At 37.2% G+C, this 72,089-nt stretch overlaps 2 protein-coding genes across 2 annotated transcripts; one reads left to right on the top strand and one right to left on the bottom strand.

The window, feature by feature from the left end:
- The first annotated feature begins 14,294 nt into the window (after window positions 1-14,294).
- On the top strand, window positions 14,295-35,822 carry LOC134541581 (zinc carboxypeptidase-like). The gene is made up of 9 exons (XM_063385107.1): window positions 14,295-14,568; window positions 23,121-23,254; window positions 24,422-24,497; window positions 25,576-25,720; window positions 28,985-29,145; window positions 30,566-30,653; window positions 31,270-31,472; window positions 33,706-33,790; window positions 35,578-35,822. The coding sequence occupies exons 1-9, from the start codon at window positions 14,416-14,418 to the stop codon at window positions 35,763-35,765; spliced, it is 1,233 nt and encodes a 410-aa protein (XP_063241177.1). The 5' UTR covers window positions 14,295-14,415; the 3' UTR covers window positions 35,766-35,822.
- Window positions 35,823-38,577: 2,755 nt separating this feature from the next.
- LOC134541582 (ER membrane protein complex subunit 6) lies at window positions 38,578-71,593 on the bottom strand. The gene is made up of 5 exons (XM_063385108.1): window positions 71,396-71,593; window positions 51,929-52,089; window positions 45,701-45,793; window positions 44,538-44,557; window positions 38,578-38,731 (listed from the first exon to the last, which is right to left on the bottom strand). Exons 1-5 carry the CDS (start codon window positions 71,436-71,438, stop codon window positions 38,701-38,703), a joined length of 348 nt encoding a protein of 115 aa, XP_063241178.1. The 5' UTR covers window positions 71,439-71,593; the 3' UTR covers window positions 38,578-38,700.
- Window positions 71,594-72,089: the final 496 nt, after the last annotated feature.

Below are 72,089 nucleotides of genomic sequence, written 5' to 3'. Positions count from 1 at the left end.
GCTGATGTTGGGCGAAGTTAAGCCCACGAGAACCGGAAAAGAAAAGGTGTGTGTGGGGCGACGAAATAACTTACCTAAGCTGCGGGGTGGAGTAGATCAGGTCGGTCCCTGGAGATGGCCAGGTGATTTGCGACGCGGAAGATTGCTGTCGCCATAAAGAATAATAAGTAAAGACAAAAAAAATATTTCATAAAATAAACTATTTCAGGCAGCCAAAAAAAAATAAAAAATTGAGTGCTAAGGCACATGGCCTTGTCGATAATCAACTACATGCTTTAGAGAAAGCCGTTCACGACTTTTCAGAAGCGCATTGTCTCGGGCTGCGAAGAGAGATCCGCCCTTACCGCGTGCTGCCTGCCGAATCTTCAAGAATGGCGCCGGCTTGCCTAATTAAAGCTGTCTTTGGTCGCCTGTCCAGGGGAGGGGCTTCGGAAAACCCGAAGGGAACCCGAATGGTTCCGAAAGAAAAAAAAGGGCTCCGGCGATCTATCGACTGAGTGTGAGGTCGACTGTTTCTCCTGGTGGGGATAGGGTGGTCAGTAGTGTGCTCTCGCTCTCAGCTGGTTCGTCCTTTCGCCGATAGATGGTGTGGGCATGCAGATCGGAGTCTCGCAGAGACCATCGCGGCACTTGGTGGCCGCCATTTTGCAAGTGGGGGGGATTTTGGCCTTGAGGTTGGTCATTGCCACGGCTGGCCGATGACCGCTGTGGACCAGGACGGGGTGGGGGGTATGTCCGGTGAATGACCTGCCCTGGGAGACTTCACCGGCCAGGCGTCGGGACGTGCGGCGGAGCTTGAAAAAAGGACACCAAAACGTGTTAGAGACCGCAAACTTCAGCACACCTCCGAAAAGGGGCGGAGGTGACCATGGGAAGCTTAGGGCGGCTACTTTCGTCACGCGTAGCGCTAAACTCGTGACGAGACGCGATGGCCAGTGGATACCGTTGCTGATGATAGTCCTGTAGTCGGCTAGACCCAGCAAATTTGGTGGGAAACGGCGGTGAGAGCACTATACTGCTCAACAAGCTAACCTGCCGGTACACTCGACCGAACAAGTTTGGATGGGGGCGAAAGCAGCGGGCGAAGGAGGAAAATTGAAGTTATAAAAAAATTTAAAATTTTGTAAAACTAAAAAAATTAAAAAAATCGTGCCTAAAGTAGCACTGATTCGGCACAAGTCTTACCGAAGCCATTAGCGTCCTTCTATTTATGTTCTTCCTCACGATCGGGTGAGCTAATACCATCACGCTCAGGACAAGGAAAATTATTGTCGTAATGCAGATCACTCTTCTTTAGTCTAGTGGATCCATCGGTGTCCTCTATGCCGTAAGTAGTCTTGACTTTACATGTTCTACCATGTCTTTTTAGGCTGTCAATTCGTGTTAACAACCTGCTACAACGATTACAGCTTAACATGTTGCGTAGTGGGTTTCTAGCACAATCATTCTTCTGACGGCAAAATCCTTGTCACAGTATCTACAGCGGCTTGCTTCCGATTCAGCTACAGATAACAAACCACGATCCATGGTAGCTTCTGTGACTAATGTTAGATACAAACTGTCAGTTTTCTCCAATTGGAACCATTTCTTAAATAGAGTTTTTTAAATATTTCATCAGCGAGAGTTAAGTTATCTAATGCAATGCAAATTGATGCAAGTAGTTCTGGCTGTCGTCAACAGATGCCGCCACGTGTTGCTGGCAGGTAAATAATATCCATTTCATTAATGAGGGATGCGGAACGCTCACTATCGATCGCAAAGGAAGGTTGGCTTCGATAGTCTCCAAGGACAATGCAGTTTGTCCTTCATGTTAATGCTTCTCAGCTGTCTCAAAACATATTATTTGTCTGAGTAAGGTTATTATTTTTTAAATCCACCTGATAAAAAAAAATATTGTAAGTGCAGATTTATTGACAGAATTTCACTAATTAAATGTAACTCTGAATAGAAATGACATGACTCATTAAGTAAAAAATTCTCATGCAGAGATAGATTTCTCACAAATAATCAGGAGCACTCGGAGAAAACCATCAGATGTCTAGCCAGGAATAATCAGGAGCACATGGAGAAATCCACCATAATATTGTCAAGAATAATCAGGAGCACACGGAGAAAACCACCATAATATTAACAATAATAATCGGAAGCACACGGAGAAAACCACCATAATATTGACAATAATAATCGGAAGCACACAGAGAAAACCACCACAAGTTTTCTTTGATATCATAAAAATACAGAAAAAAATATTTACTAAATAACAAATAAATTAATAAAAAAAATTAAATGACAAAATAAAATACAAAAAATACATAAAATTCTGGCTTGTACTAGAGCTATATCTTTGCTCAACAATGAGAAGTTCACAAGCTAGCAGAATCTGTTTATGTATTTTTTGTATTTTATTTTGTCATTTAAATTTTTTTATTAATTTATTTGTTATTTAGTAAATATTTTTTTCTGTATTTTTATGATATCAAAGAAAACTTGTGGTGATTTCTGTGTGTGCTTCCGATTATTATTGTCAATATTATGGTGGTTTTCTCCGTGTGCTTCGGATTATTATTGTTAATATTATGGTGGTTTTCTCCGTGTGCTCCTGATTATTCCTGGCTAGACATCTGATGGTTTTCTCCGAGTGCTCCTGATTATTTGTGAGAAATCTATCTCTGCATGAGAATTTTTTACTTAATGAGTCATGTCATTTCTATTCAGAGTTACATTTAATTAGTGAAATTCTGTCAATAAATCTGCACTTACAATATTTTTTTTTATCAGGTGGATTTAAAAAATAATAACCTTACTCAGACAAATAATATGTTTTGAGACAGCTGAGAAGCATTAACATGAAGGACAAACTGCATTGTCCTTGGAGACTATCGAAGCCAACCTTCCTTTGCGATCGATAGTGAGCGTTCCGCATCCCTCATTAATGAAATGGATATTATTTACCTGCCAGCAACACGTGGCGGCATCTGTTGACGACAGCCAGAACTACTTGCATCAATTTGCATTGCATTAGATAACTTAACTCTCGCTGATGAAATATTTAAAAAACTCTATTTAAGAAATGGTTCCAATTGGAGAAAACTGACAGTTTGTATCTAACATTAGTCACAGAAGCTACCATGGATCGTGGTTTGTTATCTGTAGCTGAATCGGAAGGAAGCCGCTGTAGATACTGTGACAAGGATTTTGCCGTGAGAAGAATGATTGTGCTAGAAACCCACTACGCAACAAGTTAAGCTGTAATCGTTGTAGCAGGTTGTTAACACGAATTGACAGCCTAAAAAGACATGGTAGAACATGTAAAGTCAAGACTACTTACGGCATAGAGGACACCGATGGATCCACTAGACTAAAGAAGAGTGATCTGCATTACGACAATAATTTTCCTTGTCCTGAGCGTGATGGTATTAGCTCACCCGATCGTGAGGAAGAACATAAATTGAAGGACGCTAATGGCTTCGGTAAGACTGAAACTAATTGAAGTATCAACACCGTGAAAGGTGAGAATACATTCAAGCCTATATTCAGTAGATCCTCCATTCTTTGTAAAAATGACGGACTCCTAAAAAGGAAGCATGAAGACGATGAAGACACTTCGACATCATCGATAGTGAATTCATACGGTAATCTGGGTGAAGAGGATGTCTTCTACAGTGATTGTTACAGTGACTCTGAGGCTGTTGATAAAGGCATAGACTGTGATAAAGCATCTAGAGCTGACAAGATCGAAGAATGTGGCGATGTCCTGAGACCGAAACGTTGGAAACGTCGTGTTATAATAAATAAATCCGATAATGCTTATTATGATCACTGGGACGATTGTGATATTAACAGTATTTATAATAAACAAGCAAGTAAGATGGTGGTAGAAGAGATTGATTACACATCATGGAAAGATCCAAACATATTGGTTGACCGGCTAAGACTTCTACATGGCTCGCTTTGTGCAGGAAACTATTCGTGCATCAAAGAAATATCCTTCATACTCAAAGAACTGAGGAATGCTGGCTACATACAATAATGGCTTCTTTTACTTGTATTTGTGTAATGATGAGAAGTAATTAAATATTGAAAATAAAAATTTAATGTTTTTATTTATTGTATTCTGATTTCCAACTAAGCCTGTGTGTTTCCGCTACTGTATGTGTGATCATTCCGTTTCCTGTGTGTACTGTGTGTATACGTTTCGTTTCCTGTGTGTACTGTGTGTACGTTTCGTTTCCTGTGTGTACTGTGTGTACGTTCTGTTTCCTGTGTGTACTGTGTGTACGTTCCGTTTCCTGTGTGTACGTTCCTTTTCCTGTGTGTACTGTGTGTACGTTTCGTTTCCTGTGTGTACTGTGTGTACGTTCCGTTTCCTGTGTGTACTGTGTGTATACGTTTCGTTTCCTGTGTGTACTGTGTGTACGTTTCGTTTCCTGTGTGTACGTTTCGTTTCCTGTGTGTACTGTGTGTACGTTCCGTTTCCTGTGTGTACTGTGTGTATACGTTTCGTTTCCTGTGTGTACTGTGTGTAAGTTTCGTTTCCTGTGTGTACTGTGTGTACGTTTCGTTTCCTGTGTGTACTGTGTGTACGTTTCGTTTCCTGAGTGTACTGTGTGTAAGTTCCGTTTCCTGTGTGTACTGTGTGTACGTTCCGTTTCCTGTGTGTACTGTGTGTACGTTCCGTTTCCTGTGTGTACTGTGTGTACGTTTCGTTTCCTGTGTGTACTGTGTGTACGTTCCGTTTCCTGTGTGTACTGTGTGTACGTTCCGTTTCCTGTGTGTACTGTGTGTATCCGTTCCGTTTCCTGCGTGTACATTCCGTTTTACTGAGTGTACATTCCGTTTTCCTGAGTGTACATTCCGTTTTCCTGCGTGTACGTTCCGTTTTCCTGCGTGTACATTCCTTTTTCCTGTGTGTACTGAGTTCATGGTCTATATGTCTGATATTGACATGACCCGGTCTTGCGGTCCGTGCCTTTTTGTTGACGGTGCTACCAAATGTGCTGCCTTTTCGATGGTGGTGCTTCCAAATGAGTTGCCTTTTAGTTGATGGTGCTGACTTTTTTTTTGTTGTCGGTGCTTCCAAATGTGGTGCCTTTTCGTTGTCGGTGCTGTCTTATCGTTATTGGTGCTTCCTTTTTGTTGATTGCGCGTAGTACTAAATGTAGTGATTGAATCTTTACTAGTTTAACACCTCTTGGTGTTACTAAAATATTTTTCAAGGTTACTTGGACCTTTAGAATGTATAAAAATGTCACGATGGATTAATTAAATATATAATTAGCTAACGACGAAGGTCATGTGGTCCTGAAATGACTAGCCTATACGTCTGATAATGACATGACTCGGTCTCATGGACTGAAGATAATTGATCTATATGTGTGGCTTTGTACATGAACGGCTTACATGTTATTCAGATTATTGAAAAATTAGACTTTCATAATAGGCTAATCGGTACTGTATTAATTCGTTGGTCCGGTATATTGACTTGAGTTGATTTTCGTAGAGTGAATGAATAATAAACTCCGTGAAAGGTAATGGAAAACAGAACCTAACATTTATTTAATAATTAGTTACAACTGTCTCTGGTCAAGAATCGAACCGTGGACAGGGATCCATCGATTCAATTTGTAAATTAATAATTGATTTTTTCGGAGACTATTGGAATTTTTCCCGCATTTCTAGCTAAATAATTTCGGATTTTCAAGATGGCGGCCAAATGATAAGATGGCGGGTGTCACAGTAATAATAAATGATGACTGCACTGTAGCGGGTTAGAATAAAATTATCCAGATGGAAATGTACTCTATGATACAAGTACACACAAGATGGCATACTCCAGCAGGTGGTAGCTCCTGTTAGCATGTACTGAACATAAAATGTCGGATCCATGAGGGTCGACAAGGTCAAGGTCAAATTTCAAGGTCAAGGTAAAAGTTCAAGGTCAAGGTCAAAGTTCAAGGTCAAGGTCAAAGTTCAATGTAAACAGTTGAGGACAAAGGTATGGTGACCAGATAATTATACCAACATGGTATCAGCACACTCTAGCGGACGAAAACAAGATGGTGACCTCCAGCGGGTGATTTCAAGATGGTGGTTATCACGAAAAAGTGCAACGGTGGTTTTAAGGATTTTTTATTATTTAATTCGATTAGTTAATTTTTTTTAATGATTTTTTAATTTTTTCCCGAATCTCTAGCATTAAAATTACGGATTTTCAAGATGGCGTCTAAATTTTAAGATGGCGACCATAACGATAATTGCAACATTAATAGGATCCAATATGGTGGTCGTAACATAAGTGTAAGAATGACATGGTACTCAACCAAGATGGCGGGTAACGAAATATGTAAAATTTATGTAATCCAAGATGGCGACCGTAACGATAACTGCAACAGTGGTTTTTAAGATTTTTATTTAATTCGATCAAATAATTTTTTAATGATTTTTAAAATTTTTCCCGATTTTCTAACATAAAAATTACGGATTTTCAAGATGGCGGGCGTAACGAAAATTGCAACGGTGACGTCATAATCCTATAAATGGCTTAACGCTGGCTTGAGTTAAGGATGCTTAAGCCAGTTTTAGGAATTTACAGCCGCTGGGATTTTTGAGGAATAAAATGGGAAATTTTCCCTCGGATCGGGAATTTTTCCCTCGAAAACGGGAAATTTTGAGTCATTTTGAGTCAATTTTGAGGAATTTTGAGTCAAAGATGGCCGCCGTGACGTCACAAATCCAAGATGGCGGATAGGACACACAGCTCCACAGCCTGAAGCCTGTTTCAGCTCCGCCATTCGTATACTACTTACACGTATTGACAGTTTGCGACGACATGCGAAAAACTGCAAAGATGAAGTCCGTGTATTTACTGTTGAACTACCTGCAGACAATTCGACTGCTTGCTTTATATTGGAGACTCGTGTGCGAACAAATACAAAAAAATATGTTCAGCAACCGAATGCGATGAGGCCTGAACATGAATCTAAGCCTCAGGCTGTGCTCGGTGCATTACAGGTTTATGATAACGGATTCCACTTGGCGAAATTTGCATTTCGTGGAACGTTGAACGACTACTATTAACTAAATACGACTAGTGAGTCGGACATTTGTCCTTTTCTTGACTCTATCAGGCAGAACATTATAAATCAGCTTACTGATGAAAAAGCTACATACGGATCTAGCATAAAAATTACGGATTTTCAAGATGGCGGGCGTTTCGGAAATTGCAACAGTTACATCATACTTCAAAATGACTGCCGTGTCATCTTAATTGTCAAGGTCTTAATCTCGGAGGCTTAGGGAGGCTGTAGATATGGATTCTTAAGCCTCATTATGGACTGTTCAAGCCGTTAGAATTTTTGAGGACTAAATTGTGAAATTTTTTCTTGAAACGGGAATTTTTCCTTCTAAATAGAGAACAATTTTATTTTTCAAAATTTTTGAGATTTTTTGGCGGAATTTTTTTCCTTAAAAACTAGAAATTGTTGCGGATTTTGGGCAAACTTGGGCAAATTTTGAAGGTCAAGTTCAAGGACAAGGTCAAAGGTGAAGGTCAATGTCATCCAATATGGCTGCCGTGACGTCGGGATTCACAGACTGAATCCCGGCACCGGCACCACCAGCCTGAAGCCTGTGCCAGTAGCCCCATTTGTACACTACTTGCTTTCTTTGTCGTGCCTGCCCCAGACCATGTCCATCTTTCTTGGGCTGCCGTGCTATCTCACTATGTGCAGTATGAAAATTACAATAGTATAATCTTCAAAATTTATGAAGACAGGGGTTAATACGATTAAGAGTATTAATGCAGCAACATCAAACAATTTTACATCAAATTAAAATGGCACATCTGACTCAGAAGTTTCCTTCAACGTTATTAGTTTAGGATTAATATATGATAATTCTACATCTTTTGACAGTACCTCTTAATCTATTTCTTCCAAGCTAGTAATAATGCCGCTCCATTTTTCTCTGTTGTGTTTATTACTCATGCCATCATGACGAACTAATTGGCTTAAAGTAGCTTTCCTTCATCACAATAAAGATGGTGGAAATGCATGCAGTACTGCATTCGTCTGTGCTGTCATCGTTATGTTTTCTATAATGCCTGCTTTTATCATCGTTGTGTTCGTCTTTTTGCTGTGTTTTCCAGGGTTGTTGTCTGTCTGCATTTACTGTTCTTGATGAAACTGTTTCGTCGTTGTTACCCCACTGTATTTGTCTGTGCTGTTATTTTTCTTGGCTAAATTCCTCCCATTGAATTTTCTGTGCGCTATGATATTTAAAGTTTTATTTAATTTGATTTAGGCTTCTTCTCTGTGGGTTTATATTTAATTTTTTAAATTTTTTTTTTACATTGTTTAAGATTTCCATGTTAATCCGCGCAAAACTGCAATGGTGTATGTCCAAATAAAAACTGTCAATTAAATGAATTATTTAAAGAAAACATTAATGTTATATTATTTTTGTAAGTAAATGTTATTTCATAAAGTTCTAACTTTATACGGCCTGATAACTTTATCACATTTATATTTATAAGTTTAATGCTAATATTTTTATTTTTAAGTCCGTATTTACGATAGTTTTAGAATTAGTATGTTTTTAATAGTTCATATCTTGTTTACGAATATAATAAGGTATGAGAACCCTACCGAACCACTTCAACGAATTTTGCTTATGAAAAAAAAAATTATAAGCTGGTAACAGTTTTTTTGACGTGACGTCTAATAAATCTATGAACGCCGGCTGCACGCACGAAAAAGTGTCCCGTTACGCACATTGTCCCGATACGCTGTGTCCCGTTACGCTCATTGTACGCTTTCGCCGCATCTATCTCCCTTCCACTCGATTGGAACAACCATCGATTTGACTTTTTCGAGGCACATTAAACGTGAATCACTCCCATTCGTTTCCTACTTTTCCTTTCATCGTCCTATCCTTAACAGAATAACACAGATAGAAAGAAGTTAAATAGCAAACATTTATAAAAGTTATAGTTAAAATAATCTCTTCGTTAAAGTAATAAACATATTTGAATTAATGAGTGCAAATAAAAGTAAATTTATCAATTAAATTGTATATTTCATTTCACTCCTTCTTTATATTCATACAAAATAGTGATAATTCAATAAAAATGATTCAATTTTATTCATAAAAGTATGCAATCATTTCATCAATGTTTTGTTATGACGTTGTCACGTTAAACTATCGTCCGTAAACCGACTTTACAGAAAACCATGTTTTTTTTTTTAATTTCAAAAGAGACAAAAAATTATAATTAATTAAATGGGACGAAATTCATTATGATTGAATTTTTGTGTTCATAAATCCATTCTGAAGACGTCGTTGAGAACCATAGTCTAAGGATTACTCTTCTTTAAATAATGGAGGTAAAGCTAATTCATTATTTTAACATAGTTTCCAAATTACTCTTTGCAATTCCGAGTGTAACCTCTCATTTTTGGTTTCTGTCGGATACTTGATCTTTATTTTCAATTTTTTTTTTTACTAGACAATTAAAAGTTACCTTTGTAATTTGTGATTTTATATTTTGTGAATTTTAATTTAATGTCTAAATAATAACAGCAGAATAATACTTTTAGATCATAAAATTTGATTTATTTGTGATTTTGATACTGTTTGAAAGTGAATTTTGATCTATGAATTTGTAATAAAATAATTTGTTATTACATGATAAATTTGTAAGAGCTGTGTTGATTGGCCAGTACATATCAGGAAGATCTTTATATGTTCGAGAGCGTTTGCTCGAAAGCATTTAGTATAGTTCAAACCTTCACAAAGAACAGTTGTGTATCGAAGATTTTGAATTTTTTAATCTTTAATTCGGAGAAACTATATCGAGTTTCACATTTTAAGGAATAATTTTATTCATGATGATTTTTTTTTGTTAGATATCCTGAACTAGAATTGAAATTTAAGTTAATCGTCACCAAGTTAACTATTCATTCTATGTGGACGTTATTTCATCGTGTTAAGTTATGACCAGGCAAAACCACAAGAAGAGGCCTACAGTTCGTTGTGAATAGTCTACAAAAGGGATAGCCAAATAAAGTTTTATAATCAAATTTATTAAGGTTTTATTAATTACTAACATTTACATTACTAATAAATAATTATACTTAAAAATATCCGTTCTCCAATCACTGGCACTTAAAATTGTTTATTCGCAAGTCACTCAATGTCTGTCAAGTTCCACAGTTCGCACTCCTCACTGGAGCTAGGCTCGACAGTGGTTCGCCCTCTACCTCGCGCCTGTACACACACACAGAGCCTCGCGCCACTCAGTCGCACTCTCTCGGTCCCGTCGCTCTTCGTCGTGCAGCTCTTGAGGGGGTCTCTCGCCCTCTTCGTCGATTTCACACTTACCTTCACTCGTGGAACTCTCGGAACTCGCACGAAACTCGCTCGGAACTCCACGGGGCTCCAGCGAAGGCCGGCGTCGACCCTTTTATACTAGTGGGTCGTCTTTCCAGAACCGACGAGAGCGGCTGTGACGAGTCACGTCATCCCGAGCCGACCGAAGCCCGAAAAGTCCATAAAGGCGGGGCCCATTCACGCCACTCCGCACGGCGGCCCGCGGAATTCCCAAGGCCGCTCAGCGATAGATAACAGCGCCGAGGGATGACGATGCACGGTGTTAGAGGGGGGAGACGGGTATCGACGACCCTTGTAACCCAGCCAGGCACTCGTGGCATGCCTTACGTCAGCGGACGGCACGTGACACGGCGCGTGACGCCAGTGGCCTGGCAGGGCCGCCAGCCAGCTCCGAACCTGGCAAGTGTCGCGGTCCTGTCTGCGTTCGTAACAATATGATTACGTCGAGTCCACCCATCGATGTTTTCTTCTTGTCTGCTACATCCGAGAAGAAGCCCGCGTATACAGCTTATTAAAACAGTCCGTGTTCTGCGAATACTACAATTTTCTGTCTACTTCTACATCCCAAACTATTGAACTTCGTTGCAGATCTTCAAGGCGAGTATTGAAAGAACGATCGTCGACTTAATGAAATATTAAGACCTGCCAATCTGATGAAAGTCTCTAAAATAGGTAATGTTGATTGAAACTGTTATGGACTGTGTTGATACTATAGAAAATGTGTGTTTAGTCAATTTACAGTTTTTCAATTGGTTTCGTCATTACTCTCATTTTAATTGGATAAATTCAGAGTTTTAACTTAATTTTACATTCACGATTTCACTGTTTTGCATTGCCAGAGGTATCCGTGTATAACAGATGATTCATGTTCTACCATAATCCTGTTTATTGAGCTAGCAACATAATTTTGAATTTAATTTTGTGTTCTGAGATTTTGTGTGATTGAATAGGTAGGTACAATTTCCGATAAGACATTTCAGTCAAAGTTTTGAATCTTCAGTGGTTTAAGATGATATAGTTTTATGTTAACAGTAAATAAATAACTGAGATCAATTGGGAAATTAAAATGTTTTGTATTGAAACAAAGTAATTTAAATTTTTGTGCTAATTCATGTTCTACAGTAATCCTGGCATAATTCTGTACTTTCTGAAAATAATTTTTCTTGTCCAGGTAGTTCATTGCATAACAAAACATGGATTTCATAATATTAAAATTATATTCTGGTTTTTCTTCTGTTATTTGGAATTCTAGAATTCTAGACTATATTCCAACTGCAGACTAAGTGAAATTTCTTGCCTTGATCACACTGCAATCTGTTATCCGTCATTCCCATCAAAAACCAAGTTATAAGCACGAAGTTCAAGTCAATTTTAGATTGACAGTTAATATCAATAACCCCGTAAATAAACATTTCATATATATTTAGTATGACACTCAAATATTTAAAATAAATTTACAAATTTAGAAATTAATAAATACATTCACATTTATTTACCATGTAAAAGCTGTAACAGCATAAAACTTGTAGAGACAGTAGAGTTTACAAGCGTATTTAATAGTAGATGCGATCTACAAGCAGCGACCACAATGTACGGAAAAGCTAACCCTGAGGAATCGGAAAAGTTCTCTGAAGTTGAGTGACACTTATATTCAGCTTCTCCTCGAATTGCTATCGCAAATTCTGTTTTTTTAAAAAAAAAGTAATGTCATTAGTATCTCACTGTGAATGATATACTTAATGGTTTTGAAGTGTTCAATTGCACATGAATATAACACACTATCTACGGCAGATAGCGGGGGTACGAATTTAGAGATGCAGACAGTAGATACTCGGGCACTTTGCCATATTTGTGTAGTCTTGGGTGTGAGATATTTCTGATAATTTATCAATATTAGTTTCGTATGTAAAACTGCAAATAACTCTATTAGTACGTGTAATTTGTTATATTAATAAAAATATGGTTTTAAAAAAATCTTTAAAATGGATCATTATCCTTAAGAAAATAAAAGTGAGCGAGTCTTTCAGTACTCGCCTGTGATGTGTAAGCATCTAACCTCGGTAATGAGCGAACTCATGTGTTCTCATGTTGTTCATGTTCCAATAAACTTATAATACGAAACTCAGATAAGACATTTAACGTAGAATTCTTTAAAATAATGCCGAGCGTGATAAAGAAACTGATGGATAAAATATTCGCTTTTCAAATACCAAAATTTCTGTATGTGAATCGCACACATAATTTCTGCGCCCGCCGCTAGAGTTAGCTGCCTGAATCGTATACGTTACTTGCCCATTAAACACAGATAGCACTGGGGATGTGTGAGATGGTTATTTTCCAATACCAGTTATGGCAGTTACGGTTCCGATTGAATAACTGGTTATTTAGATGGTTAAAGTTCTCAGATTGGGCATGAAGGTCTGTTTCCAATCATTCACTATTCCGATTACAAAGAGCTACTAAAAAATCGTTACAGCCATTGAAATTGTGGCAATTTTTAACACATCCATTGTAATTTTCCTTTTTTTCCTTAATAAAAGAATGTTTTGTCACGGTTGCAGATGTAATTATATATAATTTGATCCAACACCTTATTTATATGCATAATTACGAATAAATTTCTACTGACTGAATGAATGACACATTAAAAATAATTTAGCCCATATTCCGCTTAACATTGAAATGCGGACGCTATAGTCTATTATTAAAATACTGCCCATCTTCTTCAACTTTACTAAACAGTTAATACTTTAAAGTTTCCGCGCACATTAGAAGATAAAACACTGAGTATATGTTTATTTTTGCTTAAACGACTGAAATCAGTTCTTTATATAAAGAGACCGAAACGTTATTTATCTGATTCAACATTATTATATAATTTTATTAAAAATAGTAAACAAAATGTTTAATAAGTTATAAGAATTGAACCACGCCCTTTGCGGTAAATAGTCCGCATGAGCTACTAAACTGTTTGGGAATTAATAAGGAGAATATGTATTATAATCATCATTGTAATGCCAGTTTCCGTAAATATCTTAAAACTTGAGATTACTTTTTACTATGACTATTTTAGTTTACCAACAATACTCCAGGGTAGTTCCACTAGCATAAAGTTTCATTTGGCACACCAATGAGTTTGCCATGTACCCTAATGTGTATGTTGCTATACGTGGGTCCGCTATTTTTGTGTCACATTACCGTACATCATCGACTACCTTTCCACTACTCCTACCAAATGTCTCATACCGAGAGCTAAGATGTTTAAACATCAAAAATATATTTTCTTAATTTGCAGTAGGGTAGTGTTGAAAAATATTTCCTATGATGATCCGTGCATTCAATTGTGTATATTTCTTTTCTTAAGCGTGTTTGAAATTAATTACATTATTCTCTTTTAATTGGCCATCCTTTAGGGTAGCCATCCAGAAGTTCTACAAAAGTGCGTGTTGGTGATGAAGAGATGGGTCCGCGCGCGCCTGGAATGCGCGAGCAGGCACTCTAGCTTCGGGCGAGTGTATCCGGGGCTGTTGGTGGATGCAGTAAGTCAGGTGGTGATGTCCCGAGGTCTCAGTCCCGCAGCGCTGCCCGGCGACGAGCTGGTCTCCGCCGTCATCCACCTTCTTCGTCTGCAGAGGTCTCTCCTCTGCTTTCCGGAGGTTGCTGGTGGTCGTCGAGGCAGTGGTTAGGTGCTTGTCGGTGACTATGCATGCGGGGGGTGGGGGTCCCGTTATGTCGCGGGGAAGGCCCAGTTGGGGAGTGTCACAAGACAGAAGGTGAGGGTTGGGACAGGCGTCGAAGAGATGGGGGTTGACGAGTGTGCCAGCGGACGTGGAGCTGGTTTGCGAAACGAAGCACTCGGTTCGGCCTGCGCAGTGAAGGCCAGATAGCGGTTGTAATCAGCGGGCGAGGCGGGAGCGAAGGTGGACCGTGCGGCGCGGGCACGTGACGGACGGGTGGCCCTGTAGTGCCGCGGTGTGCACGTATATAGCCGGTGTGCGCGCGGCGCAGGGTCCAGGAGACCTCGACATGTGGCTCGTGAGGATCGCTCTGCTCGCGGCGGCGCTGGCGGCGGCCCAGGGCGCCGGGGCGCGCTTCGACAACTACCGCGTGTACAGCGTGCGGCCCGTCAGCCCGGCGCAGTTGGCAGCCCTGAGCCGGCTCCACGGGGAGTCCTCCGGGGTGAGCGCCGCCGCTCGGCTCGGCCAGTTCTCACGGCAGTCCGGTCACGTCGAGTGAATTAAGAAATACCGTTGGAAAATTCACTACTTCACTTGGGTTTATCATGGAGTCAATGCATTTTTATGTCACGGTTTAACCTTCGATTCTGTTGTTTAGAATGATGTTGTTCAATTCGTGTACGTCGACATTTTTAGCCGCTATAAAGGCTCTTCCGCTTAACCATGCGTGATTTCGATAGTTTTTCGATGCTTTGGAAAACTTTGTCTACTTATTCTTTTGAATTCACGATATTGCAAAAAAAAAAAAAAAAAGACGGGAAGGTTTTTTTTCCTTGTTTCTGAATTTGTAGGTACATTACTGTTTCTGAACTCGAGTAATTGTCTTGAAAATATGTCAGCTGTTGGATCGGTTTGAAGCTGAACTCTCAGATTTTCTTTTGTTATATGTATTTTTTTGACTATGCTCCAAAAAGTTGTATATTTTAAACAGGCATTAAATTCATACTGGTGTTGAGCGAGGTATAACTGGAAGTATTTTTCTTAAGTCACCGGATAGTAACACTAATGCTCCACCACATAAATCTAATTATTTCTCAAGTCTTTCAATGTATCGTCCAATGTTTCCAATGAAACGTACTATGTCAAGCAAAAACAAAAGACGGCGGTAAAAGTTTTTTTTCGTCGTTTTTTTTCTTCTCTCGTGCGCATTCCAAGAAGAATATATTAATTATGTGAAGAGTCTAATCTCCTGTCTCGTTAGACCTTCCAGAGATAATTGGGTTCTAGACTACATATTAGTAGAAAATAAATGAAACAAAAATTCTATTAAAAAATATTTTTTTTTTCTTTCAAAATTGCTTGTTTCTTACTTTGAAAATGACGGACTTCCCGGAAAATTTCAGGATTTTTTTTTTTTTTTTTTTTTAAAGCTACTATAATAACACTTGCATATTGAAATGCAAAGTTGTGTAAAAAATTCCATTCAATCAATCGACTACTTTTCGAGTTTTGTGAGCACAAACATATGGAGGCTGAATGTTATGTACACACACACATAAACAATAAATGTAAGCGTTGTTTGTCCTTGCGTACCGCTATAACTCCGTAACCCACCCCCTAAGCCCATTGTGGGGTTATATGGTATGGCAGGCCTCAATCCCCATCCACTAAGGAAGGTTTCGGTTTGGAACTGCAGAAGGGTTGGGTTCAAAGATACGGGTGTCAAAAGAGGGCATCGCACCAATGGACTTCTTAATAGGAAGTCAGTGAAGCAGCTGAGAATCGAGTGCCAATATGTTCCTGGATGTTCTTAAAAGGTTCCATGATGTTAAAGAATGTTCAAGAATATTCTGTAATCCTACAGAATGATCGATAATGATATAGAATGTCCCGGAAGGTTCTTGACCGTCGAAGGAACTTCCTGTTCCTGCTTGATATGAGCTGGCTGTATTTTCCCGAGCGAAACGAAGAAAACTCCAGCTAGTATTTGATAAACATATGACTTTCATTATTCAGCAGCCCTGTTGTAAATTCCACCCCACAGTAGTGTTAACTAAGTTGCGTTGTGCTAGTCCACCCCACAGTAGTGGAAAATAAACTGCGCAGTGCTAGTCCACCCCACAGTAGTGGAAAATAAACTGCGCAGTGCTAGTCCACCCCACAAAAGTGGAAAATAAACTGCGCAGTGCTAGTCCACCCCACAGTAGTGGAAAATAAACTGCGCAGTGCTAGTCCACCCCACAGTAGTGGAAAATAAACTGCAGAGTGCTAGTCCAACACACAGTAGTGGAAAATAAACTGCGCAGTGCTAGTCCACCCCACAGTAGTGTGAACTAAGCTGCGCAGTGACAGTCGACTCAAAGCAGTGGGAACTAAGCTGCGCAGTGCTAGTCCACCCCACAGTAGTCGGAACTAAGCTTGCAGGATAAACCCTCTGCCACCGGAGCAAATACATGGTTTCCACGAAGAGTAGAATCTGTGGGGAGCTTTGAGGTGATGTTTTACTTGCTGCGTTGCTACGTATGAAAATTATCTTTTTAGAAGAAGCTGATATCTATAGCTTCTCCGTCCAGAATTCATATTTCTTTCTCATTTCTAACTTTCTGTTCAACAAATAAGCTAACAATATTACATCTAAGTAAGGGTCTTAAATTTACAATTACATTTACAATCTTAACTTACGATGTTTGTTGATGAATCCCTAAATAGCCAAGTGATTATTTAATGTTAATGTAACAGTTTGTCATACTCGTAGACTTTTGAAATTGTGTTATTTAAAAACCAAAGAAAAGTTGCAATCTTTTGAGAAATTGTTGGTCAAACGACCATTCATGACGTGTTATTAGCCTGCTCAGAAAAAGAAAGAAAAAAAACTGAATTGGCTATTTAATGTAATGCTCGTCAATACGATAAGATAGAAAGTTATAAAAATCCGTCTCGCAAAAATATTAGCTGTAAAAATTGTCTCAAGCAATCTGCACAAAAATAAAAAGATAAAAATTCACTTAAAGACATTCAAAGGTCTTTCTTCGCGGCAGATTAGATGTTCGCTACTACACAACGCATTGTTGAGCTTAAAAGTACACAGAAAATTGGTACAATAGTAGATAGTAACATCAGCATTTGGCTCGGGCTGAAAGGTTCGTTGTCATCGAATAGACATCATTGCTTGCAACTACTGTGATATGACGTTCGCATTTTCCCTTGATGCACAAAGGCACGAAAAGAGTACATGTCTGAAGAATCCTATGTATGAAGTCTCGCTGTGATAAGTGTAACGCAATTTTTACAAGTATTGACGGTTTGAGAAAACGTAAGAATAACTGCAAAGGTGAAGTTCGTTTGCCTACTATCAAACTACCTACGGACGTTTCGCTCTTCAGTTTAGCTTGGAGACCCTTATGTGTACAAGCACACTAACAGATGCGCGGAAACTGATTGCGATTATGATTGGTAGATTGTGCTGGTAAATTACAATGGATTCCACTTGGATAAATCTGAATTTCGTAGAATGTTGAAAAACTACTATTATCTAAATACCTTTAGTTAGTCAAAAGATATCCTTACTTTTTGCCGACCTCCGTAGCGTAGTCGGATGCACACCGGCTTACGTTGTGGGGGGATCTGGGTTCGAGTCCCGGGTAGGCATGTGTGTGACATTTAAATACAGATATTTCTTGATCATGAGATGATTCTGAGGTTGCAAAAGAGAATAATGACCCTATGTCTGTGAGCTTTCGCGCTGAAGGTTGGTCAGCCACTCATTAAAAAAATCGTGATTTTCTTAGCAATATCAAGCAAAGCATAATTAATCAGCTTACAGATGAAGAAGCAAGGTACAGACATTTAATATATATATTGTGGTTGGACTGTATATATGGCAAACCATATCCGTTCTAGGACCAAGTGAAGAAGTGTGCTTTCAAGACAATGAATACTACCATTTACAATTCCAACGATGTGAAGCAGTCTGTTGAACACAGCATTAAAAACTTCTGTCGGAAAGAGAAAGACTATGTAGGGAAAGGATCTAGTTGGTCTCTGTCTTCAGTAAACCGATCTGAGCTGAGAATTAGTCAGTTAAAACCAATGCAGAATCAAATGTGTATGAGATTGCTAACTTTATTTGCAAGTGTTCATCTACTAGTGTAGAATTTGTATAATACATAATGTATGAAATATTTTTTTTTGCACCGTAAAAAGTCAAATTGAAGTGAAATTAGAAAATAAACATTTCAAACATAATTTTTTTCATCGACAAAAGATAAAACCAAGGACAGAAAACCCTCGAATTATTAAATATATTAGTAGGTAATTTTGTTGAAAATTTGAATTTTTTGGTAAATAATTACATATTTTCAATATCGTGAACAAAATGGTTGACAATATGGCGGATGCTAGGTTAGTCTGATGATTGGCACTACTACATTCTTACTGGTAAAAATTAAACAAGATGGCGGCAACATACCTCAGAAGACAAATACAAAATTGTGGATTTATAATGGCCTCAATAACGTTTTACTGGTTGGTGTAATGCATATTCTTTTCTATAAGTGGTGCTTGGTCAGTCTGATTGAGGACATCAATGAAGAAGTATTATTTACTTTTGGCCTTAATGGGTTCGAACAGAGGACTTTTTGCTTCATGACGTGTGTGTTGTTTTGTAATAATTTTGTTTAAATTGTTGTAACATATTTTTTTATAAAATTTAAAATGTTTTCCGATTTCTTGATTGTAATTACGGAAGTTTAATACAGCGGACGTGACATCTTAATTCAAACTGGCGGAATACATGATGGTAAAAAATTCTAGAAAACAAGATTTCGGCTATTACGTCATAATTCAAAATTGAACTCAAGATAGCTGCCGGGGCCAAGGTCAAAGGTCTCTAGCGTCTTATTAGCAGCTAACTGCTTTGAAAAAATTTAGTTATTTAAAAAAAAAAGACAAAATTATTTTGAGTCATTCGGAATTTCAAATTTTTGAGTTTTTGAATTTAAAATTTTTGGCGGAAATGAAAATTTAAAATATTTTGAGATTTTCGGTGAAATATTTTTCCTAAAATTTTGTAATTTTGGTGAATTTTGTGGCAAATTTGGCTAACACTTAGTCAATTTTGGCAAACTCATGACACATTTTAAAGGTTAAGGTCAAAGGTCAAGTTCAGCTTAGATGTTCGCCGAGACTTTACAATCCAAAATGGCGGACGGCGCCACAGCTGTGAACCAGTAGGGAGGTGGAACTATTACATTCCACTTAGAGTAATGAATTTACAGGTAGTATAGACTTAAAAAATAATAATCATTATAATGAAACAACACAAATGGTGAGTGAGACCGAGAAAGAAATTACAGCGTGAACTTAGAGGTGCAAGTTGTTCTACGCAGGCGCGGATCCAAGGGGGGGCGATAGGGGCGATCGACCCCCTCTTCACCCAGAGAATCAAAATCGATGGTGCCAAATACATAAAGACCCGCGCAATGTCTTACATGAAACCGAAATATTGATAGCTGTGTGCCACATTTACACAGAGTAACTTCACTCTGGGCATGTTTACTTCATCCTTCAACTTTTCAGCTGTCCTGAGCTCAAGGGAAAAGCGTGACTTGGAATGTTGGAAGGGGGTGGCGGGTGACAAGCTGGGCTGTCCCGTTACTGGAGTGGAGGTTGGAGTGAGGATAGTTGCAATGCGACCACAACCAACCCCCCCTCCACAACTATACGCCGCGCCAACAGATGACTGCCTTACCTTCTCGGCAGTAACCTACTGTAGGCAGTGACAGGACAGTGTTCAGTGAAAGTAGCATCATGTTCTACAAAACTACTGATGCTTCACGAGTCCCAGTTAACACTTGTTTAGATGTATGTACACAAAGATTCAGTGCACGAAGATTTTTTACAATTTTTAAATGTTCGACAATTTGTGAACAGTGAGGACAAGGACCATGATGAAGTATATGAACCAACTGTAAGTGGCAAAGATATTGGGCAAGTAGTACTTTCTGCTCTAAAGCATCACTGTCTTGACCTAAGCCATTGTGTTAGCAAATCCACAAATGGGTGCAGTGTTGACGTCGTCTGGCCGACGACCACCCCAGAGCCCGACCTGCACCCGCCAGTATACGCTCCCGCTAACGGAACACACCCCTGGCCATGGCCCACCCGAGTCAGGCGAGCCGAACAGCAATTAAAGGCAAAACCGCGGAAACCTGAGTAGACAAGAGAAGAACCGTACCCATTCCTCATGAAACATTAAATTAGGATTTTAGCGACAATAAAATCTCTTCCAGACACACCCGTTTGGAGTCTAGCGTAATGAGGTCACACCTGGCGCGAGAGAGGCCGAGCCTCCCTCGGACGCCATGCCAGTTCGGCAGTTCAGCGCAGCTCACGGACCGGGGCGGACCTACGTCCCACGGAGGGGCAACAGCCTTTGTCTTCATCGAAAGTAACGTCCGGTAAATATAGTCACTAATTAACAGAACCCCTTTTATTGCTTAACCTCTCCGTGAGTACCCGGTCCCTTTTTTCGGTCCAGGACCTAATCCGGCCGCATCAATTTAAAGACACCCCGCACCACACTTGGTCAGCGGGGCTGCTCTTCAGTATACGGCACGGGCCGCCTCCCGCAACTTACAGAACTTTATTTAAGGTCACGCGCACGGCGCTGACCACAAACCCGCAAGGGAACTTGGACAAACTTAATTGCGGTGCGTGTTTCACCACAGTGGGCACAACACCCGCGCCGAGACATTTGCATACGGGATTGGCCGTCTCCAATCGTCCGCCCCCTTAATTCAGTGTATTTTTGTGTCCCGTATTTTGTATTGCTAACTTACGTTACCCGAGTAACGAGTGCCACGTAACTTGTGCGCGCCCCCTTAATTCAGTGTATTTTTGTATCCCGTATTTTGTATTGCTAACTTACGTTACCCGAGTAACGAGTGCCACGTAACTTGTGCGCACCCCCTTAATTCAGTGTATTTTTGTGTCCCGTACTTTGTATTGCTAACTTACGTTACCCGAGTAACGAGTGCCACGTAACCTGTGCGCGCCCCCTTAATTCAGTGTATTTTGTGTCCCGCCTTTGTGTTACGAAATTACGTTACCTGCGTACCCAGTGAGACGTCTGAGACGTAACAGCGTCCGAGGCCACGTAACGCGGAACACAAACAATACGGCGCCACGGAATAACGAGTAAACCCCCCCCCCCCCCCCCGGGGACCTCTGTAGAGTGTTGTATTGTGTACGACTCGTTCCTATGAATAAAAGGTACGACACCACCACCTCAACTCCACGTCTCTTATTTAAAATCATCTCACGCAACACCGCCGCCGGCCCTAGTGGGCCACGCAGGGGCACATACATCCACGACCCCAAACTCACGACTAGAACCGAGCTAGTCTGGCGCCCACCCGGACAATACGTAGCAAGAACCGCCTTTTCCCACTAGGAGCCACACCGGGACTCGAGCCCGAGACCCTGGACGACGGCAGTGTCATAGTGTCAGAAATTCGTGGTGCTGTGGCTGAAGTCAGGCGAGAAGCTGTGAATGCTGTTCACTGTCCATGTCACAATCACGCTCTTGATTTGGCCATATCAAAATCTTCCAGCGTCCAAGCAGTTCAAAATACTATTGCAACAATAAAAACGATAATCTCGTTCTTCACTGCATCATCAAAATGCTCAGCTTTACTCAAGAAAGTTTTATGTCACCAACTCTCTGGACAGTGTGAAACTCGTTGGATCGAAAGACACGATGGCGTTGTGCAGTTCCGAACATCTTTTCTGAAAGTAGCTCAGGCTTTAGTGTGTGTTGCATCTTGGAAAGATGCTGAAAGTGCTGCAAAAGCAAAGACTTTTTTGACTGCACTTTGTGAGAGTGAATTTATTGTCACAGTCATCTGCTTATCTGATATGCTGGGAAACACTCTTCCTTTGAGTAGACTATATCAGAAGACTTCAATAGACCTTAAGGATGCCCAAGATATTCTGGCAGATATTCTTTCTGTTCTAAATACAAAACGTACACAGTGCGAAGAGTTATTTTCTCAAATTTTGAAAGAAGCTGATGGTCTTGCTCAGGAGCTTGGTGTATATATAACTATACCTCGAACCTCGACTTGTGAAAAGGCAAAAACACAGACAAAATTACCCATCAACGAACCCTGTTGAATATTTCCAAAGAGCTGTATTCATTCCCATTCTTGAGCACATTGTCGAAGATTTAAAACATCGGTTTTCGGAAGAAACGCAACAGCTTCACAGCCTGTCAACTTTGTTACCAACTTTCTCTTCTAGTCATGTAAATGCCAAAAAAATTTCTACTAAGTATGGCTCTCTCCTTGGAGTGAATGGGCTAGAAAATGTGGAAAGACAACTTAATGCCGAGGTTCGATCATGGGAGGCGAAGTGTACTCGTGAGAAAGAAATTAATAATGCAATACCCTCCACAGCTCTCGATGTTCTCGCTTCGTGTGACGAGGAGCTGTATCCAGGCATCTACATTCTCCTGAAAATCTTAGTCACCTTACCCGTAAGTGTCGCTTCGGCAGAGAGAACGTTTTCGACATTGAGAAAACTTAAGACGTGGTTAAAATCTACCACAAAGGAAGACAGACTGACCGGACTTGCATTATTGCATATCCATTATGGCTGCGAGATTGATAAAGAAAAACTGTTGTTTGCAACTTCTAGTTATGCACAATCATTATATGTACAAGAAATTTTAATTTTAGTTATTACTACAAATGTTATGCCCATTCTTTAATTATTGTATTATATTTATTATTTTCTGATAACTTTATCTTTACCAAAACTAATTTTCTGTGAAAATTTTTACCGACTATACCAAAAGTTTGACATTTTAAGCACAAAATTGCTATAAAAAAAACACCATTTTGCATGCGAAAATCTATAATTTTTCCGTGGGGTGGACCCCAGGACTCTCCCATTTTAAATACTTTTGAAACATACATTCACCCCCCTGAAATCAAACGCTGGATCCGCCCCTGGTTCTACGCTGAACAGACAACTGGATGTTCTGTGTTCCAGTTGTCCTTCTGGACGGACGTGGCGCACAACAGGTCCGTGCACGTGATGGCGCCCCCTCACATGTTCCCAGAGTTCGAGGAGATGGTCGCCAGCCTGGGCATGGACTTCGAAGTGTACATCGAAGACGTGCAGAAGTAAGTCTTCCTGCCACCAGCACTCGTTCCACAAATGCTCCCAGCAGTTCGAGCTGGAACAACCATTGCCAAACTAAGCTCAGAAAAAAAAATTGCTTAATGAAGCAATCCTAGGCAGACTCTCGTCCGGCTAACAGGGCTTGGCAAACTACAAAACATTGAAATTATAATAACGATGAATGTTTATAAAAATATTGTATTTATCTGAAACAGTGTTTTACACGTCACCGTAGTGAATTGTTTAGTACATATAAATAGTAAAGTTCGCCATCCAATAATTTCTTCGAGGTTTGTGACGTGGAAACGCAGTTAATTCTCAAATGAGGAATTTTTTTAACTGTGCAAGTAAACTTATCAATATAAGTCTGCGTGTGATAGTATTTTTATCGTTTCCAAGGACTGTGCGAACAAAATTGTAAACATAGGCAACATGAATATGTACTCTGACCCACGTGCGTGAACTACAAAATAAACCACACTTATAAGCATAAATGCACGTTTCACAAAAAAATTACTTAGCCTAAACAATAGCTGTGCTGTGAAATAATCATCAGGTGGTCAATATTGTGTTGAACTAGGGAAACTTGGTTGGTAATTTATAAATGACTATGATATATAGCCAATAAGTTATACATTTTTTAAAGTCAATGGCTAATAAATCAAGTAATTTGTTTTAATGAACATATAAATTACATTTTGCATAAGAGAATATATTAGTTAAAATTATTCTGAAACTAAATAAATCGAGAAGTCACCAACTTCGTCTTTGATTGTAAACGAATCAGCAACCACTAAAACCACTTACTTAACTGTTTCAGCTTGTCAACTCCTAGCATCTAGTATCCTGGCTTAATTCCTGGGTTCTTTCAAGTTCGTCGGCGTACCACTTTTAGTAATAAGTGAAATTACCTGAGCTTAGTACGGTACCTTTTTTTTATAATATCATAATAGTGGTGATGGTTATAGTCATCAACTATATTAATATAATTATTCAAAATGAAGGAGGGCCCATACTTAGTGAATTCTACGAGGGATAGATGAGTGGACGTCTACTGCTGCTTAGGGACAAGTTTCCAGCTGTGACTGGACTCTGTGACTGGTGCAACCGACAGTTTACTGAACAATCTCGCGGGGTGTTCTTGTAGTAGCCTTAGCGTATTGTTGCAGGCTCATCGATAACCAACAGTCCGGAGATAAAAGCGAAGCAACTTTCGGCTGGACCTCATACCATCGAGTGGATGAGGTGGGTGTGACGTCTTTGAATACTAAACGAAAATTTACTGTATACATACCTACAGCAAATGTGGCATATGGTCAAAATTCTACCAATTAAAACATTAACTTTTGTATCACGTACAATGTCAATATGAATGAGGAGATAATTTGTAGTGTACCTTGACTGGCATCGTAATTTTTTTTTAGTTAATTGTTTCAAGGTCCTTTCTTTTTACGCACTTAAGTTTGGCTAGTTCTTATGGTAATGCTTAATAACTCCATTAAGACCCAATTCTGATTGTACCAGCGAGTCAGTTAAAAACAATATTTCCATGCTTGTGAAAAATGAACGCATGCACCCAACACAACACATATTTTTAATTTTGATGGACCTAGTGACTTGTAAAGGTGTTTCTAAAAAAGGGGTGGGATTAAAGTTATACTACTAGTTGATATGGTTTTCATTTTTGGTTTTAAAATGCCCAGACACGAATTCAAATTTTAAAATGTATTCAAACCTACTAACCTTTTTTAAATGATAGGTAAAACGTTTTTGAAAAATAAAACATTTTTGTTGTTCTTGTGTGGCCAAGTAGGTACTCTATATGCTCAACTTTGATCGATAAAATAAAGTAAGCAACTAATAAATTCAAACATGGAAATGTTGTAGACGTTAGGTTGAGGAACTGCTTTTCTTAACAGGCTGCCGAACTAACTGGTTGTGTACCAGAGTTCGAACATGTCCGACTTATCAGGTCACGGGATATTTAAATAAATTTCGTTGTAAAAAGTGAAATTTTGAAATTTCTGTAAGCGAGTAAATGCAAGGGCCCCTACACTTCCGAAGGGTTGGCCAACAACTCTAAAAAAATATATTCATCCCGAAAGCCGAAATACTAAGTTAATCTTTATCACAGTTTGTTCTGAATTCGTGCTAAACTGTTCCAGCACTTCTATGCATGGCTGGCAAGTTTGTTTTGTTGCATGATCTTGTCTCGTGTACTTGGTGGTTGTCGAGAGTAGTGCCAGTGGCTCTGTGGACGGTTGTTGGTCAGCACGGCGCGGCGGTCGGGGACTGCCCTGACACCTCGCGACTGTGTCCGCAGATACACGCGTGGCTGAGGTCGCTGAGCGCCAGGTACCCGGGCGTCGTTACGCTGCTGAACGTGGGCAAGTCCACTGAAGGGCGCGACCTGCTGGGTGTCAAGGTCTCCTACAAGCGCGGCAACAAGGGCATCTTCATCGAGGGAGGTGAGAGGCCCCGCTCGGTCCCTCCATTGTTGGGGCAATCACTGCCTAGCTGTCGCCACAAACATTACATTGCCAGATACTATCTGTTTTTGAAGTGAAACTTCTTTGGAGTGAGATGAGAGTTAAATTTCAAGGCCGAATTTCAATGCAGCATTATTGTGAAACGTTTCTGAAGCGAAAAGTACAGAGAAAGAGGTACTTGGCCGAAGAGATATAAATATAGCAATATGCCATATAAGTTGCTGGACTTTTTTTCCGTTATCCTCTTTGTGCGATGTTTCGTCCCCCACCCAAAAAAAAAAATCGAGAGAGATAGATGAACGAAAGAATAAGACAGAGTGTGCGCATTCGCTTGTTTCATAAAATAGATATATGTATCCTGTGCAGTCAGCTGAGTGCCTCGAATTTTATATTTGCTACTGGACCGCTCACGTTCCTCCTAGTTCGACCAGCAGCGTAGAGAGCGTTAATGAACCAGACACTGCATTTTCCCATATATAGTGCTACCTGTTATTAATTTCATATTTACTCCAGAGATTTGGCGTGTTCCAAATGTCAGAAATAGAAACTTGCATAGTTTTTCTTTACGGTGTACTTCAAAAGTGAGTAATATTTATTAACTTATCATTATTGATTGATCAATAATTTATATAGGTACTGAGTAGTTATTTTGAAGTAATAATTTTGTTAGTTCATGTTTATTAATTTATTTTAATTTTAATCATATTTTTAATAAATACAAAAAAGGTTAAGATTATTAAATACTTGTAAAAGAATAAAGAAATGATAACCAAAACTCCGCGCTATGTTACTTTTATAAAATTGTCATATCTCTCTCTCTCTCTCTCTCTCTCTCTGCCGTTTTACCCCTTACGATATACTTACAAGCCCAGGTTTGAATTGCCAAAGAAGTTTCACTTTTATCACGTGTACTGAGTTACAAGCGCTATTTTTTTTTAAGTGAGTCAAATTTGTAATTGAAAAAAAGATGAATTTAAGAAATGCTTTGGACACTCACAGAAAGTTTATTTCTTGAGATTCAACAGCTGTTATTGAATATCATTTAATTTATTTGGTAATTTTTTTTCTTCATAAAAATACGAACATTAAAAATACCAAATGGGTGAAGCCGAACCTTAAGATGGATTATCTAAACACCATCGGGTTGGATTTCAAACAATTTGATTGCAGCTTTCAGTACAGATGAACTGTTTTATTTATGTCCCTACTAAGCACAAGACGGGGCTTAATGACATTTGAGAGGTTAAATTTCGTGGACCAGTGTAACTATGACGTCTATAGCCACTCACGTGAACTAAAATGTGTTTTCCTCGAGGTAAATACATGCCCGAGCTTGTTCATTAGTATTTGAAGATAATATTTTGGAGATATATTTGTTATGCCTTTGCGGGTCACTCATTGGAGCATATATTTCAATACAGGAATTATAACAAAAAAAATTACTAAATACAAGATGAAAGATTATGTTCTATATTTAAAATAAGAAAGTTCCACGTGCATTTTCACAGAGAAGTACGGCTATAAGGTCCACTTACACACTTTCACCAAGAGCACCTTCACCCTTCACCTTTGTGCCAAACTCTTACGCCATAACTTTTGAGAACGATTCGTGGTGAATGTTTTGATCCCAAACTCCTAGCAAGAGCCAGTGCCCAAGCGGATAGGAGTTCCGTCGTCTGGGCCTCTCTGAGTGCCAGGTAGCGACGCGACTTTCACTTTATTCACGAAGCGTCCTGGAAGGTAGGCAACTGTGGTATTTGATTCACTCCTGAGAGTAGTGGTTGCTTATCGTACCCAGAAAGGGGCATGAGAGACGCGTCGTCCTCAACGCCCTGCCAAGTGCTCGTCTGAGCCGAACATCAGCAGTTTTCTTACTCGCAAGATAGAGATTTCTCTGGCAGTCGTCTAGCGGATTCATTTTCATATCTAGATTATATCATAATTCCTGATCAAGGCAGCTTCAATACCTACAAATATATATTAGCTATAAAAGTAAATCAGGCCAGATTTTAGTTAAGCGACTGCCAAGAACAGCCCCGGGTATTGGAATGTATTAAAAAAACCATGATATTTTCTGTTTTATGTGTATTATTATGTTTATGCGACTTACTATAATATTTACGTGTGTTATATATACGTTTAAAAATAAAATGAGATTGTAACCAAATTTCCCAATAAAAGTGAGATACAATATAAAGTTCATGAGTCGTAAGTTGTACCTAGCGCTGGTTTTAAATCATCATGGTCTTGCCTCATAGTCAGCCTGCTTTGCAGCGAGAGAGGATGCCACATAGGATTAATTTAAAGTATTATGATTCAAACAAAGAGCGTATGACTTAGATATTAAGGTGTTAACATACCTACCGGTACATTAGTCTCCCACGCCGAGTTAGATATTTAATTTGCTTCTCATCACTATCAAGTTATTTACCTGAAAATGTTTTTCGATGGTTCTCCTGCATTTGTTGTTGGGTCACAACGGTTCTCCCCAGACATTAAATAAACTTATTTTCGAGATGGAGAAAGTAAAGGAAATGATCATAGTAATGAATATTTGCGTGAAATATTGAAGCTATTAGGTCATCTTAATAGTAAATACCATCTGTTGGGAAAATTTTTAGACGAAACATAATATTCAAGAATGCTGTTGTGATCAACTTACAAGAAAGACTCTCAAACAACAGTAATGACAAGAAAATAAAGTAAACAAAATGGCGAGCGAGACCGAGCCTTAAGGGCACGCCTCGTAGAGCTGTATCTGTGCTAGTGACGCGGGATAGTAAGTGCGAGGCCCGCTGGTGTTTCTAGCGCGGTATCGCCTCTACGCGCAAGGCTCTGAACGGGCGCGCAGTCCTCGTCATGCATATGACCACTATGGAATTTGAGCGGTGATCGTAACATTATATGGCGGAGATATGAAGATAATGGTGTATTTATAGTCCCTTCAAGTGCTTTCAAGAATCTGTAACGGTTGTTTCATGCCTAAAAGTTACTCTGAAACACACCTTTTAGCCATTTTAAATCTTCTAAAAATACAATTTAAAAAACTTAATCCAGAAACATAACTACTAAACGGCTCTGAGCGATTCCTTAATGGCTCTTCATAAACATACATCACTCGGACATGTTGAGCAGTCTTTAAATGGTGTTGTTCTTCCTGGAGCTCTGCGCACCGTGTGTGTGCCCGGATATTGGTTTTGGTTCCCCGCCCGAGGGCTGAAGTGGGTGCGGTGTGGCGCGCAGGCATCCACGCGCGGGAGTGGATCGCGCCAGCCACGGTCACCTACATCCTCAACCAGCTGCTGACGAGCACCGACTCCCAGGTCAGGAGCATGGCGCAGGAGTTCGACTGGTACTTCTTCCCCAGCACCAACCCCGACGGCTACGAGTACACGCACACCACGGTGAGCCGCCTTCCTGCTTTCACCAGACTTACTGACTGAACACCTCAGTCACACGAGGTGTCGGAAACAGTCTATTTCAATACATTTTTTAAATCTTACTAAGACTCACAAATATGATTTTAACAGATACACAATTACACACAGTACGGTAGTGGTATTTTTTTAATAATAAAATTTACAACAAATTTGAACCAACTTTAAGGGTCATGTGTGACATACTGTAAACATTTGTTCTGCTATACCTCAGTTTTTTCTTTACAATAGGGAATTGGATGCGACTATCGACTATCACACTCTAATCTGAAACACTTCGTGGGTGTGAATTAGAAAAGTGAATTAATATATATGAAAAAAAAAAAGTCTAACCTTACCCTTTGCTGAACATTAACGACACTATTGGAATTATGGATAATAATAAATACTAAAAATACTTGCCTTTCATGCAATAAAAATAGGCAGCTAATATTTTATAAATTACAATGATCAAATTTGTTTACAAGTCTTCGTATACAGTTCAATTGAGGGGAGCAATGCAACCAAGAGTTAAAAATTGTTTATGTCGGCCTACAAGCAAAATTCATGTTAATGAATTATTTAATTGTATAACATGGTAATATTTAATGAAGTATCTAAATGTTGACTAGTAAAAAACTTTTGCCAATTATTTAATAAAAATTAGATTATTCCAATTGCAGACAAGCTGAGCTAATTAATATATAATAACTGCGAAAGGAACTCCTTGTCAAAAGGGAGCACAATCGCAGTTGCTCGTCGAGATATTTGCGTGAAGCCTACATTCAGTCGTGTTGCAAGAAAACAAGTGTTTCTCTTTTCAGGTAGATTTAGAAGAAATACTACCTATTGTATCCGTTACCATTGTGAAACTATCCAAAAATATTTGCATTTTTCGTTGTTCTTGTTTTAAGGTCCGTAGACCCCAAAACCATCAACTCAAAAGCATGTGTGTATATGTATGTGTGGCATATATATATTTATATATAAAGGAAGTCATTTTTTTTGCTCCAGAATTAAGTACAATTATGTAACAAGCTCAACCATGTTATTAAAAATTAAGGGAAAATCTTAGTAGCTAAAACAGTACAACAAAACACTTATCAATAGAAAATCATTTTTATAACAAAATTCACTAGACATCATTTATCTCTCTCAAAAGTATGTCCTTTTTTTTTACTTAGGCCATATATTACTTCAACATTTACCTGCACCTGTAGGCTGAGCTTAAAGGGATTTTTTTAAATGGGTACTGTTGGACTAATATTTCTGCACACAGCATAAAGTAAGACACTGCCGCCACACCTACAATTGAGTTAATGATTAGTGATGAGCTGGTTTTAGTACAACACACTGCTATAGACTACGCAGTTTCAAAACATGCTGAAATCTCGAGTGGTGGTTCCAGAACCGAATGTGGCGCAAGACCAGGAGTCGCACCAACCTGCTCTGCTACGGAGCGGACCCCAACAGGAACTGGGGCTTCCACTGGAACGGTGAGTCTGGGCCCTCGAGTGTGTCAACCACTTTCAACATATATGTACTCCTCGTGCAGGCCGAGTGATTAGTCGCACGGGATGCAAGGCTCCAAACTCACGGGATGTGAAGGCTAACACCAGTGGTTGCTGCCACTTACTAGTACAAGTACTTCCACAAAATGACCTTCAAATCCAGAACAGCTAAACATTCTAATCAAGAACACCCCGTCATAACCCACTAAAACATGTTTTACAGTTCATTGTAGAAAATCAAGATTACTTGCATCAAGTTATAAGAAGTTAATTCAGGGGTTTCTGACTCTGCTGAGCGTTTCCCCTCTGTAACACGCCAAAAACAACACTATAAACTGGTAGCTAGTCCCACGAAACTGTCACAGTGTTGCATGAATACATTTTTTTTAGAGTCACAGCAATCTGGCATGTAAAAACTCAAATTAAAAAAGGGCCAGTTATTTTTAACATTTCACCCACTTATACAATAACGTAATTGTGCACTATCAGGTCCAAGATTAATCACAAGCAGCTTCAGAACTTCTTTCATACTCAACGACCCGTAAACCACGAGCTGGCCATGCTGACTTCGTGGACCTTCGAGCGTGGCTTGTGGTTGCAGAGGGCGGCACCAGCACCAACCCTTGCGCCGACACGTACCACGGCTCAGCCCCGTTCTCCGAGCCGGAGACGAGGCTGCTGGCGGACTACATCTCCACCATCTCCTCCAACCTGAAGATATACCTGGCCGTGCACAGCTACACTCAGGTCATCCTCACGCCGTACGGCATCGCCGGCCTGCGCCCCGCCAATGAGAACACTCTGGTGAGCGTCAATTCAGCACTGCTTTCAATCCCCATTGCCCGAAATGAGTATTACTTGTCAACCTAGAGTTTTACTTCTAGAAATGCTTTCCCAAGCACAGCTCATTAAGAAATCAAAATCGCAAAAAAGTTCATGCTTGTTTTGCAAGAATTCAAAGTAGAGAAATAGGTATGACAGTCAATGAAGCAGAGCTTATTCGTCGTATAAGTTTTTCTTCGTGAAGCATTGATCTCATTTTTAACTGTTGTGCTAGAGGTCTATTTATGTCTGTGAAACATATTTTTTTAGATAGTGGAATCTGTATGCAAGAAAATATTGCCCACAAAATACAAACATGTCATGTTGTCTTTATTTATAATGGTAGCCTATTTGATATACCTACACAGGATACCTCTTGATAAGATATTAAATAACTTGTATTTCACTACAATTATTACATAATGCAGCAAATAAGATTTTATTAAATTAAAAATATGAATCACTCAAAAAAATTTAATCCAGTAAATTAAATGCATCGTGTGATTTTCAAAAGCCAGAATTATTTTTAAAAAAAGTGAAAAAAAAAAAAAAAAAACCCCCCTTAAACAAAAACAATTTAATGACCAAAATGATCAAAAGTTTAAGAAATGTATACTAAACAAATATGAAAAATTTATGTCAGGAAGTCTAGCGAGGGAGTGCGTTAGCAGTACATTTCCATGGGCACTAGCATGTGAGGGCACACGGATCCAATTATGACTCTTGCTCAGGGCATGACCTTGCCTTTTAATTTTCTTGTAACATCTCCTTCTCTAAGAGCGTCTGACGCTCCATGGGCTCCATGGGCATCCCACACATCTCGCTAAACAGTAACGCACGGATTAAAACACACTTTTTTATTTCTCCTGTTACATCCTTTACTCACACATCTTTTAAAGTTGAAACAGGCCTATGGCTTAGGTTGGAGTCCGGTTCACACATATGGTCAATTAAGAAAAGCATATTTTTTTAATAATTATAAATTAAGAATAATGTAAATAAAAAAAGGGAATTTTATTGTAAAAAAAGCGTGGGGTGCATGGTGTCATAGTTATAAATATTTTATGGACATACAATATGAAAAGGATTATCATTTTGATAATATCTTAAAAAGCACCCCACACCTTTTTTTACAATAGAATACATTTTTTTCTAATTTTCACTATTATTAATTTATATTTATTAAAAAATTTTACGCTATTCATAATTGAAATTTATTAAAATTAATTTTCTATTTTTTAGTTGGATTTTCTATAAAAGCATTGTTTTTTAGTTTTTTAAACTATTATTTATTTTTCAGTTGGACTTTCTATAAATGCATGTTTGTTGTGTACTTCACCACACTAGTGCTACTAATAGCAAGTATTGAAAACTATTATATATATATATAAATTTAGTAAATAATTTTAGAATAAAATTATTATTTTTGGATCGCACCAGGGATTACAATAGATTCAATCAAATATCAATATATTTATTCAATATAATAATATATATAAATTAAATAAACTTATAGTTTAAAAACACTAATAAAATCCTGCTTTTATCATTGAATTATTTGCTTAATTTTTAGGTTCTAATTCAGTAAGTGTTTATAATTAGATAACTGGAAGAAACTGGCGACAGAATATTATCGCAAAAAACCTAAATTAATGTGAAAATATGTTCAAAGTGTAACTCACATGCATTAGTTTCGGAACAATTATTAAAATAAATAGAATTAGTATTTACATAATCGTCACTAATTATGAAACAATACACTGTTTAACCATTCAAAATTATCTCCTCCTAAAACCAATAATTATTCTTTGTGTTGCTAAGGCTATATAGGTTTTAGGTTAGAGAGAACAAATATGTTTAAGATGCTAAAAAAATAGCTTACGATATTTGCTATAATTTCACCAAATTTCAATCACTTACCTGTTTTGTTAGTTTTTAAAATACTTTTCAAACACTTGTTTTGACATTGTATTCATCACTCATATAAGTAATGCTTAAAAGAACATGCACTACTTTGCCAAATAAATCACAGATTATGGATCTCAACCGAGGATAAGAAAGTAAAACTGTAAAATATTAACATTGACTATATAATTATTCATGAATACAAGAGCTAAATATACAAATGCTTGCAGTTAAATTATGCACTGTGAAATGAACTGGTAATATATATTTTATTTTGAAATGTGCTTAAGAACTCATGTTTCTGTTCCAGTTGTCGATCGGCCAAGTGGCCGCTCAAGCTCTCGCCAAGCGTTACGACACCCAATATCAAGTGGGAAATATAGTAGATATCATGTGTAAGTACTAAACCATTCACTGGTACCACAGTTAGGCTGGCTTCACGAGTGAGAGAGCACAGCAGGTCATGCGCACGACTTGTACGAAGACTGTTCACAATTCATATCTTATTGTTAATTTCAGCCAATGAAATTTCACAATGCATCCTACATCTGTTGGCAGTGTTAGTACGTAACTACATATATTAACTACCAAATGACTACCTACCATATCCCGTGACATTGACTAGCAATTTGTGAGCAAGTTTTTCAACACAAAAAATAAAAAAGAGTTTATAAAACTTTAGTTGACCATCTAACCATGACAATTTTTTTATGTACAATTTTTTTCTAGTGAATGTTAAGTAATAGCATTAATTAATTTTTAAAGCAGGTATTACACCTGAGCATTGTAATAACTCGACAATTTCTTGCCACAACAAGATTGATAAATATTTACAGTTCTCTAGTCCCACCAAAATGGCTTCCACTCTACTCTCATTGGTTGTTGCTCCTTCAGTTCGAAACTTGGCCCTCATTGTGTGCATGACCTACCGTTACTGTTATTTTTTTCAATTGTGCAGACAGCTTTATGCTCCCTTGTCAGAATAAATGTTTACATTTGTGTCCAACCTGTAGCTAGTTGCTTGCCATATCAAGAATTTTACAGCCACACTTGCTTAGAAGATGTGTATGCAAAAGTGGTATGAATGGGGAACTATTGTGAAAAATTGGTAAAATAATAGGTCCTTTCAACAAGATATGCAAAGTATTAAAACATGGCATTTATCACGATTAAACAATCTAAAAAATTACTTGCAACATACTAAATTATGATGGAAACCACTTAAATTGACACAAATACAGTAATTGACATAAAAAGTATTTTTAAATTGAACTGAAAATAACATTTAAAACAATGCACTAAGTATCTACACTCCATTATAGCCATATAAGTTCTTGATGTGCTTGTGTACGACAGAACACATGCCTATAATATGTAAATGCTCACCTTTCCTGCACAGTAAAATTCACTATTTGCATTTCAAAAATCCATTAAATGCAAAGCTATATTAGTTACACCACCTTAATAAAAAAGTGAAGCCTAAAACATTACTCTACAACAAAAACAAATTTAATAGTTTTAGGTGTTTTTCTTTCTTAAAATTTAAGCTTCTATTACGAATAAACTACACGTTTCCTAAAATTTTAATGTACAATTCTCTGCATTTCACATTCCTTTTACTGCTACGTAAACAAAATTTGTTAATAATGTTAATACACACTAACAAAATTTATGTAGGCTAACCTTCCAAGTGTACATGACAACCAAATCATAATAACTAAGTTATCTAAGAGACCTACAGTAACAACAAACAAATTACATGAACAAAGTTTTAACAGCATACACACATTAAAAAAAAAACCTTTTATTTATTGACACACCTTTGCTATCAGTTCAGAACTGGTGTAAATTATGTTACTGACAATATCTCATATTTCAATGTGTATTTACCAGGAGTATATTACCAAAGCATACTTTTGATTTTAAGTTCACAGAAAATAAATTTTTAATGCTTATTATTACTTCGCTGCGAGCGATACGTTCCGCACTTCCCAAGACCCATGCTATGTTACACAATGATCACTAAGTCACACGTACTGTTTTCCAGGTTTAGAGATGCGTTTAAAAACCCACACTTCCAACGCATCAAATATTAACAGGGTTAGTGACTTCCTTCACCTGCACGTAGGTGACGTAGAGCTGGTGACATCGTGTACGAGCACGGGTGTTGTCGTGTTGGCAGACGTGGCGACGGGCAGCAGCGCGGACTGGGTGGTGGGCACGCAGCACGTCCCCCTCTCCTTCATCTACGAGCTGAGGGACACCGGGCGGTACGGCTTCCTGCTGCCCGCGGAACAGATCGTCCCGACCGGCGAGGAGACGCTGGACTCCCTGGTCGCTCTCGTCAACGCAGCCAAGAAGACCTTCTGAGGCTGTCTTCGCGTGCACTTCCACGCGTGCTTCTTTGAATAAACCAACACTTGCAAACCGTGTGTCCGGTGATTACAACCCTCCCCGAAGTGATGAACCTCCGGTCAGGAAACACACACCAGTCAGGTTGAAAAAGTCACATTCTCACTCAAAAACCATATGAATTCATATCTTAGTAAACAAATAACACTGGAATACTACACTGTTATTTGTATATATAATGTTACAAGAATAGTAGGTGCGAGGCAACGAGACAGCCACCGCTACAATGCCTAACCAATAGAGACAAGATTACCTATATGGTGAATTGCGATAAAACCGAAATAACACAAAAAGCATGTCAATATACTATATAACACTAAAACCCATGTCAATATACTATATAACACTAAAAAAAATGTCAATATACCATTTAACACCAAAATGCAAGTGAACACATCATGAGCACTGAAATGCGAAAAAAAAAAAAAAGAAAGTAACTGGCATATTTAATCAAAACTCAACTCAGATAACAAATTATTTAGTACGTATATTAAATTTAAAAAATGTAAATTATTTAGCATGGGGTTAGTACCAAAATAGATTGGGAAAATGTGTTTTTTTTATATTGCAACTGTTATTAGTAACAAATTTTAACATAGCAACAGAAGTAAATATTTCAAATGCATTATATACTTGCTGATTTATTTGTAGTGTTCCCAGTAGTCAGACATGCTTATAACCAATTAATATATTGTGAAAGTGCATTATGCATTAATCAAAATGACATTGTTTTGGTGAAGTAAGTATCACTGAACAAGTATATGTCGTATTTGTTGGAAATTGTGCTATCTATGAATAAACAAGAGATCGTTAAAATTAAAAACAGTAATACCAAAATCTCTTGTTTTAAAAATAAATTTGCCCTAAAAATATAACCATAAAATCTTGTCACAAATAATTGGATTGATTAGCAACGGTGCCTCGTCACCCCCCTCCCGCGCTGCTTCCCCTTCCTCAGTGCCTCTGGAGGGTTCGGCACATTCCCAGAGCCCCGCCTGCCTGAGGTAGCATAACTAGAACACCATTGTTCTGGGAGCTTAGGGCATCAAGTCGACCCTGATGCCACAACAAGTCAAAGGGGTGCCAGACCATTCTACAAGGAGGGCTGGGGAATATAAAAATTGCAACGCTAGCTTCTGAAATAGTGAGTCACTGTCAAGTAGAGATCCAGTGGGGAGAGTGAACTGTGCACTAAACCAAAGAGTGCTTAATGTGTGAAGAGACATTTTCAGTGTTGTAATGTAATTAATAGTGTAAGTAGTAGCTAAAAAAACGAGGCTATTCTTTTCAAACCTGTTTTCGCACTCGTAACAATATCATCATGAGAGACTCAGAACAGGATCAGAACAATGAAATAACTCTGCTACAAGAGCATAAGATAAGATTGTTTATACAGTTTTAGTGAGCTAGACAGGTGAATTACAAAATAATGAAATTATTCGTTGTGGTTAGCACAGAGAGCTGTATTACAATGTATGCATGTTCATTACTTTAATATATATTATGTTAATTAAGTGTTTGAACCGGATGGATGTGTTTGCTTGTGTGTTCCTTGCCATCTATGTGTTTAAGTCTATGCGGGCATGTGAGGCCATCGCGAGTCTTGTTTACTTCGTCATTAACTCATTGTTAATGACCAACTTGACTTTTCGGGGTTTTCAATACCCCTTTATGATGCGTTTACTTCGATATCTGAACTAGACGCACATTTGATCAAGTTTTGATCGCCACAAAAGAGAACAGTTCTTAAATCTAGCTCTTTAACATCAATGAAAGAACCTGACTCTCAACATTCTATTCTGCCCCAGAATGAAATTTTGCTCTGCGTCTAGACCAAGCCAACCAAATGAATGTGTTTAGAACCTCTCCCAAGATAATGGGATCCAGTCCAGCTGAAAGTCAGCAACAGCCGAAAATGGAAGTCATGTTTGAAGCTCTGAAGTTTGAAGATCTAAGTAGGAAGGTTGAATCGCTTTGTATTATGACAGAAGACTTAAGAAGTTAAAACGCGGTTCTGAAAACTCTGCTTATTGATTTGCACTCTGAAACAGCAGCAATAATACACGAACTCCTTCACATTAAGCAAAGTTTACTATCTAATACTGAAACTGATACATCTTATAGTCAAGCTTAATGAAATCCCGGAGTGCCAAGAAGACTGAACATGTATTTGAACGTGAACGTGTTGCAACTACAGGCATCTCGGGTAACGGCAATCTGTCCTGCTACCTCAATTCGAAGCAGCAGGATATGCTCAGTATCACAACGGAAAAAACTCCACCCAACATGCTGATGAACCCTGCAAGGCACCCAGCACAAATGCCTGCCTGGACTAGAGCATGGCACAGCATGTGCTGGGGCGAGAACAGCAATGAGTAAAGAGTGAATAAACACTCAACCGCTGGTTGAAGTTGCTTGTGAATGTATTATTTCAGTAAGTGCTTTAACTATATCATTTTATAACTAATTTTGCAAGTGAATGCTCAGCATGCTGTTCTTATGATGCTATGCCACTACCAATTAGACAACAATCAGCTAACATAGTTGCAAATGCAGCAGTTAGGTATACTTGTCATATGAAAGGAAAAACTGTCATAACTGTTATGTATAAAAATGCACTGTTTTACATTACAACCTAATTAAAAACTTATCATACTTTTTTGTATGATTACATTTCATTTGCAAATCTATCTGAGACAGATTTGCATTTACGCTAACTTATAATGTCAGTGGTTCCTTTCGCAACCTATCTTGAGTAAGGAGAACACAGTTTATATAATGTACTTTAAATCTTTATTTAACAAGTAACTTTTACGACACCGGACACAAAAAAAACTTACAAGAAACTTATGAAATAACAATAAAACACAATTCTCGGACACCACAGCATCTTCTAGTAAACATGCACCATTCCATAGATGAAACTGAAGTCAGCTAAGGAACTTGAAAATTAATAATATGATTTTGGAATACATTAACTAACAAGAAGTTATTGCTATAACTATAACTAATATTAGCTATAACAACTTGCTAATTTTTCCTCAGAGCTTAAATTGCATTTTAAATTCAGTCTATGATTTTTAAAGATAAAGTAAACATAAATACCATTGCATATCTTATGTGGTATTTAAAAGGATAAATTTGATCTAAATTTACAATTTTCAAAACAGTTCAGTAAAATTTCTACTTCTACAATATTCAAACACCACTTAACAAACTTATTACTTTAGATGGTATTAAGAATATTTCTGAAAATTTCTTCTTGGAAGACTATAAAAAACATAAACTATTAGATCAGTGATGACCAAACTCTTTTTAAGGGCCAGATATCATTGTTGAAGCTAATCTGAAGGCCACACAAGTTTTTAATGTTTGAATTATTCTGTATGCAGAGTTACCAAAAAATACATTACCTATGTGGAATTTAATGGAGAAAAAAAAATAATTGTACTAAGAATAGTTTTTAAAATATTTTTAAAATGTCCTTAATTTAAGTATAATTACCATGAAACAACACACACATAGCCAATAAATATATGTAACAAATATATTTATATTATATATAAAATATTTTGTCAATATTTGTGTGAGACTATCATGGTTTAATATCGGTGTCTGCTGAAAACTTATTTTACATATGTGAACAAAAATGGCTAATACATGCCAGTAAACCTGAAATATTTTTTTGTTAAAAAAATGAAATTGTGAAACAATGATACAGGTTGGATATATAAAAGTAGGTTCAACAAGACTGGATACAATAAATTTATTTGAATATATCATGTTTTAAAAACCATTATGAATATGTGTGAGATTCATGTATCTCGTTTAAGATAAATCAAATGCTGAGGGCTACGGTGATTGAGCCATGCCGCCCTACGTAGTGCAGTTGGATGTGCAGGCTTTTGATTCGAGGAGTTCCATTCGAGCCACAGGTAAGGAATGATTGCAAATTTGTGTAGTTTAAATAAGTCAACACTAATCATTTGTGGGTTTTTTTTTCGTTCTGTTAGTACATTTTTCTTTGTTTTCTTTGTTTGTTGACCATATTCCTGTTGTGGAGTATTGTGTGATGTTAAATCCTGACAACAGCAATTTTTTGCTTAATTTGTGTTTTTTGTCATTTGTGTTTTTTTTTTGTAGTTTTCTTCTACAGACGTACATGTGCTAAACAATGGCGTATGTCCAAAAGCTTACATCAAGTCATGCACTCCCATTGCACAAATCTTTCAAAGATAATAAGTCAACACTAAAACAAATTAATGTCAATAAAAAAAATAAGGAATGTAGCTTTGGCTCATTGGAGCTGCACATTAGCATTCCGTCTCCTCATCTTTAGGGACAGGACATTTTTGAAACCACAAAATCCTATCAATTTAATTTAAAATGCAAATAAAAAAGCTTTATTTGTGAAATTACGAAGAAATGAGCTAAAATTTACATTTTAAACCTGAGTTATTCACCCACTCTGGTTGTTAACAGTCGACACATAAACTGTTCAGCAATTTTATGAACACATTTGCAGCACATTTTCTATTAAATAATAAACACTTCTTGGTTTAGTTTTTGAGTCAGTCCTAACGTATGTTTTGTCATAAATAAATGCAACAAGATATCTGCTACTGTGACAAATGAGGAGGTGGATCGATCCTGCCTATCGAAAAATATAATATTTCAATTATCATGTTCACTTCTTTTAATGTCCATGGCAAAAGAGTGACTGTGTTTTCTGTTGTAGTCCATGGACATATATGTTTATTTATTTTTAACTATTACTGGTTCATGTTACATAACAAATACAAATACCTAACAAATGTCTTCTTTGTAACTTTAAAATAAAAATAGTCCATAATCATTCAACAGTCATTACACTGTTCATTAAAAAAGATGGAACATGCTCAGAGAGTAATGTTTCTATCCTGCTGGAGACTAAAGATATCAATTTAATTCATAACATAAATCAGATGTTCAGAGACTCAACTCTACAAAGCTAACATAATGTATGTTTTCTTCTAATCTCCAGCCCTCAATCATTTAATTTAATTATAATACTTTTTTTTAATGTAGCTTTCACAACACAGCACCCCAAACTATACAGCCACTTTCATCTGCCTACAAGTTTAGCTGTGTTGTAAACAATTCTTGTGATTGCCTATTAGTTTGACTTCAATTTCAAGATAACAATCACACTGTGTAAATGCAATTCCAGGAAAGCAAACAGCACTGATGCTCTCACAAAGGCAGCAGGCGTTATGACTGATTATCTCACCTTCCCTAAGTTAATATTAAGTTCATCAGTTCTCTCATGCAAAGAATGGTTTTTTCCTGGCACCCCCACTTCCACACCCTGGCTGGATCTGACTTTCACCTTGCACACATCCTAAGACACCAATCCATAACGTACATTGGGTCAGAAACAGCAAATAACAAAAAAGTAACGAAGCACTCTGCTTTCATTTGAGGCAGGGCCTGATTAACCCTTAGGCTGCAGCCTAGAGCGCAAGGATTGAGGGAGGGGGGAGGGGGCTGAAATAGTGTCTTCGCATGCACTATTAATCTAGCATCATTGCATCTACCCTACATATTTCAACTAGACCGAGACAAAACACTAAAACTAAATGTGCTGTGAACTGGAAAAGCTTGGGACTCCCTGATTTTAACAATAAATTTTGAAATTTTAAAAAGTGTGCGTAAAACAAACACTGACTTGTCACCTGGCGGGGGCGCGTCCTCATAATTAGCCTAGGGCGCCGGGCGGTCAGAACTCTTGATCAGTCGCTGATCTGAATCATGTAACTAGGTGAATGTGCAATCACATCTTTGAAAATGCATTTTTGAAACAATTTGTAATTTTTTTAATGGTCTGTGACTAGTTCACACACTATTTTTTTAAAAGCTTTTTTAATATTTTGCTGAATTTAATATATTTTTTTTTGCTTGTATTTCATGTAATTTCATATTCATAGTTTTGTATTTATTTAATTTAGATTCTATGTTTTGGCAGTTACCTTTTTCTTTGGTATTATTTTGTAAAGTGTGAGTTGGGACGACTGACAGACTTTCTGGAATGATCTTCCAAGTTTTATATGAAAGTATAGTAACTTATAACTTGGTATTTATGAAGTTTTAGACACAGTAGATATTTTCGTAAATAATAATTTTTTTATTGGTGTGTTTATAACTACATGTTTTTATATTAATGTTTTACTAAAGTAATATGTTGAACTTGCATTTGATTGGCGTGGTCAGTGACCTGTGACTCCACAGCACCAAGAGAGGGCAGCGGGGGATGTGAGACTTACAGTCAAGTAGCCGTGGCGATTAGATGTACATGCACGTGTGTACGAGCGAAGTAATGCTTGGACCAGAGTAAGCTTAAGACTGAGGGCCTTTGAATGTAATTTGCGAATTACGTGACACTGTTTGGCTAAGCACTGAATTATGCTACACCACAGCTGTAATGTGGCTCGGGAGTGCTAAAAACATGCAAGGGAGCGGTAAAAAACGGTATCGGCAGTTCGTTACGAGTGACTTTCAAGTGAAGCCTACTTCCTGACTTTGCCTGTGGTCCGAACATACAAGAGCTCGGGTTGCAGCCGTGATTTTGGCTGCCTTGCCAACTACCAGGAGGCTATCACTAATCAACAAAAATTCAAGTAAGTGTCAGCGTGCCCAGCCCTCATGGCCGATTCGAAGATAAACTGTTTCGAACCCAGTGACATCAGGCGTAGTTAAGCTATCACAGAAGAACGAAACACATGATTTGATGCTAGTTGTTTACCAAAGAAAATGCATGCATAATTTACATAAAAGGTACCTTACCCAGCTGAAAAACTTTCTGTACCTTTGTCCCCCCGTCACCCGGTCTACTAAGAGACACATGTTTTTGCAGTAACTGTTGAAATGAATAAATTAATGGCCATTTACCAACAATCATTTACATTTCTTGGCTTCTGGTTGTAGGCCGTGTCAGATAATTGTCTTGCGACGTTTCGGCAGTCATTGCAGCTGTCATCATCAGGTAGACTAAGTCTGGACTTAGTCTACCTGATGATGACAGCTGCAATGACTGCCAAAACGTCGCAAGACAATTATCTGACACGGCATACACGCAGAAGCCAAGAAAATGCAGACAATGGCCGTGAAAGCCTGCAATCTTTATTAAAAATCATTTAGTTGAAAAAGAGGTTGTTTTGAGAGAGTGTTCACAGGATGCTTAGAGATTTTTTAGCGTTTACACAAAAATAAGATTATAAAACATATCATCTGTTTAGTATTTTAAAAATAATTGTATAATACATAGTTTAAGAATTTAAATACAAAAAGTTGGGTATGCTTTCAAACTCAAAGTAATTTCTTACATGCGTAAGATTAATAAACAAAGGTTGGATTGTTATACAAAATAAATTTATTATGTAGGTTGTATATTATATGGTGTTTGCCGAGTTTTTGATAACATGTTTATAAAATTACACCCGCTCAGTCCCTATGTAGAAAAAGTTGTAAGTTTGATGAAACTTAAGATATTTATTAAAAGTTATTTAAAAATCATTTTTGGAAGCCTGCAATTTTTCTTAGATGTTTCTAGCTTAAGATTTAAAAGAGAATATAATTCAAAGGTCAATAAAGTTTTTTGCTCATACACTGAAGGATAAAGTAAAAAACAGATTAAAATAACCATTATGATGAGGAGACGCTGTCCTAGTGTGTGGGGACGTGTGCCGACTGCCCCTTTTGAAAAAGGGGGAGCCACAGGACTAATGGGCATCTTACATCCTAATTGTATGTCACAACACAGCAAAATACAGTGTAAACTCTTTATAATGTCACTCGATTTAACGACAAACTCCTTAAAATGTTGAAATTGCTTGACTTTGGTTCGTTTACCTTGTTTACTATACAATAATACACTCTATATAGCATCACGCTCACACTATTCAACAACAATACGGCATTATAAATCATTAAGCAGTACTTTATAAGTTGCCGAAGTTGAAAAGAACTGCAGCTGTGTACGTTCTTTTGTTTGCTGTTTTGTTGTTGTATTATCTAGCACGTGTTTACTTCGACTGACGTACCAGAGATTCTAAGAAATTTTGTCTTTTGTTTTTGTATGATGAACTTGCACATATTTACCTTGGTCACTAGACTTTTGTCGATTTGTTACACGTTATCATTATCGCAGTTGCTTACAGACTTTCGAACTGTAAACATGGCGAGTTAACGAAAATCTTTGTGTATTGACGAAAAAGTTTTATTAATACGCTCAATAGTGGTGGGAGAAAAGATCAGTGATGTTGGAAGACGGTTTGGATTTAGCCGCTCTACCGTATCTACAATATGGAAAAACAAAGAAAAAATAACAGACTATACGCAACAAGTGTTCTTATTTGTATGAATATTAATGTTTGTGTGTAAAATGTGGACTATATTAGTAAATACATATTATTATAGAATAGTAAAATGATATCTTTTATTTCTCTCCATGTAACGACCACTCTCTATAACGCCGAAAAATGCTCAGTCCGTAAAGTGTCGTTATATAGAGTTTACACTGCATATTGATATCTTAACAGCTATTGTTGATTACAGCTTTTCTGTAATTTCTTTGATGGTTTAAACAAGTATGTGGACATGACAGAACTCTCACACATACAAAATATACATTTGAAAATAATTTTCACATTTACCTGTAAATAGAAAAATACCAATACACCAATAAAAGGATACGTCCAGAACAGCACGTATGTCTACAGAGCTTGGTTAAGTAAAAGAAAATGGAATACTGATTGGAAACTAAAAATAAAACATCGCAAGCAAAGTGATTGAAAGACAGCCAGTACTGACTGAGGCATCGTTACGGCCACATTTCGGCAACATGTGGAATGCAACATTGTTGCGGAGCCACAAGTGTCACATTGGTTCCACACATATCGCACGGCGCAAGCGAGTGTGTCCAACATGTCACTCTTTCCACGAATCGCCTGCTGAAGCCGAGCTTCCTACCCTGGTCGGGAGCAGCGACGGGAAGGCGACATCCAGTGCTCCAAGGAAAAGACGGTAGCTTTTAGTGAGTAATACAGGCAGTTACCAATACTGTGGGATGTTCAGCTCCCATAATACCAAATAATAATTCAAAACTTAACGCAGTTTAAGAAATGGCGGCTTAGTTTAGCTGTGAAGCAGCTGTAATTAAAAAAATACATATAAATATATGTATAATTTTACTGGAGAAGAAATTCTTAAGATAAACCTTAATATTTGTAGCTGTCTCTAGTAGTCAGAAACCGCACCATTATCAACAATCTGACTGTTGGTGGTACTAAAAACTCCTAATTGGTTTCAGATTTCCTTATTTATGTCTCACATTTTTCTGTAACAGTGGTATGCAACCTGTGGCCCACATGCAGACTACCATGTGAATTTTTGAAGCCCGCTGCCACTTTTTTTTTCTAAAATAAATTATTCCAACAAAATTGATTTGTAATGAAAAATTAAATTCAATACTTTTATTCATTTAGTTTTAGTATATGATTTTGGACTTACGACCTCCATGCCCAAGAGATACTTAAGTACAGTCAAGCAAGGAAAAGTAACCACAAAAAAGGTTTAAGGGCAGTAAAGGAGTCATTTAAAAATGTATTAAATTTAGAAACAAGGTGGATTATATATTTCCTAAAGAAACAGAATCAGTGATACACTTACAAAAAAGTGCTAAATGGAATGAGAAGTTATTGAGTAATGATGCACCCACTGTTCATGGAGTAAAAAAAACTACGAAAAAGTTTATACTTGATCTCATAGTTCAGCTATTCAAAACCCTAATACCTGGTGTACCTGGTGCCTGAATACTAAATTGTGAACATTTCAGCAGTACAGCTGTGAAAGGATACAAAAAGACCACCAAAGAAACCATTTGTTAACAGTGTTCTCCTGTTGATGAAATATTTTTTCCAATGTGATCCCGCCTTAAAGAGCAGCAACGCCTGTTCAACAAACAAAAAAAAAAGGTAAATATTTTGCAAAATACAGATGTCCCTACATATTTGGTGCAGACAACAATATTAAAAGTGAACCAATGTAAATAATAAATTTATACTGCAATAAAAGTTTCTATTGTGATTCTTTTACATAAAATCTTGATAAGACGATCTGAACTATCCATAGATATTTAATTTAAACATGCACTGAATTCCCAGTAATCCAAACAAGTTAGGGTGAAAAATGTTCAAAAAAATTTGACTTTTTTTATTTAAAAAGAATTTTTGATGTTGTGACCCAATTATTGGTAATTGTTTCTTATTGCGTATCCACATGATTGTATTTTAAAATAAAATATTAAAATAAAGAAAGGAATTCGTTTCATTTGTGATGCAAATCTGTATAATTACCAAAATATTTTTTTCTGAATATATGTACCATAAAACTTGAGGATCATTGTTCCCTGGTGCAATTGTTTTGTGTAACATATCCAACTGTATTAAAACATAAAATATTAAAATAACGTAAGCAGTTAAATAAACAAAATGAAAATATATTTAATTGTGAAAATAAAATTATATAACTTGGATATAAATTGGATACACAATCAGGAACAATTACCCAATTATGCAGAAAACTAGCCTAAAACTATTTTGTTAAGATATTTTAAAGCTAACCTCAAACCTTGAAATATGTAGGCCTAAATAAATTGAGTAAGAATGGTCAGTAAGGTAGAGTCAAATCATAAATTTTCAAATGATATTTCAGCTGAGTCATTTATTATTTAGGTGAAATCACAATAAAATTGATTTCAAGTTAATTTGAATAACTCAAAAAATTATTGTAAAGAAAGATTGGTTAAGTAAGGCCGGGCTATTTCGCAACAGCATGCACACAGCACAGATGCACAGAAGTTGAATGTACACAGATAGCCGCTGCTGCTGTTAGAAAATAGGACATGCACAGAAAAACAGTTCGCAAACGGCACACAGAAAGTTATCAAACTCATAACTTTTATCCGTCCTATGCACTAGCAATCAGCATACACAGATAAACACTACATCAGTGGCATAGCGTATATAGTGATTGTTTTGATATTTGCATTTCAAAGATAACAAATTAAATTAATTCAAATGTAGTCTTTGTTTGGTATTAATTCCTAGTCGTTCAAAACTACATGGTTGTGTGAAATCAAATGCTTGAATTTAGGTGAAATGCAAACATGCAAACACTTGAAAATGAAAATTTTTACAACAATAAAGAACTGCTGTCTGTGTTGTGTGCAAATGTATCTTCGAATTCTCTGCTAGGCATGTGTGACCATGCTATTTTCACGCTGTTTCTGTGTTATTCCGAATTTAGCCTAGATTTAATCAATTCTGGCATCAAATTCTACACTACAAAGATACAATCTCATTTTTGATTCACAATTTTAAGCACTAAATTATATTTTTCTTAAAATTCAAATGTAATTTGTTTTTAAAGTATAAAATTTATCATACCTACTTTGTTATAAAACACAATATTTTTTTATTCAACACTTTGTTTATATTGTAGTTGGCCTTTAACATAGGCCATGAATCGTAAAATCAACCAGCATGTGTGAAGAACTGAAATATGCTGTATTGGTTTCATCAGTGTTTGTGCCATAATGTTTTTCTTTACTATTTAAATTTCTGCTTTTGTTAAAGCTGAGATCACACAAACAAATGTTTGTAAAATTCAGTCTATACATATAAAAATTAATGTTTGTTTGTTTGTTTGCCCCTCATGCATTCCTAAAGCATTCATCCAATTGCATTGAAACTTTGGTGTTTGTGCACACCTGCGAAGATTTCTAAATTAGTACAACCATTTTAGAATCGGTGGCATGAAGTCATTTCAAAAAATCTATGTATTTTATATTGAATCTAATACAAACAGTGACATTTAAGTTCGTGTCTGAGATAAGTGGTGTCAATTGTGAAATTCCAATTGCAGGTCAACATTAGATAATGATATCACTCACATTTTCTTTTCTCTTTACAAGTGAATTTGTAATAGTCTTCACAAAGCATTAGTTTTGCTGTCAAATCAATTATGCCACCCAAACGACAAGTGATTGGTCGATCTACACCTCAAGCACAAAAGAAAGAGGCATCACGAACTTCAGAAACAGACAAGCAACGGGAAGCTGATATTACATGGAAATTTTCAATATGCAGGATGATATGTTTGCAAAGACTACTTTACTCTGAAGTGCCTACATACTAACCATGGAATGCATCAATGAACAAGTTTGCGAAGAACTTTGCAATGGTACTCGGCTTTCAGTGAAAAAGATTAACAATATCACTGATTTTTAATGAAAAATTGAAAAATGTACTGTTGCAGTGTATCCCAATAATTCTGACAGACATGCCATTCAAGTTCAAAAGTTTGCAGTTTCCAGTACAAATTGCATTTGCAGTGACCATCAACAAAGCACCAGGACAATTGCTGCAAGTGTGTGAACTACATTTGGAAAATCCATGCTTCTCACATGGACAGCTGTATGTTGTCTGCTCACCCGTCGGAAAACTTCTGATTTATTTGTGTACGCATCAGACGGAAAAACAAAAAATATTGTGTATTCAAAAGCACTCCAATAAAAAGAGTTACAACAATAACTCTGTCTTTCTTTGAATGGCATTGGAATGCATGCCGGGTACTCGCTAGTTGCTATAAAACTTCAGAAATTATATTCAACTATATTTTACTTTAATGAAGACTAAAAATAACCAGACAATATTATGGCAAAAAATTGTAGGAACTAAGATGGCATCTCGTGATTCCCATCTCTCCCCAAATTCGATGTGACCGATAAACTTTAATCCCACATGCCTTTTTCGAATATTATTATATTGTGTTGGTGACAATGAGATAATGTGTTTGTTTACCTTTCCAGTTTCCTGCAGGATAATTGTTATGTTAATATTAAGGATCATGAAGTATTAAGTAACAGAAACGTATTGTATAAGTATACCCGGAACCAAAACCAAAGATTTCAAAAGTCATTTTTTGGGTCTGTATTTTAAAGGAATCAAAACTAAAACTGAAAAATAGGGAACTGCCCAGGCCTAGCTGTTACGTGATTGTTTAATACTTATATAGTTCTATTTTACAACATGCTGTTGCATTCTTGCAACTATTCAGCTAATCTGAACAAATCTTGGTCCCAATGTTTTAGGATTAGAGGGACTCTATTGTAGATGAAATGGTTTACTTATAATTTTTAATGAAATACAATACATGTAAGAGGCAAGTCTTTTAAAATGCACCAATACCTTACTTAGGGCATCTTCAAATTGTGAAAATTAATTTAGTGTGATGTTAATTTTACTGCCCCAGCCTTGAATAACACGTCTGTAAATTTCAGTTAGCAATAAATTGCCACAGGCAAAAAAAAAAGTCAGACATGATGCCACAAAGTCTGCTTCAACTCAATAAACTACAAATGTACCGTAACATACAGTTAGCTATATGAGGAGGGAAGATATGCACGTGCAGGTCTGACTACGTTATTGGCTGTTGTACAAACATCAGCTATGGCAAATTCAGTTGCAGCTATTGAGTGTAAAGGACCGTTGTCACCCGGCCACAGACCGGGCCGTGATGAACTTCAGTCTAGCCAGTGGCAGGTAACTCGCACGCACAAACACAAAGCAACATCTGCCCAATTCGTCTGCCGGTAACTGTACGTGCGCAAGCACCTGCAGTTGGAATCATGGCTTCCAAGTGAGAGCGTAATTCCTCGTGTTCAAGTATTTGAGAAAAAACTAGAAGTATTACGGCGTGCAGAATGTCATGAATACCATACTTATGTTGGTCACACTTTTAGTTTTAAGCAAGTCAACTGTGCGCACAATTGTACGAAATAAGGACTCTATCAAACATTTATATAAGTCTGATGCTGTTGGTTGTACTAGCAGGAATATATTTGATATTAGACACCAGAACAGAAATGAAGAGATGATTCATATGGAAAAGAATGTTAAAATGACTGCTGCAATGAAAAAAAAAAAATCACAGGCCTGCCTGGATTGATGTGAACCAAGCGGTGATAAGCAAAAGAGCATTTTAATTTCTGAAAAATTTAAATGTAAATATCCGAACAGGGTACGTGACGTGAGTTGAAGGTCACGCCCGGACGGGCAAGCCAACCAGCCGACTGACAATAAGCACATAATCACCTATCTCCCATTACACAGTGTCATATTTGTCATACTAAGTATTCAATGGTAAGCTTATACTAAATATAAATGGTGTGACATATTTATCATTGAGTGTTATTCTATATATTTATATTAGGTAAATATTTCCCTACACATTTTGGAACACGTTAAGTAAATTTATTAGCCTTGCTATTTATGGAGACTAATGCTTCAGAACACGTGATTTTGAATAACGAGCATTTTTAGGAATGCATTAGTCGCTCTAAGTGAGGGATTGGTGTAATGTATGAAAATTGCTGCTTTTACTAGTGTTACAACCTCTTTCCAAATGAAATAGCAGTTTAAGTGTTTGAAACGAAAGCTATTTTAATTTAATTCTTTAATAAGGATTTTTATTTTATCAGAATTACTTTCCAAATTAAATAAGACTTTTTTATTACAACTAATTAAATTTCTTACTGTTTCCTTTTGTAATAGTTTTTAAAAAGGTTGTGTAGTAGTTTCAAATAGGTGTTTTTCAGTTGTTATTTAAAACCAACAGAGACAAGGCAAAAAAGATAACATGAGCTGCTAGCTTGTGAAATACACCTCTTATAATTATTTGCCATGTAACAGTCAACTGTAGCCGATTCAAATTGTTCCTACCCAACCAATAGATATGCACCTAACATTTCCTTGACACTGTTGCTGCTGGCTGCAGTATCCTAAAACTGTATGGACTTCAATTCACAAGAGAAAAGATTAACAAGTATCAGCATGTGTTGGTGCAAAGTATTGAGAAATGTTCTTTAGATTTTTCTTCGACTACGATTACTGGATGAAGGATTGGAAAACAGAATGGTACAACTGACCAAGTCACATACGCAGTCAGTTAGACTTGGATTCACACCCTACCTTCTCAAAAGAGGGTCTACACAACTGAAACTCACATACTTAAGCATGTGATCTGAAGTGGTTTCGGTGGAAATGTTACGAAACCAGAGATGCAGCAGTTATAACATCAGGCCTCAGCTAACAAAGAATGAAGTCGTGACGGTGCCTGGTTAAACAAAGATTACACGTACTTCAAAACTTTAAAAAAAAAAAAAATAAAAAAATTGGATGTGTGCCCATTAATGGCTTTAGAGTGAAACTTCACACTTTAATTAATCCACTGGAACGATAAAACAAAATATTCAATAACTGACTTGAACGATAAGAATAAACAACAACATAATAAATATGTATATGTCAACTAATACACTATATTCATGAATAAAAACAATGTGTAAAAATAAAAGCAATACCACAGAAACCCCCAGTTTTAAAAACCTAACTGACTTAAAAACAACCATAAAATCTTGTCCCTACCAATAGGGTACATCTAGGTGATGACTCATTAGAAAGTAACTAAAAGTGCAATGCCCAGGATAAAGGTGCACAATAGTGATGAAAGGGAAAGTGTCAGGGTACAAATAAACTAGACAGTCCAAAAAAAGAATTTTTTCAGGTGTTCTATTGACCAAGTTTGTTGCAATTGTAAGCCTCGAGTAAGAACTTCCATCGTGCACTTTACTGTTTAGTTTTATCACTCAATTAAAATACTGAATATATTGTTTTATTGTTCAAGTTGATCAATGAAGTGTGAACTTTCACTTCTAAAACGTGTGGTGGCCATGCACACATGTTAGTGTGTTCAAAAACATACATATTAACATCAAAAAATAAAGACAAACAATTGTGCATGCCTATACAAATCTTAAAAAATTTAATATAATTTTAAAAGAGAAAACTCTTTGTCATTTTCATCACAAGGAAAACTGCAGCGTAGCTTCAATTCACTAATGCTGGCCCAAGAGTGTGGAGTGGGGTGCTTAATATTCCCACTAGTTCCTAAATTACATGTCCTGATTCCGCCGTCATTCTGCCTTGCCACCACGCAGGCAGGAGAGCAGACAGGACACGTACCCACAGTTCGACGACGGCAAACACGTAGAACCCGAAGCCGAGGAAGCCAGTGAGCCCCAGGAGGCCTGCCGTGCTTCCGCTGAGCGCTGCCATCGACGTCCTGCAGTACTCCACGACAGCCGCGTTGTTCCTCACCGCCGCCTCGCTGTACGCCACAATCTCTGCACACACACACGGTTCCAGCCCCCTGGCCGTGAGCTGGTTCAAGCACGGCCACAGTAGCTCACCTGTCACCATTCATGCACTGCACAGATATCCATTAGGTAGTAACTGAACAACAGTTTCAGGAAACAGCTAAGTATTGAAAAAGAATTTGTTAGTGTAAGCTAGGCATATCCATAATTTTTAGTTACTTTCCTAAAGGGTTGGCTGATTTAAACCAAAATGGTTTTAAAGTGGTTTTTATCTTGATTAGTATATTATATTTTGTTCCTGTGAATCACAAGATACATTAATGACCAAACTTTTGTTATTAGAGAGGAATTAGACCTTTCATTAAAAAAATTAAGATATTCTATTTAAATATGTACATTATTTAAAAAAAAACATTTAGTTTTTCAAACCATGTTTTAAATCAGCCAACCCTGGAGGAAAGTAACTAAAAACTATGCATATTGTTACGACACGCACAGGCGGCCGGCCTCAATCCAACGCCAGCGTTAACAAGTGGTGGCAGCAGTAACCTTGTGGTCAACAGGATCAGAAACGCATGCCTTGTCGAGAGGCCGGCCCGGCCACTGTTGCGAAAAGAAGGGGTAGGAATAAGGAAAAAAAGATTGTCAACAAGGACACAGACCTGAGGTTCAAATACAGGGGCCACACCCTAGAGAGGAATTCTCTGGGGTCCGAAATGATGGAGCCGGGCCATGCCATGTGTCTCTTGCTGCCGCATTTCGCCTCGTCCAGTGGTCAGCCATGATTGTGAGAAGACCAGGCAAGGTAAGGACGACTCCAAAGGTGTGATAGGTGCTTATGTTCCTTCAATTATAAGAGTTAAGAAGTAGTTAGTCGGGTGATGCCGCTGCTCAAGTGTTTACTGTGATACAATATTAAAGTTATATTTTATAGTATTTACTTCCCTCAAGACTCCTTGGGACATAAAGTAATAGAGGTAAAGGATAACAATATGACTAGTTTAAACTGAAAAATTCTTTTTCAAAACTTAGTTGTTTCCTGAAACTGTTCTTCAGTTATTACCTAAGTAAAATCTGTGTAGTGCTTAAACCAGGTTTTCTAAAAATAAACCAAATCTGGATTTTTTCCCACCTTGCTTTCTTCAGATAAACATAAGTCAAAACCTGACAACACACTTCTCTGAGATAAACATAGGATAGGCCTTGTATATGTGTAAAGATAAGCTTGCAGCTGTATCAGTGATATTCTGTAACACATTAGTCCCTGTGATGATTTATGAAAAAGCACTCCTTCCCAAGACCGTATGGATTGTGCCACCAATTAGAATTTTTTGGCACAATTTTAAATTTGAATTTTGAAAAATAATTTGACGTCGCTGGGGCTCATCCCGTCGGTGGTGGTTGAAGTCCCAGCTGCTCAGATGGGTGGAAGAAGGGGTTCGAGCCTCGTGGCCTGGGGGATCAAGCCTAGCGCAGGTGGGTCACTGTCCCGCTGGGTGTCACTGTCCCGCAGAGTACCGCTGGGTTCTCGTCGTGGAACTAGAAGATGAACCTGAGAAGTTTCCTCGCCGTGCTTGCGTCCGGCGTCGGCCGAGGTGTCCGTCCGCGAGCGTCCGTGAGCACGCGCCTCGAGCACGTCTCGCGACCCACAGCCACACTCACTATGCTGCTCCCGCGGCAGCTGCGCGACTTGCGATCCGCGCGATACTCCCGATACGACGGTAATCCGGCTCGCAAGATTATCTCTGCCCACACTCCCCTTACTTCCCGCACACGCACTGGTGGTACCATCGGGGCAAAGAGGTGGCAATCTGCAACAACGGTCTAAGCGACTGAGAGGAGCACTTTGGGTGACGTCAAATTTTACCAGTCATTTTGCAGCTAAAAACTTAAAACTTTTTCCACTCTCTGTACACCCCTATTTAATCTTTTTCAGGCCAGACTCTCCAATCCTATTCCCAGCCCTAGATCTGATTTTACTAAGTCTTTTGCGAGTCAGCCTGTGTATCAATTTGTTTGAGTGCACGTCTGTCGCCTGTAATTCTCCTCCGAGCCGTGATCAAGACGGCTTATCTCGGCGTTCTCCCAGAGCGAGTCGTCTTAACCAATGTTTTGGCACATCTCTGGTTTAATTTCCCACAGTAGTGCATTTTCCACTACCCCCTCCTTCTCCAGCCTTTCCAGGAAACTCAGCCCAGTTCACTGACCAGCCACTAACCCCGGCTGAAGCCAAGGACGCCCATGGGTCAATCCATATGAAGTGGTCCAAAAAAAAATTTATTGGAAGCTTCATCAATTTTAAAAAATTGATATTTTGAGCCTTGTTAACATTATGTATTGACAATTTAAAACTGACACAGTTAATTTTTTATTCTCACTAGTTTGATTATGGCAGCCATTTTTTTGTCATGGGGCGCGACAATTTTTACATTTACAAGGGTTCAGCTACATTGCTATATCTTGGCTCTGGTAGGCCATATCATGATGAAACAAAATCTGAGGGGTTAAGCACATTTTAAGCTACAATTCTGATGACAAACCATTTTTTTAACATCACTCAATCTTGCCAACTTTAAAGGTTGAACTTGTGCCTTAGAATTGCAAAAATTTGCATTTTCATAAATTTTTTTAAGAGTGAAGGCAGTATCTGTTGGGCTTCAAAATATTTATGGATGTGCTTATGTAATAGTAGAGTAAATACAAATTATTTGGAGTGTGAGACTTCAATACTTTTTTTTTTACAATTTTGTAAAACCAGTTTTTTCAGATTTTTGCTTACTTTACGGCTTAATATCTCTGGTGGGCAGTTATCTAAAAATCTTAAATTTACACACAATTAAGTACTCCATGGTACATAACTCCTGTAAAAATTTAGACTTTGAGATTGAACTGGTTCGGAAGTTACAGCCTTGCCAAACTCGTAATTTTTTTTATTTATTTGCATAAATAAAAGCAACCCTAGTAATTTTATATACGTTCTTAATTATTTTATATATATGCTGTAAGTGCTGTACTAAGTCATAAAAAGTATTACACTAAAGTTTGTTGCCAAAACACATGTATACTATGCACAAAAATATTAATTATAACAGTCATTCTATATCACATTTTTAAACAGACAAATGATTTACGATTTTAATTTGTACCTTATTTCTTATGTTTGTTAAACAGCATTGAAATTTCTTCAGATAATGATGCTGAAATGTTGTGTGAACGTCCAGTTGCTGTGGATAGCTCTGATGGACTGAGCTTCCTCAACACATTCTTAAGCGGCACCCACACTCTGTCTGCACATGACATCTTAAATGATGTTCTAGGTCCAGCTGGGTTGTGAAATTTTACGTAAATATCATTGTTCACAAAATTAACTTCTTCAATGACTCCTAGCCACCACTGTTCGTCATACACACAGGCGATAATGTCATTGTTCCGAAGATTCATGGGGATGGACTTGGTTGAAACTGGAAGATCCTCATACTCTTCTGATTTGGACGTTGCATAGCATCTCTTTATAATCTCGGTGAGAGGAACAAAGCGGTGAAATTTTCGTGTTCCAGGGAGCCGTTGGCAGTTGTCGAACCTAGGTTTCAACTCTTCTTGTCGAGCGGTAATTTCCTCTTCTTTAACATATATATATTTGATACCTTTAATAGTCTGTGTACAGTACATATACATATCTTCAGGGGAAAGAATGTGATCCTTGACTGTTCTTTGAAGACTTGCCTTTGTTACTTCCCTTTTTGTTGTTCCTCCAACACCATCACATGCATTTTTTCCATGTGATGTTGCGAAGAAATTCCACTCAGCACTAAGACCGAAATCATTCTTGTGGTGACAGACATTAATTAAATTTTTCTTATTTTTGTACTGACTTGATGATCCATCTGAGAAGTAAATTATATGTTGAACCGAAGGAACAGTGTCTTTTAAGTGTTTCATAAGATGAGATTGAAATGTATGCACTGTTGTTGTGTTATGGTCCAAATGATCACTGATTACACAAACACATTGGGTTAGAAGTTTATCGTTTTCTTTGTAATAATACACAAAAGGATGAACAGTTGCTTGGCGATTTACCCAGTGGTAGCTCTGAATCTCGTCTTGGATAACAAATGTAAAGTTTTCTGCGAAGTCTGCAAGAACAATGCACTCCGTTTCGTTAAGTTTCTCCTTCTTCTCTCTCAAATGCTGACTTTGAATCTTTGCTATAAAATGATGAGTTTTAAGTGAATCAAGTTTTTCAATAAGGGACAGAAAGAATTCTTCTTTTGGCTGAATAACAGTTATCATTTCAGCTCTATCTGTTGTGGTCCATTGTTGAAAAATTATGTTGTCTGGGATGGCATCACTTTCTTCAAATTCATCAAACAGAGATACTAGGGCTTCACTTCCTGGACATTTAACACATTTGCCCATCATACACTCGTAACTACTCATATCACAAACGAGTATAGCAAGTAGGTCTTTGTAATCTTTCAAAAGCTTTGCACCGTCAACCATTAGCTTAACATTCTGATGATAAGTACAAACACAAACATTGTGTGTTCCCGATGATCCGGCTGTGACACACCACTTAGGTCTGAGTTCAATGAATTTTGATCTTCCAATTCTACAGTCTGGATGTTTAGATTTAAATTCCACAAACAATTCATTCAAATTGCAAAGCACCAGCCTCTTCTGCTTTTGACATTTCATGTTATTTATTTTTACAGATAAACAGTCTTTTTTTCCGGGACAAAGACGACTGTATTCATCACTTTCATAGAATTCACGGACTGTAGTAACCACCTCTGATTGAATGCCAAAACCCTTTTTCTTTCCCAACTCTGGTAGAATGCCCTGATCTTTCACTAGGTCTCTTGTCAGTTTTATCAAACGATCAGATACATTGAACTCTTGAGCTATTCTTAGTCGACTCCATGAATTTGGAAGTAAACTAATTATTTTCACTTTCATTTCTTTTCCTGCAACAGCACATTTATCCTTCAGTTTCTTGATTAATTCGTCAAACTCTTCTACAGACTCTTCACTTGCTTCTCTGTTTTACATCACTTCATCAAAAGATTCCTCAAGATTTCTTTTCAAAACATTTGAAACTTTACTGATCTTGTCAGCTATTGCTTGTGGTCTTTTATCTAAACCCAATTTCCTTATTTTAGATGCTGGCGAAACCCCTAATTGAGTACATACATTGTCTACTTTTCCCAACTTTTCAATCTCTGTAATAAAGTCTGAATCACATGTGTCCCCTGTTCCATCATTTGCTGTCACAAATATTTTTTTGTAGCATGTAGGACACAAGGACTTACCAGGGACAAGCAGTAAATTGTAGTTTGTTTTTTTATACATGTGTTCAGGACGTATTTCCCAAGTCCTTTTGTGATTGCCTTTTTATGTATTTGTAAAGGATCACTGCAATACCGGCCAAATATATGGTGATATTTAATAAGATACTTAATCTCATGGTACTTACATACAGACTTAACATCACTAGAAACTCTGGTAAATATTAGCTGTTGCTGTTCTAAACTAAACACACAGATTTTCTTCAATTCCTAAGCAAGTCCGTGCCTGTTAAGACCTGCACACTCCAAACAGTGGTAAACATCTCAGGCATATTTTTTTAATGTTCTTAGTCGGAGAACTCTTTTCAATTGCATAGTAAATGCCAATTTTAGGGTATCAAGATTTTTAAAAATATAATTAGAATTTATTATAGTTTCATTGTTGCAAAAAAAAATGCAATTTTACACAAGTTTGGCAAGGCTGTAACTACCGAACCAGTTGAATCTCAAAGTCTAAATTTTTACAGGAGTTATGTACCATGGAGTACTTAATTGTGTGTAAATTTAAGATTTTTAGATAACTGCCCACCAGAGATATTAAGCCGTAAAGTAAGCAAAAATCTGAAAAAACTGGTTTTTACAAAATTGTAAAAAAAAAAGTATTGAAGTCTCACACTCCAAATAATTTGTATTTACTCTACTATTACATAAGCACATCCATAAATATTTTGAAGCCCAACAGATACTGCCTTCACTCTTAAAAAAATTTATGAAAATGCAAATTTTTGCAATTCTAAGGCACAAGTTCAACCTTTAAAGTTGGCAAGATTGAGTGATGTTAAAAAAATGGTTTGTCATCAGAATTGTAGCTTAAAATGTGCTTAACCCCTCAGATTTTGTTTCATCATGATATGGCCTACCAGAGCCAAGATATAGCAATGTAGCTGAACCCTTGTAAATGTAAAAATTGTCGCACCCCATGACAAAAAAATGGCTGCCATAATCAAACTAGTGAGAATAAAAAATTAACTGTGTCAGTTTTAAACTGTCAATACATAATGTTAACAAGGCTCAAATTATGAATTTTTTTAAAAATAGTCGAGCAACCAGAGCTGGACCACTTGATATGGACTGACCCCCATCAGTCTTCAAATGTACCGCCTCCCTCCTCTCGTGGCGGATTTGAGAGTTATTTCCCCTGGGTGTTTGAACGTCTGCTAAACGTCTGCCCCCTGGCACCTCACGCAACTAGCAGTGGCCCATAATTCATTTCCAAGCCAACAGAGCGCTGCACTAGTCCCCTCCATAAGCTCCATACTTTCGAAGTTGTCTCGTGTGAGAGATGAACGAGTCTATCTCTCCTTGTTTCGGAGCATCCTCAGTAGGTCTCGCTGCGATTGGCCACTAACACCAACTTTGAGATATCGAAGTCAGTATTTCTCGAACAACCCCTCGGAAATTTTGGAACCTTTCGGTCCGGAAACCGAAGTCCCTCCGTTTCTTTCAAAAGCCATCGCCTGTTTTTAATAACGAGTCGCTACCGCCATGCAGGGACTCCGCGCAGCGCTAGTACACTGACCACTTCGGATCACTGGCCAGCATACAGCAAGACTTCAGTCGGTCATCGTACGACAATGTAGTCGGCTAGTCAAGGGATGTTGTCCCTAATCTCTATCCTAACCAGTAGTTAGTCAGTCTGCGTGCCTAGTAGAAATAGTTATACTTTGCTAATTTAATAATTATTTTAAATTATGGAAACGTCTTCGACAACTGCGCGTGTTCGCGAACTTCGCATCATGATGGGCTACCTTGCTGAGCGCTAGGAGCCACTCCCTGTCAGACAGGGTCCAAGAGCCGGGTGCGGACATGACTACAGCATCCTAGCTTTCTTCCTCGAGGACCCAGGACGGCTAAGGCACCCGGTACCATGTAACACGTCACCTTCGGCCAGCTAACGTCAAATCTCCAGTTCTCCAAATTCTTAGTGATGTTTACAGCGTGACAATTATACAACTATGTTAAAGATACTGGAACATCTGAAAATTTTCCTTACCGGTCTTTCATAACTCTAAGCACTAATATCTAAAAGTCTGGGATTGTTTATTTTAACCAAATGTATATATTTGTCAACCCATTCATTAAATGTTATAATTTTAATATATTTGTCAATACATATACATAAATTCAACAACTGGAAGCAATTTAAATGCTGTAACAAGCTTCACATTCTACAAGCACCATAGTGATGAAAAGATTGGTACACAAGTTGACAGTTACGTCAAAATGATCCTTGAAATTATGATAAAAACAAAATATTTTAATGGCATAAGGTTTCACCTATTGGCCCTAAATTTAAATTTTTTTTTACAATTAAATAATTTTCTACAGTAGGTGCTCTTCTGGAAAAAAAAAAATCTCTGAAAATGGTATTTTTAAGTGTGTCTCATTACCTACCTATAGTTGACAATGGAAATTACCCTTAATTGTGAACATGTACATACATAATTGGCAAGAGGCATAATTTTTTTAGAGATGCATCATGGCTGCTTTTTGTTGCTGTGTTTTGAAACAACAATAATATAACCTAGCACAAGTATGAATATTTAAATATATAGGCTACATTTTTTGACAAGTACATTTACAGTTTATAAGTTTTTCTCTGAACAAGTTTGTACTCTGTGTTGAAATTAGACAAGTTATAAAGTAACACATTTAAATTGTTATATCATTTGATAAATGAAATCAATACTTAATTTATTGCATTCATCTGAAAGAACAGTTTGATATATATGTAGGTATATGTATTATATATATATATATATATATATATATATATATATATATTTATATTTATGCCTATATAAAAAATCCCAAAATGATTTTTTCTGTTTTTAATTCCCAACATGTTATTCAATAATTTCCTATGAGGGTGTTGTGATACTTCAAGTAGTTTACTTACCAGTAGTTTATCATTTTAACACGTAGTTAGATTAGGTATGCTACATAACAAATATTGTGGTATTGAGACAATGGTCAGCTAAAATGGATTAAAAGAGTTCTTTGTTTTATTTCTATATCATTCTGTGAAGCCATCATCCCATATTTCAAGAACTTCACAGATAAAAGAAGTTTAAATGAGTAACATAAATTTGTATTGTGCTTTAATAGTGTAGCCAAGACTGTTTTCTAGGAGATATTGGGGTCTTGTCTAGAATGTGATACCAGTGATTGAGAAAGCTATATTCAGGGGGGGGGGGGGGGGGGAATTGTAGGGGAAGTGAATAATTCCATAAGTATAGGCAAATAAGAGAAAATAATTTAGTTCCACTCTGTGTACTCCATTTGGTGATACCGGTATTTGAATCATTAAATGTATGTAAAATGTGGACAAATTTTTTTTCTTGGTATTGTGATGTAGAGTACATCAGTGTACTCAACTTGGCTATATTGGTAATTATACAGTTTAATGTGTGAAAAATATAGACAAATTTTTTCTTGGTATTGTGTAGTAGAGTTGTAACACCCCTCGTGCCTCAAAATAAAATTATTTTATTTTAATAAAAGTCCTTGGAAACTGCTGGGCAAAATACAAAGAAAATTAAAATTAATTACCAGAGGGGGCACGAGGTGGTGCACAAGACAAAATTTACACTCCCTGCACACTAGTAACTTGGGGAGTTCGTGGATCGAGAAAATGAAGAAGGTATTTGATAAATAAATACACTATATCGGTAGCTTGGTCTATAGGTTTTCCTGGTTTATTATTAAGAGATTTTGTTTTCACATTCTTTCAACATGACAATAAAGATCTTAGTAAGTAACAAATTTAAGGGGGCTCCCTGGGATTATTTAAAACAATACATATTACACCTTAACAAATAAATGATTACATAAACAAAAATTTAAAAAAATTGCACCAAATTTTAATGTCCCAACGATTACATATACAGGAGTTTCCTTGACTTTACATGTCCCTGAAGATTACTTTCTTACAGCCTTGCTCGCTGGTATCTTGTGAGTTAATGTAGTTGATTCGATGCAAGTGGAATATATATATATATATAGCTTATATCACCCGGGTCTTCCCAGGGTGACGTCGGACCGAGAGGAAAACTCTTCTAAAGGGGGAAATCAGCAGCAGGTCCCGAAGATCATGCGGGGAGCAATTTCTCTCCCCGGAAACTTTGACCCTGTCTGAAACACAGCCCAAATTCAAAACAAATTAGACCTGCGTCCAGACAGTCATATACAGTCGGCGCGAAAGACCAACAAACGGGAATTTGGGAAAGAAAAAAAAAAGGCTGGATTACTCACCAAACAGGGTGTGAAATCAGGGCTCGCGAGGTGTCTCGCCCCGACATCAGGATGGCGCGTACCGAGAATTCGCAGATGCGCGGAAGAAACTAAAATTTTTAGGAAAGTAAAAAAAATAAAAAATAATTAACTAAACATGACTTCTTCTAAATACTACATCTCACTGGCTACTGTACCACTGGGATCACATCCCTAAAGCAAACTGACTACATTCTTGTGCGCACGAATTCTCCGTTGCCGCGAAAAACCTCTTAGCACAGAGGACGCCAAGAAGACGTGGTCAGTAGCCGAGGTCGGATAACTAGAGCGGCGATGGCGGTCAAAGCTTCTAATTAAATTGGGCGCTCAGCCCTAAAAAAAAAAGGGGGGGGGGGGGGGGGGGGCAGGTTCGGCTCAGGGCTGAAAACATGCGGAGGTGCCCGAGGCGGGCGTGACAACAACACGACATGCGCGCTCTCTACCGGCGGTAACAGTAAGCTACAAAGAATCGACTTCAACAGGCCACGAGAAGGAAGCATAGGGCTTAAGGGCGCCGTGGCGCTGCTCTCTAGCGGCGTAAAGGGGAACTAACTGAGGCAGTGAGCTGACTTGCCACCAGGTGTCACGAGGGTGAGCTCTGCACGCTGGCGACCAGGCCCGCGGTTACTTTTTCCTCCGCTAGATGTTGGGAACACAGCTCCACTGGAGCCCCATTCGTGACGAGACATGCTATTCTCAGCAGGCCTCTACAAGGTAGCAGCTTGCAGCCCAGGAGCTGCTCTATGCAATTTTGGTCATGAAGAGAAATAATATTACAAACTCGGGACGTGACTGCAGGCGAGAGAAATTTCAACCGGGCTGACCATGTCCACATTAGACAGCAAAATATCAGATTGGCCCCCTGGGAAGGGGCTTCGGTCCACTGGCACAAAGTTTAAATATGTGGTGTACACCGGCCTAACAAAAGTAAATTACCCCCTTAACAACCAGATAAATTAAAAAAATAAGAAATCCCAAAAATTTTTAAAATTATAGAAAAATTAAAAAAAGGTGACGAAATGCCTAATTTCCGGCACAGAGTAGAGTCCCAACCGGTCTACTCTATTTCAAGATACGAGTATTTAATTACATCAAAAAATGTGAAATACATGATAACAATGGCAATACCAGTATTTAATTATGTTAAAAATGCAAATATATTATCAAAATGCAATACCAGTATTTAGTTATTAAAAAAAATCCACAATTTTAAGGATATGTGTAATTGGTATCCTAATATAGAACACAGCTAAGAGGGTGAATGTTATATTCTGGTTAACGAAACTGGAAAACAATAATTATAAGAAAACAAAAAGCGAAAAATAGGGAATACAATGTTCCCCGCCCAAAACCCCCATATTTCCACGCTTGTCCTGGAAGAAAGTAGGGGTACAAATGACATAAGCAACGCCATCTTGGTGACATAATGAAAAATGGTATTGTATTGCTTTCTAGAATAGTCGGTACATATCTTAGTTACAGCTTTTCCGCAAAGTAAAAATAAAGTTACAATAATAACATTTTGCAACACTAGAGAAGTTCTTGTATTTACCTTGAAAACAGCATTAATAAATTCTTAATAGATTCTGAGAAATCACGGTTTTTATCTCACTTTTCAACACCTGTTCACTGCTGCTGCCGCTGCAATTTATTGTTTATCCATGTTGGTTTGTGTGTTTGTTTTGATGAACTTCATTCAAATATTGTGAATGGTCAAGGTTAGCTACATTAAAAATATTTTCAAACATTGCGGACGGTTGGTTGGGTTAGCACAGCTACAGTAAAAAAAAAAACTATAAATATTTATTAAGGTTGCTTAGAAATTACTAATTTAAGATGTGGCTTTCCTGAAATAACTGACCATTCACATGTTTCACAGTATTTTTAATGTAGCTATAAGTACTAACCCAAACAACCATCCATTATACTTTTAAGTATTTTTATGTCACTAACGTAGCCTATGAATGGTGTTTTACTACGCGATTCAAAAAACAACTTTAAATGAAATGTAAAAAAAAAACTTTCTTATTTCAAAAACACTTGGACAAGCAACCAACTAACAGAAGATATAAACAATATTTCTCTACAACTGCAATACACTGTCATATTAACTTTTATTATATAGCAATACCTCCATTGACTAAAGTTCTCCAAAAAAAATACAGAAATCTGTATGGGTAAACAATAAACGGCAGTGGCAACATCTATGCTCAGGTATTGTACTTAATGCAAGTTGAAAGTGTAATTTCTCATGAATTATTAAATATTTATTAATGCTGTTTTCTGGGTAAATACAGGAACGTATCTAGTTTTGTAAAATGGTATTTTCGTAATTTTATTTTAACTTTGCAGAAAAGCCGTGACGTAAGATATTTACCGAATAGCCCTACTCAATCACAGAGTTTGCCCTAATTGAGGCGGTCTACGTAAAACGGGCGTATAAGCAAAAATGATGTTTTGAGAAAACACAAAAAGAATATTTCATTGCTTTCTCCTGTTGTCATAGTAATCATTATTCCTGTAATTTAAATTTAATATAGATACTAGATCTATATGAAAACACAGTCAATGAGTTTAAAACAAATCAAACGAATGTGTTTTTTTTAATAAATAAAAAATGTTTGCCATGTTATACGCCCTTTTTAGCCAGAACACCTTTTTTATATAAAAAGGTTAGTAAAAAAGGCATAGTAAAGAGATCAAACCATATTTATTTGTTATAATAATAAAAATTGACATATAAAAAAGGGAAAAATTTAAAAGTTGGAAAATTGTTCATATCTGTCAAGAATAAATCAAAGAAAACAGTTTATATTCTACGTTAACTCAGTTCGTTTGTTTGTCATTATGCTTTCTTACTTTATCCATTTTGAGAAATAATTGTTTCAATAAAGTCCACATCCTCTTCCTGTAAAAAACGGAATAAACATTTAACATCATTAACTTTAAGTTGGTTTACTTGTGGGTAAGGACACCTTTGAGTCGTAACGTTGCGAAAATCTCCAATCTGATGAATAGGCAGCCAATAACTGAACACTTCAAACTGTCCAGAAAAAGTTTTTGAACACAGCAGAGCACCATTTTGTAATGATTTGATTATGACATATTTCATGAGAGTAAATTTGATTTTATTTCTTGAGACAGGTTTCTTCAGAAATAAATTATTTAAAAAAGGTTCCCAGTCTTGCAGAAGTTCTGGATCCATAAGGACTTCAAAGGGTGAAGGGTTTGTTCTGCACTCTGACATTGCTGTTAAATAAGGCTTCGGATTTCCAATCACTTCATTATTTTTTATTTTGTTCCTGATCAAACCAAAGTTTCTATCGCATTGCGAGAAACTGTGTCCTCTAACAGGGAAAAGTTGCATTACATTTTTTTTAAATGTCCTTGCAAACCAAGAAGTGAACTTACACATTAGAAAATTTCTATTTTGGCCACCTGTGGCATCAGAAAGTAAAACAACTGTAGAAATATCAGGGAACTTTTCAATTTGCTTTTTTAAACAGTCATACAAGAAACAAATAACTGAATTAGGATTTTTAACACCATCACATTCAGTGAATGCGTAACAATAGCTTGAATCATCATTAAACACATGAATATTGAAGCAATAAAGCCAGAACATCCTTTTATAGAACTGGTTGTTAACGTTCAACTTTGGGATTGGATGGTTCTGGGAGTAATCAAACTCAAGAGTGAGTGTTGTTGAGTTTTCTTGCTGGCTTTTAGCAATGTAATCATTACGGATTTCCTTCCTCTTTAATGCCTTCCTTCTATGTAGTTCATACATGGGTTGGCAAGGATCATTTGGATTACTTTTTAACTTGTTTTTGCATTCTTCACAAAAATCGCAAACATCAGTTTTTGGTTTTCGGGCAGCATAGGAAAATTTAGTTTTAAAATATTCATAAGTAGTAGGTCTTATACGACATTTTTAGATCCTTATTAGTTTGATTTTTGTAGTAGTCCTTGAACATTTCATATAATGTTTTAATGTTGAGCATACAGTTGTCCAAGTATAACAAGTTTGTTTTAGCTTTACAATAATGACTTTCATCATGTGGAATCGATTTAAGATGATCACCCATTAGCGAAATAACATCATCAGGAGTATTACGTGGTCTATTATCATGAGTACCTCGCTTTTCTTCGAAAGAATCATTAGACAGAAGTTTGCCCTGTACAATACGCAATCGTTTCTCTGAAATTTGAAATAAATTTAGTATAAACTTTCTACAAACGGATAGCTTACTTCCACCGACATAAATTACATAGTTCAGGGTGTCTACCAAACTGAGCTAGCAAAATTCCTGTACAATTTCTGTACATTCCTGTACACTTCTGAGAAAATTCCTGTACAAAAGTTTTGCACTTTACTAACATAACAGAAACTAAATTATAGTAATTTCTAAGTTTCAAAAATTTAATTTGCAAAGATATTCAGAAGATTTACAAAAATAAAGATGATTAAACAAAATTTACAAACATATGCAAGCATACATACACATGCCTGAACACTTGGTCTTAAAAGGTTTATTTGAAAACCTGTCCGTGGTAACAACCCTTTTAGTAACGTATCCTGATAAAGTTCAGCTGTATACCTTATAACACTTCTGCCTCAACACTGTGACATTTATACAAACAATATAAACACACTACACGACACTATTTTCAAAACAAATTATGATAAAAACATAAGTGACCTTGTAATATTTTATACATTACACCATTGATAACACAAAAATACAATTTTTATGAAAAGTTAAATTCTAGCCTTCAATTTTTTGTAAATGACTAAATTATTTCACAGGTCCACAATAGTCCGAAAACTCGATTTCAATTCTAAGTAAGTTATGGTACTTATTTCTGCAGCTCCTTAACACGTTCGTTGATGATGGACACTTCTCGTTCAGCATCCTCAATCAACTTCCTTTTCTTCTCCTTAAGCTCTCGAAGCTCAGCAGCAGCACGTTTATTTGCCTCCGAAAGTTTCATAGCATCTGCGTTCGCTTGTCGTTGTTCATTGAGTGCTTCTGTATACCTGCAATGCGCATTTCTTACTGAAAGAATCATGGGTTTTGTAATGTCAAGTTTCATCAATCCACCCTCATAGGTTACATGGTCATAAATACGACGCTGTGCAATGACAGACGTTTCTTTCATATTTTCTACTAAAATCTCTTTATTTACAGAAAATCCACGCTCTAAGGGTGCATTCCCATGTGATACGGTTAGGAGAAGTTTAACTACTGGAACGAGGTTTTCATACTCCTTTTTACCATCTATCAACTTCATCCAGAACGCGTCCAGTCGAGTCTCGGATCGTGAATATGTCTTCAGATCTTCCATTACAAGTGGTTGTGAACACAGAACCTTGTACTCACGGTCAGCCCTTTCTATTGTGGTAGCAGAAAAAAGATTTGCTTTAAGAACAATTTCAAGAGCAGATGTAAGTTGTTTGCAAGCATCAGCATTTGTAGACATGTGGCACGGGTTCAGACAATTTAATGCTTTGGTCAAAGGATATTTCAGAGGAGACTTTTGCATTAGTTTTACTACAAAATGCTGTAGAGCAGTGCGACAATCTTTACGAAAGAGTAAAATATCTTTTTCGGAGACGTTCTTGCACTTTCCCAAAGCTAACCTTGTCCCATAACCAAGGTCAACATTTTTAATGTCTTTAAGACAGATAAATGAATTGCTCTCATTTTGCTTCAAAACGTCTATTTTTTGAAGAGAAGTACTCTCAAGAACATTCTTCTTGACAATTTTCGTCATAGCATGCTTCACTAAAACTGTTAAAGCATCATAGAGGAATGGTGCCATTGGAGCATCACATTGGAATTCCTTTAAGAATTCCTCCACATTTTCAGCCAGTCCCTCAAAAAAAGCTATTTTAGCTGTAAGAAGATTATCTTTAATTGCCTTTGAAACTGTTGAAAAACTACGGCATGTTGGTTCCTTGGCTGTGCCTTTAACTGAACTTATGTATTTGTCAACATGTGGCAACATTTCCCTAGCTCTTTTTGCTACTCTTCCATTCTCAACCCAGCGGATTGAGCATACCTTCAGAGGAAACACATTAGATCCAGAGGCCTGTGTATAGTCGCCTCGTCGACCCGGAGCCTCTTTGAACAAATAGTATAAAGCTCTGAAGAACTCCATTATGTCCCAACAAGTCTTCTTGATACCAGTCTTAAATGCATTATGAACAGTGTGCAGTCCACAAGATCCAATGTCAAGAAATTGTGGAGCATCTGGAAAAGATCGGGTATCTTCAGCCAAAAGTTTCAATAATTTGAAATTTACATTAGGACCATCCATCGACAATTGAATGATCTTCAAAAAATCCAAATCTTCTAGGCCTGCTTTTATAGCTTTAAGAAGATCTTCAGCAGTGGTGTGATGCAGGAACACTGATGTTACATAACGAGAACATACTCTGTTTTGTGAAATGTCCCAGAATCTTGCAGACAAATCCATTTGTTGCTTTTGTGCTACTTTATTCATGCTTTCGTCAAAACCCAAGCTAAAAAAGTCACAACTGTTAATGCGAGTTTTAAGTTCACTATGGAAGTAAGGAGATAGACCATATACTATAACATAGGAAATCTTATCTTTTTGAAGTTGCATGCTGTTAGCAATATAATCGTCCGGAAACATTCTTTTGAAGAGGCTAACACTACTAGCAGCTCCTCTGAGGGAATCGTGGTTCATGACTGTTTGGAGGCACCACAATGTTTCAGCACGTGTGACTTCATCTCTTTTAAGATAACTACTTAAACCACGGTTGGTTGATACAGTATGCTGTTTTACTTGGTGCCCTACCTGTGAAACTTCACAACTGCTAGCAACAGTAGAGCCCAAACCTAATGAAGGGAGCTTCGATAGTGAAGACACAGAGGAAGCTTCAGCTACAGCATTTGCTACTGCAGTTGCCACATGAACTGAACCGGCTTTTGTAGTCCACGTGTCAAGAGAGGTGGACTTCTCAGAGCTACTTAATCTAAGTTTGTGTTTGTTACCACTTGAGTGACTGACAACAGCTGTTCTTCCCATGGACTCAACCGAGAAAATAGTTCTACAGACTGAACACCTGGCAGAATGATTGCTTCCATCGACTTCTTGCAGCCATGGAAATTCTTCCTTCCATTGTGGTTGAAATGAATTTCTTCCTCGAATACGCCTAGCCATTGAGGCAAGTATAAAGGAATCACGTATCTACAAAAACATAAAAATGAAAAAAGGGTAAATTTTGAAGACAGTTAACATTAGGAGTATTTATAAATGCAAGTAAAATAGGATATAAGAATTTATACAGGCCATATAATACTTTGTAAGACACTAATATTTAAAGTAGCTACACCCGCCCCTATAGTAATTTCATAATTGGTTAGTGAAAAACAGAGCGCTAGTCAAATATATTTTTTTTCCATAAGTGTGTTAGTCAATGAAAATAATTTGTTTTCCAATCATGCTTGCCTAACACCATTTTAATCAAGATACTATCGCGTATGTTATAATGGAGGAAATACATTTAACCTCCAGTATGCTTTAACAAAGCATAAACTAAACACTTTATATTATTATTTAGATTATTTAATCAGTTAACGTAATTCCCGACTGTTGTTTACTAGAACAATTTGTTTGTAACTAGCCACTAGAGAATCCTAATGACTGAAGTTAAACTAGCCCTGGAAGATTCTGGCTTTGCTCACCAGAGCAGCTGCTGACATGCCAAATGTAATACAAACAGTGGCTGAAAACTCGGTCATCGGAGATATTTCTACATAATGCAAACTATAGAAATATATCTGAAATATGCTTAAGACCATAAACTCTGAAAGACGCGAAAAGTTATTAAGGAAAGCAAAATAGCGTTTGTTTTTCATCACACTATTAATTCGTTGCATTGAATTAATCTTACGCGAATAACATTGCCATTAAACGGATACAATAAAATTTCACATAAATGAAAGAAGACAAAAGGGCGCTACTTCAAATTATGCTGTAAATAACAGACGTCGTTACTTAAAAACAGCAGAAATTGAACAACGTTACTCAAGGAGCGGGTGTAAACGAGATCAATAAATAATAATGATGGTACTCACGTTTCAAATCCGCTTCAAAAAACACGCAATATAAAACTAAGGCATCCTCAAAGAATAAAAAACGTACAATATTACGCAGTAAGCACTGATTAGGTAAACAACACACGCAACATAAAACTAAGGCATCCTTAAAGAGAAAAAAACGTAAATTATTACGTAGTAAGCACTGATTAGGTAAACACACGCAACATAAAACTAAGGCATCCTTAAAGAGAAAAAAAAGTAAATTATTACGCAGTAAGCCCTGATTAGGTAGGTAAACAACAAAGTGAATTACTAGAGACGTTGAAACTACTGACGAAATGAAAAACAGAGCGAGAGAAAATACAGTGTCGCCAGCAAATTCTTCTTAATATTCCCCTCACATCTCTGGACCGAAGTACGGATTGACGTGCATTAGAAGCTAAAGCAATTACGAGTCTCTAGTATGTTTTAGCTAAAATTATCAGTCCGTTCTTGGACTTCTGATCAAGCAACTGACATAAATCTTATTGGTCTGTGCGAAGGCTTCTGTATTGAGATATATTTAAAAGTGAAAACACTTTGAAAATTGCACGAGCAAAGAAAAAAAATTCCCGTACACTAAGCAAAAATCATGTACAATTCCCGTTTTTTTCCCGGGTTGTGAAACTCATGTACAATTCCCGAATTTCCCGAATTTCCCGGTCAGTAGACACCCTGTAGTTCCATAAATTTTCTCTTGGTCTTTTTAAGTTTACAGTCTTTCTTTTAGGGCCTTCCGACTTTTCCATACACCGAGCCAAATAAGCATCTTGAAGGCTTTTTGATTGGCCGCAATAAAAAGCATCGAATACTTCAACCTGGTTTTCAAATGACACATTTTGATAGCATTTACTACTACAACAGTTTTCAATGACAGAATGAACTTTAGAATCAACACTTTTACCTTTACTAGTTGTATAGCCTAGGCCAAGAGAGCGTTTACGTTTCACTTCCTCATGAAATTTATTTTTCTGTTTGTTTATTATTTTTCTTGTTCTTTTCTTCTTAACTTGAACTATTTCACTTTCATCACTTTCATTAGAGTCACTCATTTTAACTATTAATAATATAAATAAGCAGCATCACACAGGACTATCAAAACATAACATAACCACAAAACAAGAAAACCTGACTGTGAAAACCAGCTGACATCACCTCACAAAAACAGGTGTACCAACTTCAATTTTCAAGATATTGCGATGAAACTTGCACCACTGAATTCTACACGAAATGGCGGATCAAATAAAGCGATCTGCGTAAAAAGGGCGTATGGACCCATACGCCCCTTATACGTTGACTGCCTCAATTATTGTCGCAGCCGTGCTGTTTCCTTGATATTAGCTGCGCCAAGATCCTGTAGTTCTCCAGAGATCCTTAGGAATACAGTGTAGCCAAACTGTTTTTAAAAAGACAGGGACTTCAACGTCAGATTATGACCGAGGCCCAAGACTGTTTTCGAACCTAATTTGTTTTTCATTGCTAGTGAAAGTATTTTCATTTTTTTCAATGTTCACTTGAAATGGAAAACAAATCAGGGTAAAAAAAAAACCTGAATTTTTATATTTTATTTTGTATTTATTTAATTGCAAAAGGATTCCTTACCACCTGTTTTTTCCACTTTCGTCCTTACTCTTCCAGTCGACATCACGAGTTATGGATACAATATGTTTGGTAACTAATTCCACACTCCTGCAAAACCGAATTTTACTCAAAAGATCAAGTCACAAACAATTATTAACTAACATGTAATCTATCAAACAAGGCCCTCTCCATTCAAAACAAAAACATACAATATACCATAGAGAATATACCGGGCTAGATATGTGCTCAAGCACTAAACTAGCAAGACCATAGAAAGACTACACAAGTCAGTCCACTTCACTAGTTGTTTTTTGGCGTGGGGATAACATTTAGCCAAAAATTGAAGAAATTTGAAAGTATATTGTCAGGTAATACAATAAATGTTTGAAACTATCTGTTTGCTTAAAACGTGGGCATGCATCATAAGCTCTATTTTACGCATTACATTGCGCCCACTCTACATGCATTTTAACGATCGTATTCGTAAAATCTTACAGACTTGTAATGTGAAAACAGGCCATGGTGTAATACGTCCTCTTCGTTTGACTTACATCACGTAACTGAAGAAACTAAATTTCGTCACGACTTTGGACAGTTGAATACTACTGCTTAATTGGATATTGGAAACTTGCATTAATACGTCGTCATGTTGAGTGAGGATATATATTTTTCCTTCTTGAATGAGTTTTTTAAACAATTCTTCACTATTTTTCAT

This window comes from Bacillus rossius (genome assembly GCF_032445375.1).
Source record: "Bacillus rossius redtenbacheri isolate Brsri chromosome 4 unlocalized genomic scaffold, Brsri_v3 Brsri_v3_scf4_1, whole genome shotgun sequence".
In the NCBI taxonomy this organism is placed as follows: domain Eukaryota; kingdom Metazoa; phylum Arthropoda; class Insecta; order Phasmatodea; family Bacillidae; genus Bacillus; species Bacillus rossius.
The sequence above is the reverse complement of the archived record's forward strand: the minus strand, read 5'-3'. Positions and strand labels throughout refer to the sequence as shown.

Coding starts and splice junctions, on each gene's coding strand:
- LOC134541581 (XM_063385107.1), top strand. CDS start 14,416: ATGTGGCTCGTGAGGATCGCTCTGCTCGCGGCGGCGCTGGCGGCGGCC. Junction 24,498..25,575: donor CATACCATCGAGTGGATGAG/GTGGGTGTGACG, acceptor CTGTGTCCGCAG/ATACACGCGTGGCTGAGGTC. Junction 25,721..28,984: donor GGGCATCTTCATCGAGGGAG/GTGAGAGGCCCC, acceptor TGTGGCGCGCAG/GCATCCACGCGCGGGAGTGG.
- LOC134541582 (XM_063385108.1), bottom strand. CDS start 71,438: ATGTCGACTGGAAGAGTAAGGACGAAAGTGGAAAAAACAGGTG. Junction 52,090..71,395: donor GAAAGTGGAAAAAACAGGTG/GTAAGGAATCCT, acceptor GTGTGTGTGCAG/AGATTGTGGCGTACAGCGAG. Junction 38,732..44,537: donor ACATACGTGCTGTTCTGGAC/GTATCCTTTTAT, acceptor AGCTGACTTCAG/TTTCATCTATGGAATGGTGC.